Genomic DNA, 69,533 nt, shown 5'->3' with positions numbered 1-69,533 from the left:
TGGAGGGAAGCTGCCCAGGGAGGAAAGGATAGTGGTGGTGAGCCTCAAGGTGTGTGCTCATGTGACCCTGGGAAGGTGTGTCGGTGTGTGTGTGTTTACAGGCTGAGGAGAGGCCATGCCGCCCAGACTACTCTGGGCAGGTCGGCAGCAGGGGGCCAAAGCCCTGGGGGTCCCGGGTCTCCAGCTCCTATGGGGCCCAAGCACAGGAGAAGCTGTGGAGCTGGACAGCCGGGGGGCGGGGGATTGCAGCATCAGCCTGGCTGCCGTGGCATGAGATGAAAGGCCAGGAGTGGGGCTGTTGGCAGACTGGCAGACGGACAGGCGGGGCTGGGTGAGGCGTGGGGTGGGGGAGGGGAGATAACCATCTGCTAGAGCCGCCAGGTGTAGACATGGTGGAGTGTGGGGGATGCTGGCGGAGGGTTAGCCTTTGCCATCAGGAGAAAGAGCCTGAAGCTGGAAGGGCTCCCTGTGAGGTCACCTCATCCAGCCTGATGCCTTTGGGCCCTCGGCCCCAAATCAAGCAGGCCCTGCTTCTGGCACTCGATGCTCCTCCCTGGCCCCAGCCCCCAGCCTGTCTTCCGCATTGCACCCACCCCAGAGCAGTGCCCCAGAAGTCCAACCCAGAGTCCTCTCTGCACTTAAAGGCACAGCACTCCACAGAGAGGGTCTGCCAAACCCTGCCTCCTCTAAGTCACTAACTGCTGGGGTAGCCCAGGACTGGGTTGGTCCCTATCACCTTTTGTCCTTGATTGTGAACCTCTCTTACTGTAATTGTATGATTATTTGTTGGTGCCTTGCCCCTAGCCCCAACCTTGGAGAGAAGGTTCTAGAAAGCATGGAAAAAGCATGAGCAATGAAGCAAGCTGCTCCTAAACAGTGTGGGGTCCAGGACAAGAGTCTTGCTTCCTAAATCTCTCTCTTAACCTCTTGTTGTATCTCTCTACTCACAATTAATTCTCTAGTCCAGGCTTCTAATTTTCTCATCCAGAAATTTCTTTGACATTTCCCCCTAATATGCCTCCAGCCTCCTCACTGCCCTCTGATCTGCTGCCTCAGTGGTCTCTCTAACACGAGAGTCTTACCATGTCACTTCTCTGCTCAACACCTTTCAAAGCAGTACTGCTTCCAGAGCCAGCAAGAGGAATCCCTGCCCCAGGCCCCTCATGACATGGATATGACACTGATGCTTCCTTTGTTGGAGAACCCATGACAGCCTAGGTCACGCAGGCTCCGGTACCAAGTGCTGCGTGGTGCAACCCACAGCTTCAAACTTCCGCTCTACACTTCTGTCATTACAGCAATCGGGCCCCAGTCGTCGGCTTTTTGCTCTAAGTGTGTTTGAAACAAAAAGCAACTGCGTCTGCCCTAGCCAGTGGCGGAGATGGACTTTGTACAAGTGCTGGGGTGAAATGAAAAATGAATGGGGAGCATAACTTCCGGTTCCCAGTCTGCTGTATAAGAAGCTTGGAAGTCACTGCTCCATCCTAATTACAAAAAATCAGAAGTAACTGAAAGAAAAAATAGATATACTTGTTAGAGTATTTCTTTCAAATAGCATACATGCAATAGATTATTAATTTTTATTTTTATTTATTTATTTTTTTTGAGACGGAGTCTCGCTCTGCCTCCCAGGCTGGAGTGCAATGGCCGGATCTCAGCTCACTGCAAGCCCCGCCTCCTGGGTTTACACCATTCTCCTGCCTTAGCCTCCCAAGTAGCTGGGACTACAGGCGTCCGCCACCTCGCCCGGCTAGTTTTTTGTATTTTTTAGTAGAAACGGGATTTCACCGTGTTAGCCAGGATGATCTCGATCTCCTGACCTCGTGACCCGCCCGTCTCGGCCTCCCAAAGTGCTGGGATTACAGGCTTGCGCCACCGCGCCCGGCCAGATTATTAATATTTTTAAAACATTCAAGAATAATTAAATGGATTCTTACATAAAATCTCCTTGTAGTGTTGAGCATCCTTGTCCTTATTTCTTCTTTGTGAGTACCAGAGGTACTCATAAATCAGTGTAGTATTCAAATGAATGCACGTTGCAGATGAGAAACACTTTGCTCTACTAAATAATTCATATAATTTTCTTTTTTTGATAACGGAGTCTTGCTCTGTTGCCCAGGCTGGAGTGCAATGGTGCGATCTTGGCTCACTGCAACCTCTGCCTCCCGGGTTCAAGCGATTCTCCTGCCTCAGCTTCCCGAGTAGCTGGGATTACAGGCATGTGCCACCAAGCCAGGTTAAGTTTTTGTGTCTTTAGTGGAGACGGGGTTTCTCCCTTTTGGCCAGGCTGGTCTCGAACTCCTGACTTTATGATCCACCTGCCTTGGCCTCCCAAAGTGCTGGGATTACAGGGGTGAGCCATCGTGCCCAGCCTTTATATAATTCTTAATTTGTATAAAGGTAGGTCTAGATGGAACATGCATGAAACTTGATAGTAACTCTTTACATTGGTAATTTGATGGATGGTGAACATTGAAATTACAAAGCATTATATTTTATCAAAATATACCATAATATTTAGATTTACACAATTTTAAATAAAAAATTTAGAATCAGGCTGGACGAGGTGGCTCATGCCTGTAATTCCGGCACTTTTTGAGGCAGAGGCGGGAGGACTGCTTGAAGCCAGGAGTTGGAAACCGGCCTGAACAACAAAGCAAGGTCCCTGTCTCTACAAAAACAAAACAAAACAAAACAAAAAAACCACGGGTGGTGGTGTGCAACTGAGCCCCAGCTACTCATGAGACCGAGGCAGAAGGATCGCTTGAGCCCAGGAGCTTGAGGATGCAGTGAGCTATCCTTGTGCCACTGCCTTCCAGCCTAGGCAACAGAGTGAGACAAAAAAAAAGTAAAGAAAGAAAGAAATTAGATTCAATTAAATAATCTTAATTTTCTACTTCAATATTAATTGGTTATAATTTATATTCTGACTTTTATTTTAATAAATTAGAATATTTTAGTCACATATACATTTAACTGTATAAAAACCATGGCTTTATGCAATTTTAAAAATTTTGTTGGCTGGGTGCGGTGGCTCACGCTTGTAATCCCAGCACTTTGAGAGGCCGAGGTGAGCAGATCACGAAGTCAGGAGTTCGAGACCAGCCTGACCAACATGGTGAAACCCCGTCTCTACTAAAAATACAAAAATTAGCCGGGCATGGTGGTGCGTGTCTGTAATCCCAGCTACTCAGGAGGCTGAGGCAGGAGAATCGCTTGAACCCGGGAGTCGGAGGTTGCAGTGAACAAAGATCATGGCACTGTACTCCAGCCTGGGTAACAGAATGAGACTCTATCTCAAAAAAAGACAAAGAAAAAATGTTGTCGTTGGCCAGGTGCAGTGGCTCATGCCTATAATCCCAGCACTTTGGGTGGCCGAGGCAGGTGGATCACTTGAAGTCGGGAGTTCGAGACTAGCCTGGACAACATGGAGAAACCCCGTCTCTACTAAAAATATAAGAATTAGCCAAGTGTGGTGGTGCGTGCCTGTAATCCCAGCTACTTGGGAAGCTGAAGCAGGAGAATCGCTTGAACCTGGGAGGCGGAGGTTGCAGTGAGCCGAGATTGCGCCACTGCACTCCAGCCTGGGCGACAGAGAAAAACTCTGTCTCAAAAAAAAAAAAAAAAAAAAAATTGTTGTTATGAAGGCTTATTGTCAAATAAAGTAGGAAGAATGTGTTTAGCAATGTTTAGCTGGATGGTGACCCTCCAGTTGTACTCTTGTCCTGGACCCCACACTGTTTAGGGGCGGCTTGCTTCATTGCTCATTTGCTGCTGGACCCCAGGGCATGACCCACAAAGGGTTCCTCTGCCTGAGGCTCCAGAGTTCCCTGCTGTCTTCACACAGCCCTGGACCGTGGGAAGGTGGGGAATCCCAGTGCTGTGCTTTTCCCAGACCTCAGACAACATCTCCTTCCCTCGTCACTGTATGATGGGCAAGTGACAGCTCATACGTCCAGTCTCAGCCCAGATCTGCCCTCCCCGGCTCCAGCAGACAGATGGCTGCCCCTTCAGATGCCCCATGGTATTTGCAAGTTACCTATTAAAGTGGTTCTTCCACGTGGATTCAGCGCGATGCCCAAATCCAAGTGCGACAAGAAAGTCTCCTTAACCAAAACTGCCATGAAAGGCTTGAAATTGAGACAAAACCTGATAGAAGAGCTTTGGAAATGTGTGGACACCTACGAGTACCTTTTCATCTTCTCTGTGGCCATCGTGAGGAACAGCAAGCTGAAGGACATCGGAACGCCTGGAAGCTCAGCTCGATGTTCTTTGGCAAAAACAAGGTGATGATGGTGGCCTTGGGTCAGAGATGAGAACAAAGACAACCTGCACCACGTCAGCAAAAGGTTGAGGGGTGAAGTGGGTCTCCTGTTCACCAACCGCACAGAGGAGGAGGTGAATGAATGGTTTACGAAATACACAGAAATGGACTACGCCCGAGCTGGTAACAAAGTAGCTTTTGCTGTGAGCCTGGACTCAGGGTCCCTGGAGCAGTTCCCCCACTCCATGGAGCCACGGCTCATGCAGCTGGCCCTGCCCACTGCCCTCAAGAGAGGTGTGGTGACCCTGCTGTCCGACTATGAGGTGTGCTGACTACGGAGCAGGCTCGCGTCCTGAAGCGTTTTGGGTATGAGATGGCTGAATTCAAGGTGACAATCAAATATATATGGGAATCCCAGTCGGGAAGGTTCCAGCAGATGGGAGATGACTTGCCAGGGGGTGCATCCGAGTCTGCAGAAGAGTCAGACTCAGAAGACCATGACTGAAAGGGACTCAGGACTGAAAGTCTCCTGGAACCTTCTGAGTCTCACTGGACCACGCAGGACTGCTGCCACCCCTCTAGAGACAGCAGCTTTTTATTTGGCTGTAGAGAGGGAACACGCTGGGCACTGACTTCCTGTAAAGAATAAAACTGCAGGATGCCTCCCTGGGGACAAAAAAAAAAAAAAGGTTCTTCTGCCACACAGGAGGTTTGTGGACTGCCTCTTTATGGATCAGGACCTTTCCTTGAGCAGGAACTTGGGAGCTCTGGGAGTAGGGAGCGGGCAGGGCCTCTGTGTGGGGCCCAGAGCTCACTGCTGGGATGATGAGGCTTTGATATCTCTGAAGTCTGCAGGGCTTGAGCACTGAAGAAACTCAAAATTCTAGGGAAAACTAGCTGAGGACTTGGGCTTTGCCCAGGGGTGAAACCACCTGAGAAGGCCCCAGAGAACCAAGGTCTGAGAGGCGGTTGGTGGGAACCCCCACTGGCACCCCTGCCAGCCGCCATCTCTGAGGGCCGGGGTGGTGACTGGCAGCCAGGGGCTCAGTGGGGAGGCCAGAAAGTGGACAGGGGCCTCTTGCAGGAAATCAAGGCTCAGCTGGTGGCTCTGAGGTGGGGGAAGAAGGGGAAAAGCCAGATGTTGGAGGCAGCCAAGGTTGGGGGTGGGATGGAAGTGGCCGAGCTGAAAAGAGGCAAGGGCCAGCCTAGGAGGCCAACCCATACCTCACTCACAGCCTCTGGCTCCCTGGAGAAGGATGTTCTTGTTGGCAGAAGCCGGGGCAGGTGGAGTGTGAAGGGAATCCTGCCCTTCCTATCCTCAGAGGACACTTCAAATGAGTGGCAGCCCCGATATTTGCCAAGTACCTGCTATGTGCCCGGCACTGTGCTGAGGGGCTTCACCTCACTTTCCCTAGAGAGCCATGGCCTACCTGTCCAGTGGCATCAGAGACCACCTAATCCAGTTCTCACATTTGCCGGAGGAGGGAGCTGAGGCTCAGACACGGGGAATGGCTTGCCCTGAGGTGAGCGAGAAGTGGATCCTGGGCTGGAGTTTGGGTCTCTTGACTCCTTGTCCCTGGTGCTTCCTTACTGTCCCTGGGCCACCCAGGACAAGGACATGCTCTGCCCAGAGCTGGTGGAACCACAGCAATGGACCAGCCCAAGCTCCCGCCATGATAGCTGGCCCTGCCCTGATGCCACCACCCTCTGTGCCCCTGCCATGGCCCATAATGCCTGGTGGCTAGGGGACTAGGAGGGGCTGATTCAGCTGCAGGCTATTCTTTCTCTGGAAAGAAAGAAAGGGCCCTGCCTCCCACAGGCCCAGCTATCTGCTCTCTCTGGATCCCTGACTCCCCATCCAGCCTTCAGCTCCCCCAAGGCCCATGGGATCCTGTCTCCTTTAACCCAAAGCCAGGAGGAGTCTGAGACAACCGTTGGGACTGGGAAGTGAGAGGCCAGGTCCCCTGTTTCATTCTATTTATTTTTTTCGTCATTATTATCATTGATAGCCTCACAATGATTGAGAACATCTGAGGGTCCACTCTGGGCTCTGCTCACAAGCAGGTACTATTATTTGCTCCATTTTTCGGCTGGAGGAAATGGGGTCAGAGAGAGTGATTGAAGCCCAAGGTACCCGATTCAAAAGAGTCAGAAAGGGGCTGACTCCCTGGTCTGCTGGAGGTGTGCAAAGGTGAGCAGTCCTGCTCTATCTCTATCCCCTCTGAGCCACCACCATCAGCTCCTCCTCCGTCTCCTGGGACACCTGGGAAACCAGTTATGACGCCTACCCTCCCTTCATGACCACCCCTCAAGGCCGCAGTTTGGTCAGCCAGAGGAACTGTCTGTCCAGGAGCTGGGTGTGTGTGCAGACCCCATCAGAGAGCGAGCCTAGGGATCCTCCTGTCTGCCTCTGTCCTCTCTCCCATCCTGCCCGTGGCTGTGCCCAAAGGCAGCTCTCGATGTGCTGGGGACAGATGGGAATGCTGCTCACAGGGCTGGGCATGCTGGCACGCACCTGTAATCCCAGCTACTCAGGAGGCTGAGATGGGAAAATCACTTGAGGCCAGGAGTTCGAGACTAGCCTGGGAAACAGTGAGATCCCCGTCGCAATTTTTTTTTTCTTTAAAGAAAAGAAAGAAACCCCTTTGACAGTCCCTGATCATTTAGCCCACAAACATGGACTTCAGCACCTATTGTGCCCCTACACAGTCCTGGGCACTGGGCAGGCAGGTCTGGGATGTAGACTCTGCCCTCCTAGAGCTCACTGTCCAGGGTAGGTGGAGAATAGACCCACCACCTCCATTCAACCTGCAGACAGTGAACCTTGTGTGCCAAGCACCACTGTAGGCACTAAGGATCCAGATATGAACAGAACAGCCCAAATCTCTGTCCTCAAGGAGCTCACATTTGAGAAGAGAGAGACAGAATGGAACTAAAATAAACAAGCAAGTGACATAGCCTGTAGAAAGGAATGTGTGCTAGGGAGGAAGATAATGCAGGGAGGGGTCAGAGCGTGGGAGTGTGGAGGTTGCAATCATATCACAAAACTCATTGGTGCTGTGACAGTTTGGGGGCTGCAGGAGAGCACAGAAGGGACCTCTGACCCCTCCCTCAGCTGTGCTTGCTCTCCTGACGGGAGTTAAGAATGGAAATGAGGAATTCGGATCACCTTTGTCCCAGGCCCGTGGTCCCTAAACATCATGGCAAAGAGCAGGCACAGTGGGGCTTTCTGAAATGATCTCCGACACTGTGTGCACCCAGAATGCAAGGGGACAGACTGCACACATCTGGACGTGAATGTGCATATAGATGTGTACCATCGACAGACACCCAGTTACTCAGCACCAGTGCTATTTCAGGCACCTTGTCCCTAGGAGGTCTCAGACGCGAAACAACGGCTTGCATGAAGGCAGGGAATGTTGAAGGCAGAACCATGGGGCAAGAGGTTACAGAAAACATCCCGGGAAGCAGCAGAAGTTGAACCAGGCTAGATGGCCTTCACTAGATTAAGCTGTAAGAGCTGCAGCCGCCTGTAATGAAATAAAATGGGCTAGCTCAGGAGGTAGCGAGTTCTTATCATCGGAACCTCAAAGGAAGACTTGACAACTTGTGAAGGGGATTCAAGGACTGGATTGGGGGATGGCACGAGTATCCTCAGTAAGGTTACTTGGGTCCTATAAAGTTGGGGGAGTCACTAAAGGACTGGAGGGAGGAATGGTGGCATTAAGCACTTGGACTTTATCTTAGAGGGCAATAGGGAGCCATGTTGGGTGTTGGAGCGGCAGAGAGACACATGGAAGGCTGAGTCTTGGAAAGATGAATCAGACAGCACTATGCTGGATCAGATTAGGGTTAAGGGGGACATGGAAGGGAGGAGACCAATTACTAGACTAGTCAAATGCATCAGTGGGGGTGTGTGGTTGTGAACACACGTACAACGTACAGGCAAGCAGAAACCTGCAAAGACTAGACAACTCTCAGTTGTGAGAGCATTGAATGGTCTCTAGTCTTGAAGCAGGAGTTGAACTCAGTGATATTTCAAGCCCATTTCCAAAGTTTTAGGCACATGCGGGAGTGTCCGGGTGTGTGTGCACACCTGGGTGTCTATGAGTATCGACTGAGTTCACTGCTCCTTCATCAGCGGGGTCTGGTGTGGTTAGCAGGAGTGCACACCAAGGGGTGTGCACTTGGTGATGGGGTGACTTTGTGGGCCTCTATTTGGGGGTGTAGCTGGGAAGCAAACATTCAAGATACTTATGACCCTGTGGGATTTTGCTGTCCCAGCTGTGACACACAGGTGTGTGTATGTGGGTATGTGTGTAGGAGATGGGATTGGGGACGTCCAAGGGCTGAGTGAGGCTTTGTGAGGGAATTTGTTGTTGCAGCTTCAGGTGCAGGACTGGCCTGGCGTGTGGCTCCCTGTGAGGTTCTCTCTTTTTTTTCTTTTGAGACAGGATCTCACTCTGTTGCCCAGGCTGGAGTGCAGTAGTGTGAACATGGCTCACTGCAGCCTTGATCTGCTGGGCTTAAGCAGTCCTCCCATCTCAGCCTCCTAAGTGGCTAGGACCACAGGCATGCTCCACCACGCTGGGCTCATTTTATATTATTTTTATTTTTTGTAGAGACAGGGTTTTGTCGTGTTGCCCAGGCTGGTCTTGAACTCCAGGGCTCAAGCGATCTTCCCGCCTTGGCCTCCCAAAGTGCTCAGATTACAGGCATGAGCCACAGTGCCCGGCCCCTGTGAGGTTCTGATTTCTGACCAGTCTGGGGACACCAGTTTTGGGGGTTGCTGTGAGCCAGGGCCTTTCCCATACACCAGCTCCCTGAGCCATCCTAGCCATCCGGCATGATCCTTCTTGTTTCCTTGCCCAGAGTCACAGTACAATGCAAAGCATAGCCAGACCCCAGGAGTCCAAGCACAGAACTCTTGCCTCAGTGGCTACCTCTATTACGTGGGGAGGTGAGCCACTGGAACCCGGTTGGAAGAACAGTGCTGCCTTTACCTCTGGGCAAGGCATCTCCTCCCTCACAGGCACCCATGCACCTTCAGAATCCCGGGCGAATCCCTGACCTCACCTTGACCCACCTCCCTCCACCTCCAGGCTCCTCAGCTCCCCTAGACCCCTGCTCCTGCAAACCCACATCCCACAGCAACCTCATCGGAAAGCCGGGAGCAGCTCGCAGTCAGCATCCATGTTTTTACCCCAGCTGGATGCTGCAGTCATTTTTCTGGCGCAGGAGGACGAGGGGGCGGCTCGTGGGCGTTGAGACGCCGGGCTGTCTGCTCTGCTCGGCCGCTGGTTATTACCTCTCCTCAGGCTCCCATTAGCCCGCCTGCCCCAGAGGCCTGCGCAGGCTCCCTGCACCTCGGCACCTTTGTTCCTTAATTATCACTGGGGAGCTCGCTCACCTGCCTGCCACTTTCTAAGAAGCTGTCTGGCTCCCTTTGCCATCCCGCACCCCCAGGACCTAAGCCTCTACGCCCTCTGGGGTGGGGGCTGGTGTCTAGCAGCAGCTTGCCCAAGGCTTCAGCCAGCTCCAGAGCCTCAGGTCTGCCCCATTCCAGCCCCTCATAGAAGCCCTTTCTCTTCCTCTCTTCTGCCTTCTCCAAGAACCCTGCCTGGATTAACTTTGTCTTGGATATCAGGACTGGAAGGGACTTTAAATTGCCATGTGGGCCACGCGCGCAGTGGCTCGTGCCTGTAATCCCAGCACTTTGGGAGGCTGAGGCGGGAGGATCACCTGAGGTCGAGAGTTCCAGGCCAGCCTGGCCAACGTGGTGAAACTCCGTCTCTACTAAAAATACAAAAAAGTAGCCAGGTGTGGTGGCGGGTGCCTGTAATCTCAGCTACTCAGGAGGCTGAGGCAGGAGAATCGCTTAAACTTGGGAGGTGGAGTGGTTGCAGTGAGTGGAGATTGCACCACTGCACTCCAGCCTAGGCAACAGAGCAAGACTCTGTCTCAATAAAAAAAAAAAAAAAAAAAAAAAAAATGGCCATGTAGTTCGATAGTGGCCCCCTCACTTGCTACTTGGATTGAGCCACCTACAGAAGGTACTCAGTGAATATTCAGTGACAGGATGATGAACCTCTGCAGCCTCTATTTGAATGTCTCAGTTGATAGCAGCTCACTTTTCCCAAGGCAGCCAGTGCCACCTTGGATGGCCGGGATGGTTATAAAACCACTCTCCCCTCATGTACTGCCCACATCTCTCCCCAGGACCTTCTGATCTTCATGGGCCTGAATCTAGACCCCACCTTTCTGTGCTCTGAGTCTGAGCCTCAGTCCTGTGTTTCCTACTAGGGGCTCCTTGATGTCCGCACCTCAGGCAGGAAACTTCCCAGCATGAGGCCGTGTCCAGGAGCACTCGCGTCTCCTTCCAGGCTTAAGGATTCAGCCTTACCCCAGCCCAACTCTAGTGCCTGGGTCTCCTTCTGTCTTAGGCCTCTGGCTGCTCTTCCTGGGGAGGAAGGCGAAGGGGAGGAGATACTGGGGTGAGAGGCCTCATGCCAAACAAGCTCTGACAGCCGGCAAGCACCAGGGAGGGAGCCTGCTGTACACACAGACCAAGGCTGCCCTGTCGAGGGGGAAGGCCTGGTGGAGAGTAGGAGGTGGCATCTCCCCTCCCCAGCTAGCCTGCTGCCCTGACCCTCACCCACCTCTCTGCCTCGGGGCACTGTGGGTTTCAGAGCCTCAGAGGCTGAGCTTCCAGATGAAGGAGCCAGGAGTGAGCTGACTCAGGTGGGCACCAGGGGCGCCCTCCTGTTAGGACAGTGCCTGCCCTCAGCGTCTAGGGCACAGCACTCCTCTCCCGAGGAGGACCTCCAGGGAATGAAAGTGGCTGCCAGAGTCTACGGCTGCCCCTGGACCCAGCCCCTTACCTATGGTTACACAGAGGACGGGGACATGCAAGACACAAAGAACCCTGTGACCACAAAGCGTCTCAGAGCCTGAGGGGGATCTCCTTGGGGGCCACTCCACTCAGCGTTGCCATCTCCTCCCGTGCCTCCGCCTTTAGCCATTCTCCTCTCCAGCCTTGATCCAAGTGGAGAGTTTCCTTTTGGTCTCCCCTTCACACTCTTTACATGTCTTGGTCTTCCCTCAGACTAGAAGCTCTGTGAGGCCAGGACCCTGCCTCTCCTCTCAGACTGCGGGGCGTTCTTGAGGCCCAGATCCTGCCTCTCACCTCAGGTTAGGGACTCTGTGAGGCCAGGATCCCGCCTCTCCCCTCAGACTGGGGGCTCTGTGAGGCCAGGATCCTGCCTCTCCCCTCAGACTGGGGGCTCTGTGAGAACAGGATCCTGCCTCTCCCCTCAGACTGGGGGCTCTGTGAGGCCAGGATCCCGCCTCTCCCCTCCGACTGGAGGCTCCCTGAGAGCAGGGTCATGTTTCCCCTCAGACGGGCACACAGGAAGGTTGGAGACTATAGCCCAGCCACACCCTGTCTCGGCTCTGAGTGTCTTTCATCCCAGGAGTGCTATGGGGAGGCCAGGAAGGCGCCTGGCACTTGCTGGAGGGCCTCTAGACAAACACCAGCTGGGGGTGGAGGACTCAGGTCAGCACCTCCAGCCACTAGACCGTGACCTCAGCCGGGCCGCCCCAGGCTGCCCTCCGGATCTGACTCAGAACCTTCCTGGGGCTGCTGCTGGGCGTCCATCCCCAGGGTCAGCCCTAGGAGGCCGCCAGATTCCACAGGCCCCACCCAGTTGGAGGCCACTACCCCCAAACCCCACTGGGGTCGCCGGGGCTCCATCAGGATTGAAGGGGAGAGCAGAGGGCAAAGGTCACCTGCCAGGCCCCATGCTCCACCATCCCCATCCCTGCCCACCCTCCTCACAGAGTCCCTGACACAGAGGCTGGGGACAACGGGATCCCCAAAAGGCAAACAAGGCAGTTCTTCCATGATAGGAGACCCCCTCAAGGTAGTGGCTAAGTCACCCCCAGAACCTTTCTCATTAGGAGAAAATAAACGAAGGCGACTCCTGTGGAATGTTTCCCAGAGCCTGCGTCTGGGTTTGCAGCGGAGTCTGAGGGCTGGGGCGATGGAGGTCCTGGAGGCACAGGGCGAGAGGTGCCCCTGCCTGATCTCAGGCTGAGCCCACATGCCCTCAGCTAAAGGGAGCTTTAGAAACATAAATCAGGGCGCGTCCTCTCCTGCTTCCAACCTGCCAACGGCCTCCTTTCTCGCTCAGCATAACAAGGCCCTACCCCGTCAGGACCCTGTCCGCCTCAGCCTCATCTCTGGTCTTTCCCCTCGTCCATTCCTCTCTAGGCTACTGATTCTCACACACTCCAGGCTCACCCAGCCTTGGGGCTTCCCCGCCCCGCCCCACCCCAAAGCTGTAGTTTTGCTCTGTCGCCCAGGCTGGAGTGCAGTGGCAAGATCTCAGCTCAGTGCAACCTCCGCCTCCCGGGTTCAAGCAATTCTCCTGCCTCAGCCTCCTGAGTAGCTGGGATTACAGGTGCCCACTACCATGCCCGGCTAATTTTTGTATTTTTAGTAGAGGTGGGGTTTCACCATGTTGGCCAGGCTGGTCTCAAACTCCTGACCTTGTGATCCTCCTGCCTCAGCCTCCCAAAGTGCTGGGATTACAGGAGTGAGCCAGCACGCCCGGCCGCCTCAGGGCTTTTGTACTGGCCGTTCCTTCCACCTAGAATACTTTTCTCTACACTTTTTCTTATTCTTATTCTTCAAAACTCGAGAGACTTCTTCTAGAGGCCTTCCTAGATGACCCCATCTGAAACAGTGTGCTGTGTCTCTCCGGATGCCCCTATCCCTTCCCTCTCTACAACCCTGGCCTCATTCTTCCTCCCAGCACTTGTCACTGATTGAAATGGGCTTGTTTGAATCACTTGGTTACTGTCGGTCTCCCCCACTGGGATGTAAGCTCCATGAGGCTGTGGCTGCATCCTCGTCCTCAGTGCCTGGCACAGGCTGGCGTAGTTGTTGCTCCAGAGACATCTGTTGAATGAACAAGTGCCCTTCAGAGGGACAGAAACACACACAGATACCCCAGGGACTGGTGGGGTGGGTATGAGCAAGGACGGGGAAGCAGTCCTTACAGGATGCAGGGGAGGGGGCTTTCAGGTCTCAAAGGTACCATGGGCTGAGGGAGGAGGGGGAGGAAGCGGGGGAGGAGGGTGGGAAGGGAGGCTGCCAGGCAGTACCGTCCTTGAATGTCTCCACCCCAGTCTGAAAACACAACTCTGGGTGTCAGTGGGGCCGAGGAAGGAGGTACTGCAGGCCCATTCTTGGGCGTCCCCAGTCTGGAAGGGACAGGAAGCAGTGCTTAGAAAGTCCTCGGGGTCAGACCTGTCTACTCAGCTTTAAGACTGGGTTTCTGAAGCCGGGGGCAGTTCTGCTTGGCCCACTGCGTCAGGCTAGGCGCGTTCCAAACCCAGTGCCTCATTCTTCCTGCAGCTTGCTCTGGCTTCTCTGGCTCCGTCAACAAACTCCTGCTCCTCCCAGGCAGGCAGGCCCCAAAGCCCAGAGTCACCTCTGCCTAACCCCCTCACTTACACACTGCCCCACAGACCCTTCCCTGTGCAGTGACCGGGGACCAGGCTTCCCGGTCATCCTGGGCCTCTCCTTTGTATAAAGCAGCTGGAAAGGGCAAAGGTCACCTGCCAGGTCTAAGACAGTTTTACCTCCATCAGTCCAAGACTCCTCCAGTCTCTGAAACAAATTCTACCAAGGGGTCAGTGGGGGCGGAGCGGGGAAGAAGGGTCTTGCCAAATTCTGACCCACATCCTCTGTAAGGGAATCTGGGTTGTGTTGGAAGTGGACTCTGGAGTTAGACAGGCTTCGGTTATCTCACTTTCTACTTACTCTGTGACCTTGGGGAAGTTACTCAACTTCTCTGTTTGTTTCTCTATCTCTAAAACGGAGATAAAAACAGATATATTTTACCAGGTTGTTTGGAAATTATGTGGGAAAACATATAATAAGCACCTAGAAAAATTCTGAAATACAACTGATATTAATAAATGAGAAGCTCATCCCTTCCCTTTCAACCTGTACTCCTCCCCCTGCCCAAGAACCTGCTGTGGCTCCCTGTTTCGTACCATGTCTGATCTAAATTCCTCTGCCTGGCTCTGAAGAATCTCCAGTGTGTGGCCTGGCCTTTTCCATCCAGTCGTCACCCCAAAAACTTCCCACACTCTCTCTTTATTCCTGTGTCCCCATGACCATGGTCATGCCTCTGCTATGCCTTCTGTCCACACTGCCCTTCTTGTCACCTCTGCCTATCCTACTTGCAAACCAAGGCCCCCTTCTCGAGGAAGGCTTTCCCAAGCCACACCTTCCTTGCCCATTCTCTGGCTCCTCTGGGAGCCTGCTACTCACTCAGCCCAGTGTGACAGCCGTGCTGTCCGAGCGGTTGGATATTCCATCGTTACAGATGTTGCCTGCCCATCTAGGCTGGTAGCTGTTTCCAGGTGGGCAAAGAACCTCACCTTGAATCTCCCTAGAACTTGCCACAGTGTTAAATATATAGTGAGTACTCAATAAATACCTGTCTTTTGGTTTGTTATGAAGCAATAAATAAGGCAAATCAGTAAGTGGCAGGCAGGTGTTGGAAGGGATTCTGGAAGCGGTGAAGGGGTGTTGAGCCTCTCCCTGTGACAGGAACTGGACTCAGCACTTCATGTGTTATCTCCTCATTCTTACCACTGTAGGAGGTAGTATTAACTCCATTTTACAGATGGGAAGACTGAGGTTCAAAGAGCTGCGGTGACTTGCCCAGGGTCACGTGGCTAGAAATTGGCAGGGGCAGGATTTGATCTGAGGCTGGGGGCGGGGTGTGGTCTGGGGAAGGGCATTTCAGAGGGGGAGCAACCTGTTCAAAGGCTCCAAGGGGAAAACCAGGGTGAGTGTGTGGAGGGAGAGAGTGGGCAGATGCACTGGAAGGGGTGAGGGGTATGTGCGGGAAGGCACTGGTTTGCCCACTTGAAGAAGAAGGGAGAGGGCTCTGGAACTGCCTCTCTGACAGGCTGAAGGAAAATGCAGCCAGATGCCCCTCCTGGTGAGCTGACGAGGACTTCCGAATTTGCCTATCAGAAAAAGCTGCAGCTAATTTCCTGAGTCCATACCATGAGCTCAACCTCCTCTCCCCAGGGCCTAGGGACAGCCCTCTGTCCCTAGAAAAGAAAAGATGGCATCTGCATCCCCTCCCTGCAGAGGCAAGGATGTCAGAGAGGCTGAGTGATGTCACCTGGTGGCCTCAGGTTTCTCACCACCCTTCTTCCAAAAAGCCACTTTTTCGGAACCACTTGTCCGAGTGACTTGCCCCAAGCCTTCATGTCATAGACCGTGCTGCTGTCGCCTCCAGATGCAACCCCTGCAGGGCCTTATCTACACCCAGCTCTCAGTGGGGTGCCAGCCTCAAATTCTTCTGTTTCCCACACTTGGCGCAGAGATCCTCACAGTTCCCCTAGACCCCCGCTGACCAAGCCCTCCACGCAGACAGCCAGGCCCAGCTGGAATAACACGGCTCCCCTCCCTCCTCCCTCCCACGAGTACTGGACTATTTACAACTCACCAGGGCCTTCACACCCATGAGCTCACTGGAGCCTCCCCCACCCACCCTAGAAACCCAGCAGGGCAAACACCATTAGCTCCATTTTGCAGATGGGGAAACTGAGGCTAGGTGCCCTGCCCAGTGAGTTCCCCAAAGCCCAGCCTCCTAACTTCTTAGTTTGAAGCTCTTCTCAATTCCTCCAGGAAGGTGACCCAAACACCCCAAATTCAAAGTCAGGGAGTTTCAGGCAGACGGAAGGGTAGGATCTGATGAGTAGGATCTGTCACAGAAGCTGGAAGGAGCCTCCCAGGCAGTGAGCCAGCACAGCGGGGGTGGAGGGAAGTTTTTATGGCTCCAGCCACTGGCTGGGTGAGAGCCTGGCAGGGGCTTCTTCAGGGTGGACATGGGGTAGGGGGCAGGAGGGCTGGCAGGCCAGGCAAGCTGGCTGGGAGCACAGTTGGGGTGTCTGGCTCCCCAGGGTACAGTAGAGGAAAGGGGGCGAAGCCCCAGCCTCACAGCTCCCTCCTGGGCAACCAGACATGGGAAACTGTAGGCCGGCTGCAGCTGGAGAGACACTAGGTAGATACCAAAGGGGACTTCCATCCACAGACTCTTTGCTTAGGCAGAGTTCCTGTGCACTGTGAACCAGGTCCAGTCCAAGCCCTCCCTTGCCATCTCACACAAGGATTATGCCACTGTGGCCTTCCCACCTCTCCTCACCTCCTATATATCTCCCAAGAAATTGTTCCATCCTGGGTCCTCCCAGTCACCCACCCTCCAGGATGTACTGTCCCTCCTAGCCTGCACCAAAGTACCCGAAGCCCTGCCAGAAGCCCTCTTTAATTCTTCCTCAGGTTCGGACGTGACTCTTTTCCAAGCCTAGGAAAATGTAGTTTGAATCCTCTTGATTCTTTGTGTCAGTCTGTGTATGGGGTAGGGGAGTTAAGGCTAAGAGTCTCTCATGAAGCTAAGGGTCCCTGGGGATGAGGACTGCATCTCCCCTGCGTCAAACTGTGCAAGCCTCCTTCCTCTAGCTGTACCTCCTTCTGCCGAGGCAGGCTCTGCCCATAGGGGGCGCGCAAACAGTGTTGTTAAGCCCGGGCATCCTTGCTACTTACTGAACCACCTGCAGGGATATGGATCTGGGACCTGTCAAATGTACCTCCAGAGCCCCAGCCTACATTTCAATTGGCCTTGGCTCAGCCTTACTTTTCAACTGGACTAATGGGAGGGGAGAGCTTTTAGATAAGGACAGAGGCCTGTCTTTTGGCGTAGGAGGCTGGAGGCTAGACAGTGACCTCTAAAGAAGTCTCCTTGACCTTCCAAGCTCAGGGTGCATGAGCGGCTTGAGGTGCTCACACAACCCACAGTGGACCCACATATCTTCCTCGGCTCTGTTCTGGACGTTCTGGGCTCCTGGGCAGAGGTCCCAACCAAGCAACCCCTATTTCCTTCCCCAAGTCTTTCGGAAAGACTGGTGAGTCAGCTGCGGCCATGAACTCATCCTAGGCAGTAAAAATAGGAAAACAAACAGGCTTCTCCTCCAGGCAGGGGGAGTGGGAAGAGGGAGGGGAATATGGGTTTTTTCCCCTGCTGGGGGAAAAGAGTTGCCATCTTTTGAAGTCCTCCAGAGTGAGGCAGGCGTCCTTATGGCCCCTAGAAACTCAACCACATCAAAGTCACCCAAGGAAGGTGGTTTGAGAGGGATGCTGGGTCACACACGCAGTCACAGTCACACACAGTGACACAACCGAGTCCCTCGGAGGAGCATACAGTGACACACACAGGAGGGTGCGACACCCAGCTACGTACACAACATGCAAAGCCAGTAACCCACCAGGCAGTTGCATAGATACAGTCACACAGAAGAGAGCCCAGCCAGATTCTCCCAGGCCCACCTGGAGACAGTATCAGAGTTCCATACAGTCACATCCATCCGTGACAGCTGTCTCCATGCAGAGCTCCACCCACATCATGCAGAGCAACACACAGCTACACAGACTGCTGCATCCACACTCCCAACTCCCAGCCACTCTCAGAACCAGTTTCTGAGAGTCGCACGCATCGCAGAGGCAACGCCCATTTCTACGCACACAGTCACACACACAACCACACAGTCACATGCAGCCACAAGCACATAGTTCCCATACAATGCACAGGGCCACACCCAAGCCACAAAGAGTCACACACATGCAGTCTCAGTTACAACCCACCACATACACAGTTACACACGTGTCACATGGTCATGGTCGCAAACACGACATCCACACGATTACTCAATCACCCAAACCCCTTCTGTTCATGGAACCTCTGGGGCTGAGACTCAATGGCAATTGACCCTGGGGTGGGGATAGGGGGATAATATGATTCCCAGCTCCCTGCCCAACTCCCTCTCTCCTCTTGGCTGCACCTCCCTGGCCATCCTGCATTCTGGGCATCCACTATTTGGTGTTCTCCAGGTTCTGCTGAGATCCCGCACCCTTTGCCTTGGAGATGGCTGAGTCCAACCCCCATTTTGCACCGTCCGTTTACTCAGTGCACCATCTGGCTCTGTGTGCCAGGTACTGTGCTAGGTGCTAGTGAATAAGAGATTATTCTAAATCAGACCAAAAAATTTCCACCAGTGTAATGGCTATTTCCAAACACATGCCTGGGTGACCCTCCACAGATCTAACCCCAAATGCCTACTTGTTTTCACACGCCAGCCTTCAGGTGGTCCCCCACAGGACCAGTACCCCAATCTCATTTTGTTCAGAGGCCAGTTCCAGGAGGCTGAATTGTTCTCATGTGATCGATACAACCTCTAATGGGGGCATGGGGCATGGGGCATGGGGCATGGGGCATGGGGCATAGACTCAGGAAAACATCCCTGTGAACTTGGCCTCCCCTTCTCTGGGTGGATGAGTCTTAAGAGGCCGCTGGGTTGAAAACACTCTGTGCTAGGGTCCGGAGAGTGGGGCTTTCGTCCTGTTCCAGTGTATCCTTATGGGCCAGTCTTACCCCTCTTCTTCATGTGTTAACACTAGGGGTGCTGGGCCAAATCAGCTTCTCACCATCAGTGCTCATTATGCAGGTTTCCAGGCCCACCTAGCGCTTCTTTCTTCCTTCCTTCCTTCCTTCCTTCCTTCCTTCCTTCCTTCCTTCCTTTCTTTCTTTCTTTCTTTCTTTCTTTTTCTTTCTTTTTCTTTTTTTCTTTTTTTCCTTCTTTTTTTTTTTTTTTTTGCGATGGAGCCTCTCTGTGTTGCCCAGGCTGGAGTGCAATGGCACGATCTTGGCTCACTGCAACCTCCACCTCCTGGTTATCCTTCCTCAGCCTCCTTAGTAGCTGGGACTACAGACATGCGCCACCACGCCCGGCTAATTTTTGTATTTTTAGTAGAGACGGGGTTTCACCATGTTGGTTAGACTGGTCTCAAACTCCTGACCTCGTGATCCGGCCATCTCAGGCTCCCAAAGTGCTGGTATTGCAGGTGTGAGCCACTGCTCCCTGCTGAGCTTCTTTATTTTAAAAACAAATTTAATAAATATTTTATATATTTGTAAAATAATTTTAATTTTTTTGGTAGAGATGAGGTGTCACTGTGTTGCCCACTCTGGTCTGGAACTCCTGGCTTCAAGCGATCCTCCTGTCTCAGTCTCCCAAAGTGCTGGGATTACAAGCATAAGCTACCACACCCGGCCCACCCAGACTTTCTTGATCCTAGAATTTGACACCCACTGGCTCTGGGCCTCTGAGGTGCTTTCCATCTCTAAGAAGGGCCATGACACTTTGAGGAGCAGCCCTGCTGGAGGCCCCTCCCAGCCTCGGGCACTTGGCACTCAGGAGCCACTGCCACCCTCCAGGAGGTGCCGTGTCATCTTTCTCGTTTAGAGGCTTGGGCTAGTTAAGGGCTTGTGGTTAGAGCAGGTGATGGCCAAATCTGAACTTTTGAGTCCTGTTCTTGGCTAAGGCTAGGCTTCCGGGGCAGGGCGGGGTACTTGGGACTCCTGGTACCTTTTCCAGGGCTAATGATGCCCAGGAACCAGGAGAGTCCCTGATCCCAAGCCCAGGCCTGGAGGGCTTATGTAAGTGAGGGCAGGGTCAAAAATAGGAGAAGTCCATGGGAGTGTCTCAAGTACCGAGGGACTTGAACGAGGGCTGTTTATTTTTCACTCAGTTTCCTATGTTGAGTCAATCGGCTTCCTGGTTTCTGCTTAGCTGCTTTCCTGGTGCTTATGGAATAGGCTCGTATGTCAGAACTGGAGGGTCATTAGTGGGTCCCTAGCCCATTTCTTTTTTTTTTTTTTTTTTTTGAGACGGAGTTTCACTCTTGTTGCCCAGGCTGGAGCCGAGATTTACTGCAATGGCGCAATCTCAGCTCACCACAACCTCCGCTTCCCAGGTGAAACGATTCTCCTGCCTCAGCCTCTCGAGTAGCTGGGATTATAGGCATGCACCACCATGCCCGGCTCATTTTGTATTTTTAGTAGAGATGGAGTTTCTCCATGTTGGTCAGGCTGGTCTCGAACTCCCGACTTCAGGTGATCTGCCCACCTCAGCCTCTCAAAGTGCTGGGATTACAGGCACCGTGTCTGGTCCCCTAGCCCATTTCTTTAGTCTATGACACAGCCCCTCAGCTACGTGTATCATCCTAAAAGCTGCTTTCTTGGCTGTCCTTGTGCTGGGCACCCTGCTAGTCACATAGTGCCTCATGGTCCTCACAGCAATTTTATGGAATGAATGGTATTAACTCCACATTACAGATGAGAAAAATGAGACTCAGAAGTTGTGAGCCACCTATGCCAGGTGCCCCAGCCAGTAAGCAACAGAACTAGATTGAAACCTACTGCTCCAGGGTCCAGGCTCTCAGCCCCAGCTCACAGCATTCCCTGAGATCCCACAGCAAGCCTCTGCTTGAACACCTTCAGTGACAGGGGCTCACAAACACTTACTGAGGACAGATGATATACACACACATATTGGAGGAAGCAAAGCTCAATGGGAGATGAACTTGCCCCCAGTATGTCTTATTCCAACAGAGGAAACAAGATGTGAAATCACCACTCCATTTAAGGTAGAAGGAATTGGTACCTAAGATAGAGGTGGAGAATGTGCTACTTTTGAAAACTCTAGTTATTAAAAATGTCTTCCTTATATTGAGCATAAATCAATATTGCAGCAGCTTCCATTTGGCCTCAAACATCACACAGAATTAGTCTGAAGCCCTTCACACTTTTGCAGACAAGTCTCACATCCCCACTGCTGGCTTCCCATAGGGTCAATTGCTTTACTGCTCTTTCAGTCTTGACTCTTGTCATTGTACTACCCTGCTGCAGACATTGGGGCTTCGCTCTGACCACTGCCAGCCCCAGCCCTGCACCTAGCACAGAGATCCCCTCATGTCCATGCAACGTCCAGTTTCTGTCCCCTCTCCTCCTTCACCCACCCATTCAGAGAGAGTTGGACTGCTCTGGAAAAACCCAGAGAATCCCAGAGTCAGGAGGCTGGGGTTCCAATCCCAGCTCTGTCACGTACTGGTTGTGCAATGTTGGGTAAGGCCCTGAGCTGCTCTGAGCATTGGTTTCTTCATCTGTGAAATGGGGACAGCAATACTTGTCCCACCTGACTGGGTGGTAAGGATTAGCTGAGATCCTGAGTGTGAAAGTATTCCGTATGCCACCGGGAGGACTGATTCTCACAAGCGTCCCTGTGCTTAGAAGCTGAGGGTGTCTTCAGGATTAGCTGGAGAGTAAAGTCTGCCCTGAGCACCTCAGCATGCAAGGCACAGTGCCAGGTGCTGTGAGGATGAGGAGCTAAGGAACTCTGCCCTGCAGGAGTTTTGTATCCTGGCAGTGACACCTCCCACTGTCACCAAATCCTTGGGGGCAAAAGCTTTTTAATCAAATTGGGTGTGGCACCTCACCCTACCCCCCCAAGTGGATTGAATGGTGGAGATACGCATATCCCTTGTGGGTGAGCCAAAGGAACCAACAAAAGGAAAGGAAGTTAATGTGTGGGAAACGTCTGCTATGCATGGTCACTTAGAGTTATTTACTAAATCTTCACAACCCTGTGAGGCTGGGCTTATTATGATGGCCATTTCACAGATGGGGAAACTGAGACACAGGGAAGTCTTATTTGCCCAAGTCAGTAGGTGATGTAGGTGGAATTAGAATTCAGATCTGGGCCAGATGTATTGGCTCATGTCTGTAGTCCCAGCACTTTTGGAGGCCAAGGCAGGAGGATCACTTGAGCTTAGGAGTGTGAGACCAGACTGGGCAACATTCTGAGACCCCATCTTTACAAAAAAGTTTTAAAAAATTGCTGGGCCAGGCACGGTAGTTCACACCTGTAATCCCAGCACTTTGGGAGGCCGAGGCAAGTGGATCACGAGGTCAGGAGTTCAAGACCAGCCTGGCCAAGATGGTGAAACTCTGTCTCTACTAAAAATATAAAAATTAGCCGGGAGTGGTGGCAGGAGCCTGTAATCCCAGCTACTCGGGAGGCTGAGGCAGAGACTTGCTTGAACCTGGGAGGCAGAGGTTGCAGTGAGCCAAGATTGCACCACTGCACTCTAGCCTGGTGACAAGAGCAAGATTCCATCTCAAAAACAAAATTGCTGCGCATGGTGGCATGCGCTTATAGTCCCAGCTACTTGGGAGGCTGAAGTGGGAGGATTGCTTGAGCTTGGGAGGTTGAGGTAGCAGTGAAGCAGTGAGCTATGACCACACCACTGCATTCCAGTCTGGACGCAGAGCAATACACTCGTATCTATCATATCTATTCTTTTTTTTTTTTTGAGACGGAGTCTAACTCTCTCACCCAGGCTGGACAGTAGTGGTGCGATCTCAGCTCACTGCAACCTCTGCCTCCCAGATTCAAGTGATTCTCCTGCCTCAGCCTCCTAAGTAGCCAAGATTACAGGCATGCACCAGCATGCCCAGCTAATTTTTGTGTTTTAGTAGAGATGAGATTTCCCCATATTGGCCAGGCTGATCTCAAACTCCTGACCTTTGGTGGTCCACTGGCCTTGGCCTCCCAAAGTGCTGGGACTACAGGTGTGAGCCACCGTGCCTGGCCTGTTTTTTTTTTTTTTTTTTTTTTTTTCATAATTTTAATATATACAAATTGCTAAATTTGCTATTGAGTGGGACCAGTCTCCCATGGCACCCTACACAGACTCTGTATCTAGTTGATGTTTTAAAAAGAGAACACTGAAGAAGCCGGAAGTGGGGTGCATGGTCTATCACCCCACTTGAGAGGTATGGCCTTAGGTCTAGAGACAAGAGTTCACTTATTTGCTGAAGTCCTTAAGGACTGAGAAGACTAGAGGTTTCTTTCTTGTAACTGGATACCTGAGGGTCAACAGTTTCTCCAAACTGAGCCCCAGACTCCAGAGTTAGCTGCCCATTCCCTCAGCCCGGCACCAAACCATAAAGTAGTGCAAAAGGCACTGAGTCAGAGGCCTGAATTGAAAATCCTGCTCTGTATACATGAGTGAGGTTTTCCCTAGCAAGGCACTTTAAGACATGGGCCTCAGTGTCTTCATCTGTAAAATGGGGCAAATAACCACCTACTTCACAAAGTTATCATGAGGCCCCACTGTAGTTATAGATGTCCACATGCTTTGGGGAAGGCCATATATGTTGTAGAGAAAATGTCATATTCCCTAGGCATTTGCCCTACCTCCTCCTGTCCCCTGCCCCTTGCTGATTTGCCAGGAGGACTCAAAATACATCATTACTTTGATTGAGAAAGTCCTCAACCCCAGCCCCAAGTCTTTCCTGCTTGCCATCTTCTGGGCTTGAGCTTCATGGTGATTCCAGGAGCGAGTTCCCCAAGTTGGAGGAAGGCAGCTGGGGAGGTGGCATTCCAGGCGGCATGTCAGCAAGTGAGTCAGGGCTGGGGCGGTCCTCCTCCTCCTCCCTGGAGGTGGGAGAGGGCCTGCCTCACTGGCTTCTGGCTCAGGGCCCAGATGAGGTTGCTCTTATTTGCATGCATCTGCATATATGTAAATTTCACCTGTGCACACAGGCAGGACTGGGAAAGACATCTGTGCAGGGGCAAACTAGTCAGTGTGGCTGGCTGCTTGCTGGAACATCTAACCCAGGATCTTGGTCCATGGTTCATCCCCACCATCAAATGCCTGAATCTGTGAACCAGGCACCCAGCTCCTCTGGTTGCCCAGGCCAGGAACCTCACAGTCATTTTTGCTTCTACCCTCTCTGGTACAGTTACTTGGCCCAGTAGGGTTTGTCTGTGAGCCACTCTTCTCATGCTTCCCTTCCTTTCCATTGCTTTTGCCACCACCCCCTTGAACCTTCCCTTCTCACTTCATGCTTGACCTACTGCAACAGCCTCCTAACTGGGCTCTCTCGACCACCTGACTCTTCCCTCCGCAACCCACCCTGGTACCCAAATGCTCCTGGGAAGCCTCTCCACTCCCATCCTGGTCTTCTCCACTGCCCATGGGCCCCATTTGAAGCTCTTGGTTGGCGTTTGAGACCCTTCACAGTGTGGATCCTCCTGACTCAGTCTCAGTTCTTTCCTCATTTTCTTGCCTTTCAGTCAAGTGGATACAGGCCTTGCACACACCTTTTCTGTGCCTCAGTCTCCTCATTTGTAAAGTGGGGATAAGAATAGGATTCTCGTGGCCGGGCATGGTGGCTCATGCCTGTGATCCTAGCACTTTGGGAGGACGAGGCAGGTGGATCACTTGAGATCAGGAGTTTGAGATCAGCCTGGCCAACATGGTGAAGCCCCGTCTCTACTAAAAATACAAAAATTAGCCGGAAATCACTTGAACCTGGGACAGAGGTTGCAGTGAGCCGAGATCATGCCACTGCACTCCAGCCTGGGAGACAGAGTGACACTCTACTTCAACAAACAAACAAAACCACCACCACCAACAACAAAAACAAGAGTAGGATTCTTGATTGAGCATAGGAGTTAGAGACCAGTCTGGGCAACACAGTGAGACTTTGTCTCTACGAAAATTTAAAAATTAGCCAGGCATGGCGGCACATGCCTATAGTCCCAGCTACTTGGGAGGATGAGGTAGGAGGATGGAGGATCACTTGAGCCCATGAGGTTGAAGCTACAGTGAGTCATGTTCTTGCCACTGCACTCCAGCCTCGGCAACAGAGTGAGACCCTATCAAAAAAAAAAAAAAAAAAAAAAAAAGAAAGAAAGAAAAAGAAAAAAAAAAGACTCTCTTTGCAGGATTGTGTGAAGATTTCTAAGAAAATGCATGTGACCCGGCACAATGGTTCACACCTGTAATCCCAGCACTTTGGGAGGCCAAGGTGGATGAATCACAAGGTCAAGAGATTGAGACCACCCTGGCCGACATGGTGAAACTCCATCTCTACTAAAAATACAAAAATTAGCCGGGTGTGATGGCAGGTGCCTGTAGTCCCAGCTACTTGGGAGGCTGAGGCAGGAGAATCACTTGAACCTGGGAGGCAGAGGTTGTAGTGAGCTGAGATCACTGTGGCACATGCCACCATGCCCGGCTAATTTTTGTATTTTTTTTTTTACTAGAGACGGGGTTTCACTATGTTGGCCAGGCTGGTCTTGAACTCCTGATCTTGTGATCCACCCGCCTCGGCCTCCCAAAGTGCTGGGATTACAGGCGTGAGCCACTGTGCCTGGCCAGAGTATGTCTTATATTCTTATAGAGAGAGAATGTACCACATAAAATTCTTGTGATGATTCAATAAAATGTAAGGGCTTAGCAAAATGCCTGGAGCACAGACAACACTTAAGTGTTTGCTAGTATTATCAATATTATGGTGTTACCCAAGGCACAAGGCCTCAGGTCGCCACTGCTCCCCTTCTCCCCTAAAGGCCCTGGGACAGGCTCTGCAAGGTTCCTCAGAGGGGTCTCCAAGAATAGAGCCTTCATCTTGTTCCTCTTGTCTGCACACCGAGGTCTACTACCCTGCCCTCCCTCTCTTTCCTGTGGAAAGCACCAGAGGCAGCAGTGCCCCACTGGGTTGACTGGTGGTTGGGAGTGTGGGACTGACAGGCTCCCCTTCTTCACTAGTTTTGGGGCTCATGCCAGAATTTGGGCTGCAAAGAGCTGTTTCTCCCCAAGGTCCAACCTGGACAGGTGAGAGTCAGCTCAGAGTCTGGGAGGGGTGTGCAGAGGAGGGAGAGGCAAACTGACTTGAGAAGATGGAAAGTCTTTGGGGCTCGGTTCCCCAACCAGCTTGCACCGCCCTCACCCCACAAAGCTAGTGCAAACCCTCCCCACTTCTCTGCCCATTTTCCTTCCCCCTCACCACATCCCCCAGCCTTTTCCAGGCAGCAGTTGGTGAACTTCCAGTGTGGGATCGTTTTCCAAAGAGAATTAATGAGGGTGATTGACAGCCGAGGATGGAAGCCAGGCTGGAGGAGGTGCACCATGCACCACCCCTTCCGTAAACCGCTGAGAGTGGGTCCAGGACCCTCCTCTCCACCAGCCACTCCTGCCCCGCCCCCATAGCTAAGCAAGGTGAGGGGGAGGTTTGGGGAGAGAGGTGGGGTGGGAGGAGTCGGGGTGGGACTGAGTTACCTTTCACCTTACCTCTGTCTACCCTCCCCCTACACCAGGCCTGGGGACCCAAGAGCCCAACACAGGGGTACACAGAGGGAAAGGCTGAGTTTGAGGTTTTTTGTAGTTGTGATTATTTTTCTCACATTGAAGGGAAGGGGTATGGGTATGTCTGTGCCCCCACGCGGCCACTCCGCTCTCTTCCTCAATGCAGTATTTCCCTAGTTCTCCCAGGCCCAAACCAGCAGAGGTAAGGCTGTCTCTTCCCAGGCTGAGCTGCCCTGATCAGGATTCAGAGACCAGACCTTTTGTTATGAAAGAAAAGCAGTGTGGACTTCCAAAGGCTTTGGTTCTGTTGGGGTCACTGGCCAAAAAGTTAAACCAATAACCCCACCCTTGTAGACCCTCCGTCAACTCCAAGGGTCCAGAGGGCAGGTGTGACTGTGTGTGTGTGTGTGGGGGGGGGGGTTGTGTGTGTATGTGTGGTGGCCATGTGCTGTGTTTGTTGTGTATGTGTGATGTGGCTGTGTGATTGCCTAAGGAGTATATGCTGAGGCTACTGGGTTGCGGAAGTACCTGTCTGTGCATCTGTGCATCTATGCGTTTGTGATGTGTGTGTGTGTGCGCGCGTGCGCTCTGTGTTATATTGTGTGCGCCCGTGCACGCATTGTCTTCGATGTTGCCGCTAAAGGAAGCTTCCAACTCCCACTACTCCCACCTCAGGCTTTCACTCGGCACCAGGCGATGAAGACGTCGGTGAAACGCCAACTTTCCATGCCTAAGTCTGGGAAGGTCTGAAAATCCCGGCGGAGCTGCCTTCGTTGGGGGCCCGGCAAATTCGCTGCAGCGGGGTTGGCCTCAGGGCCTCTCGCCGGATCACTATGTTTCCCCAGGGCGCCCTGGCAGGCCAGCCGGCGGTCTGTCAGTCCAGCTCCTGGTGTGGTCACCTCCTTTCGGTCCACCGGGTCCGGGGCTGGGACACCCGAGGGAAAACTTCAGAGCTCCGGGTCACCAAGCCTGGAACTTACGCGTCCCCCAGCCCACGCGTCCCCAACCCGGGGCGTTTCCTGCTCCCGCACTCAGCGAAGTTCAGCGTCGCGTGGCTCCCCAGCGGCGCAACCTGCTTCCAAGACACCCTCAAAACCGCCCCATTTTTTGTTAACCGTTCTCTCTCTCTCTCTCTCTCTCTCTCTCTCTCTTCCCGTCCCCCACCCCGTGTGTGTGTGGGGCGGGGGAATGTCCCGATCCAATAATTGTTCCTAGTTTTGTTTTTAACATGTTTAGTGTGTGCATAAAACATCTCAGCTTATCTCAAATATAAGACTTTTCCTGAGCAGAGGTTGAAATTTGCAAGTAATGCAAAGAAGACTCCAATGGCGGAGCGGGTGACGGGCGTGGGGAGCTCCACTGCAGTGCTGGGGTCGAAGTGGTGCTGACCCCAAGGCCTCTCCCCTTCTCCTCCCCCGGGAGCTTCTCCAGGGTTATTTGGAAAATGAGGCGGGAACTCCAATTCCTGAGAAAACGCTCAGGGGAGCACGGAGGTGAGCGCAAATGGAAGCACACGGCCGGGCTGGCGGTGGGCTCAGTAACCAGTCGGCTGCCCGGCTTGCGCTAGCACTAAATGCTCGATCAGAAAGAGAAAAAGAGGCGCAATCATTCCAAATTTCAGGAAAAGTCAAATCGGAGAGGGAGATGCAGGTCTCTTTAGACTGCCCCTTCTCCGGGCCTCGCTAAATGCGGGGACTCTATCCACAGCGCGCGGGCCGAGCTCAGGGAGGCTGGGGTGAAGATCTGATTCCTTTCCTCCTGCCGCCAAACCGAATTATTCAGTTTCTCCAACCTGAGTTACTAAGAAAGAAAGGTCCTTCCAAATAAAACTTAAAATCCACTGCGAACGACAACACTACACTAAAAGTTCGTTTTGGGGCCGGTGGGTGGGATGGAGGAGAAAGAGCACGGATAATCCTGGAAGGGCCGCGGAGTGCGGAGGACTTGGTCACGGTCGAATCTCTGTTTCCCTGGGCAGAGCCGCGCAGGTGCGGCTCTGAGTGCTGGCTCGGGATTACAGACCTCGGCGTCCGGCTGCAGGGGCAGACATAGACCTCTGCTCCTAGGGCGTGCGGTAGGCACCGTATCGAGCCCAGCGACTGTGCCGAGAGCTCTGCGCGCTCACGAAGTGTTAGGGGTGCCCGTGATAGACCGCCAGGGAAGGGGCTGGTTCTGAGGGAATTCTCGCTACCGGGAAAGTCGGAACTCGGGGTGATCAAACAAGGAGTGCATCCCACCGCCGTGGGTGCTTACGCTGCGCAAGGAATTATTACCGGAGCGGTTGCGATGGCCTTTGCCCGGCGACCCGAGAAGAGTAAGCAAACTACCGTCCACCTAGCGAATCAGGTCCAATCCCCGCTCCTCGGCCCAATCCCTAGACCCCCGCGGCGCCGTATGCACTCACCCCAACTCTAGACGCCGAGGTCTGCCCCCCACGGCATCGCCAGGGTGCTGGAGTTTTCCGAGCGGGCCGCTTGCGCTAAGCGAGAAGGTCTGTGAGAGAGACTTGGGAGAGCCACTTCTGGCTTTTGTGACGACCCAGGGGCCTGAGGTATTGGTAGTGACAGGAGAGAGTTCTCTTTTTTTCTTCCTTCTTTCCATCCCTCCTCCGCCCCCCTTCTTCTTCTTGCTCTTCTTATGGTTTTGGATTTTAGTTTTTGCAATTTGTCATAAAGCAAATGACAAAGGCTTGGAGTTCTTAGTCCAGCTCAGTTCTTATATCCCTTCTGGGCAAACCAGTCTCAGAGAAGGCGAATGACTGATGCAAAATATCCCAACCAGCAACTTCATGGCTGAACTGGACCAGAACCCAAGCCTCAAGCGTCTCAAGCCAGCCCTCCCTCTTTAAAAATTTTTGGTAAAATATGGAATTGCTTTATAAATTTGCGTGTCATCATGGTGTAAAGGCCATGCTAATCATCTTTGTACTGGTCCAACTTTTTTCCTAAGCAAGCATCCTCTCTCCCGTCTGATCCAATACGAGATTACTGCGCTTCCCAGCCCACATCCACACCATGTCCACCTTTCCTGAGGTTGGTGAGATGAGAGTCCTATTGGAGAGGATCCCTCCCTGGGAAGCCTGCTTCTGAGGAGACTCCAGGTTATCTCAAGCAGGTGCCCCAGCCCCACACCCTCTGGAATATGGGAGAAGGGAGGCTTGGAGAAACAGGTGATGATGGAAGGAGATGTTTCCTCATTTGTAAAATGGGGATAATAGTACCTGGGGTTTGAGCGTGTGTGTGTGTGTGTGTGTGTGTGTGTGTGTGTGTGTGTGTAGATGCACAGGACTTGGATGTTATGAGTGCTTGATAAATTCTAAAGGGCTGCAGAGTATGTCCTGCGGCTGCATAGGGTGAAGATCCTCTGAGTTCAGAGATGCCCTGAGAGCTTAGAACTTAAGACAGGTATGCACTGGGGACCTCCTGGTTTTGGAGGATGCCCAAAGCCAACTGTGGCAGAGCCCTGCCAGAAAACCCATGCCTGCCCTTCTTTCCTAGGTCTTACAAGAAAGAATTCTGTGCATATGGTTCTAAGAGGAAATGTCTTTCCTCTCATCCTGTCAATTCCAGCTCAAAAGCACTTCCTTTGGGAAACCCTCCCTCACAGCCAACCCCCACCCAAAAAACCTTCTCTTCCTTTGATGCACACCTTTGATGCCATCCCTGAAACCTCTCCTTAGCACTGCTGTAAGGCTGCCTCCATCCCTGTATGGGGAAATGGTGATGGTAGAATGGAAGGTTTAGAAGTATATGTATCCTCACAGGTTCACAGCTCCAGCTCTAAGGAGATGGTGGCATGGCTAGAATTGAGGAAGAAAGGAAGAAAGATAGTCCCACATAGAATAAGCATTTCTCTACTGAGCAAACGCTCCACACCCTATTGGATGAGAGGGGAGGGGGTTCTCCAGCTGCCCAGAGGAGGAAGCTTCCCTTCAAGAGCCCCTTCTTCCCTGCTCCAAGGCTTCAAGATGAAGAGCTCCAAGCCAGGTGCTAGAGGAGTCTCTCCTTGGAAAAACTCACCTCTGTCTATTCCACTGGGGAGTCTAGTTTGAAATAGACTTGCTCTTCCTCCTTGCAGGATACCTGACAGTGAGCTCCAACCACCCCTGCACACCCATTTGATTGATTTTGCCTCTTTAAGGAGGCCTGGGCTCAGCCATTCCCCAACCAGTGTTTTCTCCTATTCTTCCAGGCTGCCACCTCCTCCCCCTCCTCCTTCTCCTTCTTTTTCGACATAGAGTCTCACTTATCAGTCAGGCTGGAGTGAAGTGGCACGATCTCGACTCATGTTGAGTTGACCTCCAGGGCTCAAGTGATCCTCCTGCCTCAGTCTCCTGAGTAGCTGGGACTACAGGCATACACCACCATGACCAGCTTATTTTTGTACTTTTTGTAGAGATAAGTCTCACTGTGTTGCCCAGGCTGCTCTTGAACTTCTGAGTTCAACCGATCTGCCTGCCTCGGCCTCCCCAAATGCTGGGATTACCAGCCTGAGCCACCTTGCCTGATCTCCTCTTTTTCTTAGCACCATCCTCTTCTGTCTCCCAATTCTACGACTGCTACCTTCACTCTGAACCCTAACAACGAGAGCATGTGTGTGTGTACAAACATGAATATGCCTGCCAAGTTGCATAAAGTGGGAACAGGTGTTTGGGTATGCTGGGGAATTTGTGAAGACTGGCGGTTTAGGGATAGAACGGTCTCTCCCCTAACAACATAAGGCATCTTAGATGTGTGTGGACAGGTATCTCTCATAAGGTAGGAACACAAGTATAAATGTTATGTGCTTGGATCTTCTGTATTTTCGAGTATGCACACCAGTGATTTGACTTGTATACTCGTGAATCTATGTAAGAGACGAATACTAGATAATGTTTTTATTCAGAGATAGTGCTCATTCATCTTTAGGTATGTAGATGTATGCACATCATAGCCTAAACTGTTTGCAGATCTATAAATGAACCTCTCTTTTTATAGACAAATGCTGGTGTGAACATCAGTGTAGGCACCTCTATGTTGGTATATGTGAGTATATATGTTGTATTTGAATGGAGTGCCTGTGTAACTGTGTATACAGTCAATAATGTCAATAAATGATTGTATACGTGGACACGTGTCCATCAAGGCCATGGATACTAATGTTTAGAAGCAAGTCCTGAACACAGGCTGGAAAATGCACCAGGGAGACTGGCCTGCAGTATTTCCTGTGCCCGCCCAGGAGCCATCCAACTGGACTCATCTCCCACTCCCAGATTTTGTCCGGGTTCAAGCAACACTTCAGCCTCCTGCGGCGCCAGCAAAGGCGGGGCACCACACAGGCTAAAGCCCAGAGGGCGGATCCCTTCTTCAGCTTCGGGGGCCTGCGAGGAGCTGCGGTGTCGCAACCAAACCCGGGCCCCTGCCGGAAGCGGAAGCCAGCACGGGGGGCGGTGGGGTGCAGCAGCGGCGGTCTCGGCGTGCCAGGCCCAGGGCGCCCCGCGGGGGCGTGCGCGCCACACGCGTACGGGGCAGGCTGGGCGCCGGGCGGCACCCTCCCAGCCCCGGCGTCTATTTACCAACAAACTGCCGGCGCTCAGCAGCGGCGCATTCCGACGCGCTGACTAAGCGGCTGGCGCTGGCGGTCTGCACTTGACTCCCCTGCAGGTCCACTGCGGCTGGACCAGAATTGACGTGCAGACCCCGAAATCGGGAGACTGCGAATGCAGATTCCCTGAGTCTCCGCAGCCCCAGGGCCTCTGCCCACCGCCCAGCTCCCTGTCCCTTGGGCATCCAGGCTTGCCACCTCTCTGGCATTTCTACTATTATAACCGAGGTTCCTGGACTGCACCAATCGCCCTGCAACCCCAGCACCTCTTGGAGAAGACCTCTAGCTAGACCGGCCTGGAGAGTGCGCACCGCCCCCCTCCCATTTCACACTTCTCTACCACGGGCTGTCCCGGGAGGCGGGGCCCGGCTCCAAGTCTCCGTGAGGTCACCGCGGGCGGTAGCCAATCCGGGACATCTAAGAGGGCGGGGCCCCCGTCGGGTCCCGGGAACCGAACCCGAAGGAGAGGAGGGGGCCCCCATGGGTTTAGGGGGGAGGGGAAAGCCATGGGGGGGCACCCCCCCGGAACCCCTTTCCCAGGCGCGCGTTCTCCGCTGAAAGAGGCTCAGAGAGACACTTTCTCTGGGATCTTAGGTGTGGGGGCTGCCGGCTGGGGGGCCCGTCCGGCCCAACGCCGGAGGCTTGGAAAAGAGAGTTGGCAGAGGGAGCGGACTACGTGCCGGGCCATGGCCCTTCTGCCAGGGCCCTGGCCACAATGACCTCTTTGCCCTGCCCCCTCCCCGGCCGGGACGCCTCCAAAGCTGTCTTCCCAGATCTCGCCCCCGTCCCGTCGGTAGCGGCTGCCTACCCGCTTGGCCTGTCCCCTACAACCGCAGCCTCCCCCAGTTTGTCCTACTCCAGGCCGTATGGCCACCTCCTGTCCTACCCCTACACCGAGCCAGCGAACCCCGGAGACTCCTACCTGCCCTGCCAACAACCCGCGGCGCTCTCTCAGCCCCTCTGCGGCCCCGCAGAGCAACCTCAGGAACGCGAGGCAGGTAAGTTCGGCCGTGGCGGCTCTTCCCACCTCTGGGGTTCGGCTCCTGTGTGCCCCTAAACTTCTCCCTCGCCTGGTTGGACGCAGCTAGCGGGATTCAAACCTTCCTTGGATTCCCTGGGAAGTGGGGGTGGGGGGGAGGGCGAAAGGATGGGGCGGGAGACACAGGGGGAGGGGCAGGGGAGAGTTGATCTAGGTCTCCTTTCAAAACCGACCTGGTTTCGATTTGCAGTTGTGTAAAGATGGGCGAAAGGGCTCCCTCCCACCCCCAACCTGGAGCAGCGGGGCTGTGCATACCTACTACTAACGGAAAACTGAAGCACTCCAGATGTGGGGATGGGGACCTAGGCCTTTGGTCAGAAATCCCCCGCGCCCCCCTGCTGCAACCCGTCCTGCACTCCCTTCCTGCCCCATGTCGCCCCTCTCTGGGTTAGTCTCAGAAAGCAGTGATCAAGCCAAACCCTGAAAAACAAATCAAGTCCTGGTGAGAGGACTGTAGACATCGCGGCTTATTCTGGGCTCTGTCCTCTCCCTTCCCTGGCCTTACCCACTCTCCTCAGACCAGGCCTGACCTTGACTGGAAGCTGGCCTGGCAGAATCTGGAACTAGGACCCCTCCATCCATTGTTCTGAGAAGGTAGCCAAAAGCTGGTCAGAAAGTCCCTCATCTCTCCCTGACTACCTCAGCCTTCCAGCCAAAGGAGCAGGCCATCGCTGTCATCTCCACTCTTTGGCTTTGGGGTAGGTTAGGCCACAGTTCCCGTTGCGTGGAGCAACTCTGAGCTCCTGAGAAAGTGCTCACTGGAAGGCCTCAATGAAGTGGAGAACCATCTTTGGGATCCTGGGTCTTGCAGCTGAGCTGACATACAATGTGGGTATGGCATTGCCCACAATCCCATCTGCACTGGCTCCAGCTTAGCCTCCAGGTCCCTGGACTCTCTGCCTCCATCTAATTGCCCACCCCCTCCCCTTGCAATTGTCTTTGGCAGTCTCTTCCAAGGAGGCACATCCACTAGGTGACTTCACTGGAGTCAGCTCAGGACCAAGACATCTTCCTCCCTTCTCCTGTGGCTCTGACATGCTCACAAACCATCAGAGCCAGAAGTGACCCTAGGATTTGGAAGCTCAACTCTTTTGATGTATAGATGGTCAAAGCATGCAGCCAGGAGCATCGATTTTAGGGATCTTCCTCCAACCCTCCAAAAGTTAACTGCCTTCAGTGACAGAACTGTGGCTGTCTCTCCTGGGCTGCGGGGTGTGGTTGGAGTAGGGGCAGTTGCAGGGAGGAGTAGTTCTAGTTTTTACAAATGAATCCCTTTGACTGTCCTTTGGTGTATGCTAATAAGATGTGTTTGTGTTATGCATTTGGGGACTAGGGTGGGAATACCATGACCTTGTCCTCAGGAGAATTGCTGGCAGTAGGGTTGGTATTGTCAGTCTTGTCTGACAGGTCCCTTGCCTTCCCTTTGTTTGATCTAAGGACAATAGAGTGGAGAGTTCATTTTCTTTAAGGACTTTCCCCCGTCCAACGAAAAACCACACACACCCAGATTTTCTTAGAGTACATTTCTAGCATTTCTCTACTGGAACTGGTGGGTTTGGGCGCTCTGGAGTGGAGGGCATGTGATCGAGAGCTTGGGGTCCTCCTTTTACTTCCACTCCATGTCCACTCCTGCCTTGGGAAGAGGTTTGGCTCCAAATGAGCGGCGCCACCACCCCGTTGAGTCGTCGGGAGCAGCGGGCCTGGAGAGAGGCCTTGGGGCTCCATGATCGCGACCCGGGCAGATCCAGTCGTGACTTGCTGGAACTGGGGTAGGGAAAGACAGCTGTCAGGGAAGGAACTTGGAGGGGGTCTGCTGGGAGAGTTGGGGCGCGGAGGGCTGTGCGAATTCAGCAACCGGATTGGCCTCAGAGACTCTCTGCGTCGCCGCTCGAATTGCACAGTCCACGCAGCCAGAGAGGCGCGGGTGGGCTCTGGGCTGCCAGCCCAGAGCTGCCAGCAGTGGGGTCGAGGCAGGGGAGGCAGGACAGGCGCGGGCGGGAGCGGAAACCCAACGGTTTTTCTGGGAATTGGTTGAGGCAGGGTCGAGGAGGGAGGATCTCAGAAGCCCGCAGCGCCCGAGGCCACGGGTGAGGGATGCGGGGGAGGTGACGGCAGCTGGTGACCGCGGCTGGCCGAGGGCGGGTACACTGACGTGTGGAGGGTGAGCCGGACTAGGGGAAGAAGGTTGGGGGGACGCGGGCGGACACAAGCCGCTCTCTCTCGGCTCAGGTCGGCTGGACAGACCTGCAGGGAATGCGGCGAACGCTGCCCTAAGCCCCCGGGCATTGCGGCTGCTTCATCCGCCCTACTCCTCCCATCGCCTGGGACCTCTCCAGCGTCCCCGTAGAGCCGCGCAGGTTAGGGTGGCCGGCTCGAAGAACGGAAACCCCTCGGCCCAGCCCTCCCTTGCCCCTCAGCATTCTAGGGCCGGGCTGTCCTAAGGCCGAGATTCCTGGAGAGCTAGGCGAGCCAGAGCTGACCAGATACCCCGCGGCGGCACCGCAGCGCGATCCAGGAGTTGCCCTGCCGGGCTGCGCTGCGCGCTCTCGGAACCTGGGTCACCTTCCCTGCCGCCGGAACCGCTCTGTATGCGCCGCCCAGCGAAGGAAGGGGCTCCCCCACGCAGACCCGGCTTCTGGGGGTCCCTGGAAACCCAGCCGGCCACGGTGTGGCGGGGCAGTGATGGCCACTTTTCCTGCGGGGTGCGCCTGAGCAGAGGGGCAGCCCGTTACAGTAGGCGAAGCCAGGGGAAACCTGGGGTCCCTATCCGCGCTGCGAGGCTGGGATTCAAGGTCCTCTCAGCCGGGCCTCTCACCCACCCCGCTGGCCGCAGCCGGAGGCTGCCACGCGGACACCATCTCAAGCCTCTGAGCATTGCTCTTGAGTTCCCTCCGCCTGCTGTGTCCTTCCTCTGTCATCTCTAGGCCTCGGCTCAGCCCAGGACCTAGCCTTTCTGCCCCGCCCTACACCAAGCTGGCGCCACCGCCCGGGGCTGAACTCCGACCTCCCACCGCAGGCGCCGCGGTACCCTGGCTGTGGCCCTCGGCGCTTTCTTCCTAGGGTCACAGAACCTATACGAGTGGGAACTCCCTGGGAGCAGAACTGCCCCTTGTATCACCCGGCGCGGTGAACGTGGGGGTTGAATCGCTCCACGCGGAAGGTAGAGGGCAGGGGCCAAGGGGGCGATCCTGGTGGCTGCGCTTTTTGATAATTGCCGCCGACGGCATGCAGACGAGATGCAAATAAGCCTATGAAACTGCCCATCCTATCCCCTCGCTCCTTCCTCGCCCCCTACACCGTGTTGTGCTGCCCACCAGACTCGGAGAAGCCGCGGCGGTCCCCGGAACCCTCCAAGCCGCGCCCTCAGGCTCCAGCCAAAAAGCTCCGCAAACCGAGGACCATCTACTCCAGCCTGCAGCTGCAGCACCTAAACCAGCGTTTCCAGCACACACAGTACCTGGCGCTGCCCGAGAGGGCCCAGCTGGCAGCGCAGCTCGGCCTCACCCAGACCCAGGTGGGGCCAGTGTCATCCTTCCCCAGCTTTCACCTTCCCCACACGTGTTCTCTGGGAACTCATCCCCCAGCCCCAGCTGTGAATGACTGATGGCTTGGTGCTGTGGCCCTGTTGTCACAGTTCTCCAGGGAATGTTCATAGCTGGCTGTTAGTAAGCCTTGGGGGGAATATGTTGAAAGGTGTGCATGTAGGTGCGGGTGGGGTGGAGGGGGTCAGGAAGAGCAGGGTACGGCAGACAGGGAGACATGGATACTAGCTCAGAGGCAGGAACTCAGGAGACTTCTGGGGCTGTGGGGGACTGGAGCAAATGTTCCCAGCCTCTGCTGGTCTCCCAGGACTGCACCTACACCTGGATCCCTTTCCCTTTCTCGAAACTTTTCACACATACCTTCCTCCTGATCTTTCATTCTTTCCCCTTTTCTCCCCAAAGGTAAAGATCTGGTTTCAGAACAAACGCTCCAAGTATAAGAAGCTCCTGAAGCAGAACTCTGGGGGACAGGAAGGGGACTTCCCTGGGAGGACCTTCTCTGTGTCTCCCTGCTCCCCACCCCTCCCCTCCCTCTGGGATCTACCCAAGGCAGGGACTGTGCCCACCGGTGGCTATGGCAACAGCTTTGGAGCCTGGTATCAGCATCACTCCTCAGATGTCCTGGCTTCGCCTCAGATGATGTGAATCTGGGGAAGGGTGGGTCAGGCCCCCAGCCCTCCTGCAAAGTCCAGGACCCAGGCAGTCCACCTGCACCCCTTCTGGGCTGGGAGGAAACCAGCTCCAGACGGGTTTTCTCTGGAGGACAAGCAGTTAGAGGAGAAAAAGGAATGGGGCAGAGGCTGTACCCCTAACCCAAACATCTATATCAAGGACCTCAGCCATAATCATTGTCCCCACCACTACCATGGACTGGACACCTTCCCTCCAGCTGGACAAAGGCTCTGGAGAGAAAGAGCCATTGGCTGGAGTTGAGACTGTCCCCAGGACCCTTGGTCTTACCACTCCCCCACTTCTTCTTCCCTCTCCCTCTTTCCCCTCCCCCTGCCTTCTTGAAAAGGACTGAATCCCCACTACAGCCTGGGTGCAAAACCAGCAAGAAACATTGAGTATTTTTTTTTTTCCTTTGTGTGCCTTGGGCCTTGCCTAACCCATTTGTGAGCAAAAGCGGAAGTGGACCACCATTAGCTCCCACCCACCCAGCGATTTTTCCCTGGAGGTCAGCCTGTTACCCCCATAACTGATTTACCTAGTTACCATCCGGGAAGGTAGAAGAGATGCAGAGAAATGTGGAATTTGTGGACCTATGGGTAATTTGTGCTCTCCTCCAAAAAAAAAAAAAAAAGGGAACCCCTTTTTCCCCCCCCCCCCACCCCCATCTCCCCTTTTTGAATAGATAATGGATCCAATTATACATATAATTCCATAGGTATTTATTGAGCAGCTTCCTCCTATTCCCCATCCCTAGTCCCTAATGAACCCACGGGCACACACTTTTGGAAACCTGGTAACACTTGGGGGGAAATGGGGACAAACTGGCTCTCTGGATTAGTGCGGGTATAGACACCCCCAAATAGGTGGGTAGGCCCATTGATTCAGCTCCTTGCAGCTGTCTCTGTTCAAAGGAACTGTGCAGATTTAGAACGAATCGGAGCTTGAGCTTCACACCATCAGCTTCCAGAGATTAAAGTTTGTACAAAACTTTGCATTCTGGCTGTGAGATGTGTTTGTTTCCTGACTTATGGGTAGGGCCTGGTCACGCATCTCTTCTGGTCTATCTGACTCTTCTACCATGGAATTAACAGACATCAGAGGCACTGGATTCTAGATTTGTCTTGGCCACTAACTAGCTTTGTGATTCTGGCTTTGGAATGTTCTAACTACGTCCACAATTTCATATGCTCCCGTGTGAACCCAAGAGATGCTCATGCAGGGTCTGAGTGCTCCTCCCCAGCAGATGCTCTCCTGGCCCAGTTCTAGAGGGAGCCAGGCACCTTACAGTCCCTAGGCCCCACCTTTAGCCCAGGGAGAGGCCCTGTTCACCTTGAGAGAGGGCACACCCACGGATCCGGTCCAGTCCTACCTGGAGAAGCGTGCTGCTTGGGGGCAGGATGGCCTCAGCACACCTTGGGGAAGGAGGAGGGGCGGGTCTGAGAAGGAAAACACCAAAAGGAACTGGAATTCTCTTCCATCCAACAAACATTTGGAGACCCTGTGCTCTGCTAGATCCTAGGGATACCATGGTGACTGAGGCAAACGAATGACCAGATGCTGGTGTGGTGAGTTCCAGGCAAAGGAAAACACAGATGGAGGCATGGGTATTGTCAAGGGCCTCCAATTCAGGCTGGGCCAGGGGGCTCAGTGCTGGGTGAGAAGGGCGGGCGGCCTGGGGAGCAGCAGGACCTGACAGACTCCTGGCCACCACACCCCACTGGACTACGTAGTACCACCCCCACTCCCACCAGGATCAACAGGATAAGGAGCGCCTTGGGAGAGGAGCTGAGGACAAGGGTGGCAGAATAATTCAGGGAATCCAGCCCAGCATGGCCTGAGGGGCTGGGGGAGGGGCCTCCAAATCCAGGCAAAAATCTTCCAAGTTGAGCTTCCCTCTTACTGCCTAGACCTGTTCCCAGACACTGCAAACTCGGTGCCTGCCCCAGTCTGAAAAGCCCACTCAGACACTTCCAGCCAACCTCTGCAGGCCAGAGAGAAGCCCAAATTGGAGTCATATGTTGGGCAGAGGGGTATGAAACCCCCCAGCTCCTGATGCCTACAGTCAGTTCCTCCTCAGCCCCTATTCCTCACCCTGTTCTGGGTCAGTGCCACCCCTATTCCACAAAACACACCCAGAGGATTCTCTTGGGGATGGCACATGGCACGGGTAGACCAAAGCCAAGATCCAGGAGTGGTGAGGAATGGGAGTGCCAGGAGGACAAATATCTTCCACTTCCTCCAATGCCTTCCCTTGCTCCAAGCCCCGGGCTCCACCGGCTCTCTCACCCCAGCCCCAGTTCTCTCCTCTTGGTCTCCTCTGAGGCCACAGGCCCTCCGGGCAGCTGTTCCCGCCCACTGCAGGTTGCACACTCCTCTTTCCACAGACCCAAGATAAGATCTACCGCCCCATCTAGGAAAGCCTCCAAAGGCGAGATTAATTGGACAGCCCAACACAAGTCACATTGTTAAAACAACAGCCCAGGTTGTAAAGTTAAGTAGCAGAAGGAGTGTAATTACTCTCTCAGCTAGAGGCCAGCTGAGCTGACAGTGTCCCCCTCCCACCCTGCCCCCCCCCCACGCCCCCTTCCTTCTATCCATCCTTTCAGGGGAAATGGAAATCTCTTTTCCATTTGGGAGCTGGTCCAGTTTCCCTGAGCTCCTGGGTGGTGATGGGCCTGGAGCCCCCGGTGGAGGAGGTGCCCGTTCCCTTCCCTCAGGCCATCAGGGTTGTAGAAGGAGAACCCCATGATTCCTTTCCCTGGGGGAGCCCCACTGTGAAACTGGGTCAGTAAGGGAGGGGGACCAAGACTGGATGGTTAAGAACAGGGGCTTTAAGCTACAGAGAGTCCCAGCTCTGTCACCTTCTAGCAGTGTGACTTTTGGTGAGTTACCTAACCTCTCTCTGAGCCCTGCTTGTTCCCATCTCCCACCCCCACCTAAGATGTGAATACTAATAGGACTTGCTTTGCAGAGTGATTGTGATGACAAAATGAGATAGTGCTTGTAACATGCTTGACATGGTGCCTGGAACATAGTAAGCACTTAATAAATGGCATTTACAACTGCTGTTATTATCGGGGGACGAGAGGGGAGGGGTTACAGCGAGGGGGAATTCCTACTGCCATCCATTCGCCTCTGCCCCTGGGAGAACTGCCTCCTAGGAGGGCGGAGGAGGAATGAGGCTGGAGAACTCAAAACATCGCTGGTCACCACCATCTGAGAGCTGGATGCGGGCAAGGTCCCAAATGCAGAAGACGCAGCACAGTGCGTCTGAAGTCAGCTGAAACTGGAAGACGGGAAAGTGTGTCCAGAGAAAGTCCAGGGTACTACAAGGGTCTCAGCTACGGGAAAGCTGACTCGGGCTTCCCCTCCTTTCTGGGCCACTCAACTTCTCTCTCCCCATATACTGTTTTAAGTCATGCCTCCATGTTTTCCCCCAGCAAAATGAGATTTAATTAATTCAATTATAGCAATTTTGGGAGCGGCTCCTGAAGGCTTTCAATGTGAGATAATTACAAGTAATTTGCTGCTGTGAAGAGGAAAAGGGCACATGGGGTCTGAGGGGAAGGGAGGTAGCCCCCTCCTCACCAAATACACACAGATCTTGAGGGATTCCACACTGCAATCTTAACTGCCCTCCCATTGGCCAAATTACTTGCAGGTGGGAAGAGGGAGAATGTGGTGGTGGTTGAGGGGGAAGACACCCAGTGACAGGCTGCCCCTCCTCCACCCCAAAATCTGAGGTGGGGGTGGGGAGCTGGTTGTTCCCCGACAAAATGTCTGCAAAGCCATAGCAGCTGATTACTCAGCTCCAAACCTCATTTGAGTTTGGATGCCTGGACTTGCTTCTGGGATTGTATCCAGAGAGTCAATGGAATGTTATCCCGGTAGCTGAGGCCTGTGTAGACGGGGGCCTTGGAGATCAAGGACCTCCCCAGAATTTATAAGGGATGTGGGTAGAGAGAGGAAAAGTCTAAGAAGGTGGACAGTGATTTCCTGCTTCCGCCAAGGAGCTGACGGGACACTCATTTCTCTCCTCCCCTGCTCGAAGTCTGTCTAGTTTCTGCCTGGTGTCTGATCTCAACTCCTCCCATTATAGTGATGGCAAAGCTCCTCTCAATTGCATGTACAAGGCTTCTTCCTTCCAAAACGCATCCTACAGGTGTTTCCCATCCCCACTGCCCCTGGGATAACCCTTTCCTTCCCAGGCCTCACTTGGCCAGGAGGAGGTAGGAGGGGGACATGACGGAGCTGAGAGGGAACTAGAGGTAGAAGCTGGGAAGCAGGGGGTTAAAACGAGGTGTGGGGGTGGGCTTCAGGCCTCTGCAAAGAGGCTTTCAAGCCCACCCATGAAGGAGCTGGCTTTCAAGAGACTAGGGTTCCCCTTGACCTGGGAGCCCCATTCCAGGAGGTAAGTAATATTTTAATAATGATGGTTGACAAGAAAAAGTCACCGACCCCAAAGTGTTTCTCTTTCATATCTTCCCCTCTCATTTCAAGGTGGGGTAAAGAGGAAGAGTTCCTTCAGCTCTTGTTTCTCCTCACCTCACCCCACCCCACCTCGTGCCCCTGCCCCTTCTCTGAGCAGCATGGCTGTTGGACCTGGGGAGCCGGGAGTTCTATCAGTGAGTCCTTGGGTGACTGCTGTCTCTCCTTCCAAGATGACAACACTTTGAGAGCGACAAGTGGCCGCTTCACCATACTTTCGCTTCCCCATTTCCTGGCCTGTGCAGATTGCTTAAAAAGGGGGAATAGGGCCAGGTGGGTGCAGTGGCTCACGCCTGTAATCCCAGCACTTCGGGAGGCCGAGGTGGGCAGATCATGAAGTCAAGAGTTGGAGACCATCCTGGCCAACATGATGAAACCCTGTCTCTATTAAAAATACAAAAATTAGCCAGGCATGGTGGCGGGCAACCTGTAGTCCCAGCTACTCGGGAGGCTAAGGCAGGAGAATCGCTTGAACCCGGGAGGCAGAGGTTACAGTGAGCCAAGATTGCACCACTGCACTGTAGCCTGGCAACAGAGCCAGACTCGGTCTCAAAAAAAAAAAAAAAAAAAAAAATTGGTAGCGGGGGTGGAAATAAAAGACCCTTTTACTCCTAACCTCAGAATACAAAGGCCCCAGAGAAATGCTTGGAGACAAGCAGGTCCAGGGAGCCAGGCACACAGACAGCGCATGTGCACACGTGAACCCACAGAAGATATATGCACACAGGCAGGTGGACACACAAAATGGGGTGCAGGGAGTGGGCAGAGCCACACGTAGACACATGTGTACGTGAAGCATTCCCATGGTTGTACATGAACGTACACAGAGAGATGCCCTCGCAGCTTATATACTCACAGAGAAAAGCACAGCACAGCAAAGCACCAAAAGGGAAATGCCCAGCGACTTGACCATAGGCAGAAACAGACATGCATGCCCGGAAATATACCGACTAGCTTCCTTGTGTGCAAGCACATGTGTGTAGGCGGGGGGCAGTCTCTTTTTCTCTATCTCTTTCTTCTCCTGCCCCTTCCCTTTCTCTCTCCCTTTCCTAGCTCTGCATCTATTTTCTGGGAACATTTCCCTGGTGAGTGGTTGAGGAGAGAGGCTGAACAGCCACAGAAATCTGATAATTTTATTCTGACTTGATTGTTTGTGTTCCCTGAAGCTTTGCCTACTTCTTTTCCTAAGCTCTAGCAAGAAGAGCTTCTGTCCCCAGCCCTTCCTGGTACAACTCATGGCTCCCAGACACATCTTGGAGTCCAGCTCTGCCACAGGAACCCAGAGGCTATTTAAGGGGCCTTAAGTGGCCTTTCCCTCAGAAGTCTCCACTGATCCTTCTGCCCCCCTTCCCTGACATTGACTCCCATCCAGGGAAGCAGGAAGGGGCTTGGGATCACAGAGTGGTGAGGAAGGCACAGCTCTGCGAACTAAAGATCTGTACCTTATACTAATTGCTGTGTGACCTTGGGCAAGTTACATACCCTCTCTGCAACTCAGATAATTTCTCTTGCTAAGTTCTGGGTGCAGGGACCAGAGTGGGCTAATGTGTGTCTACCACCACTTTCCACTCTAGTCTGGGGCTTTGTAAGGCAGACCCTGTCTCTACCATTAGGCTAAGCTCCCCTGTGCTGCAGATGGGATGCATCCTATAGCTGGCTCTTCTCAGCCCCCCAGTTTGATGATGCTGAGGTACTCAGCCCCACTGGCACCATAGGGGGCATGTCTGGCCAGCTCAGGAAGGGGAAAGGAGTCGGCCCCAAGCTTCCTCCAAACATCAAGCTTTCTGATTCAGTGTCTCACAGTGCCAGGCCTTTGGCCTCTCTGGCCCAAAAACGGAGAGATGACTTCATTTCCAGGGGAGGGTGCCACTCTCTGTGGAAGAGATTCCTCTCAGCTCTGTATGAACCATTCCTTTCAGAGTTTAGTTGCTCGGGGTTAAGCCTAAGGAAGATCGTTTTGCTGCCACATGAGATTTAACTCAAGCCTGTAGCCCCCACTCTCTCTCCCTCTCCACCTCTAGCTGATGTAACATAGAGGCCACATCATGAGGTTGGAGCACACATCTGGATTATCCCACTTCCATCAAGAGGTTCCCTGGGCATCTCCTCCACCTACAAGCCCATGCCACGATTGTCTTCTCTGTCCTGGTTTGCACCTTAGCCTGACCCATTCAGACTTGTACTCCTTCTTCAGGCTGGAGGTTGCCAGAGAGAGCTGCATGGGCCTCCCCTCTCGGACTGGGGACTCCAGGGCGCCCTGGCTTCTTTCTCTGCCTACTCACCCCTTCCTCAACCCTGATGCTCCCACTCTCTTTGGGGTGGAGAGGCTCAGCACATGGGGTTGGGTAGAGGCCGAAGAGGGGATGGGGCCACATGGCACTTGCCAGGCCATGCCTTTCCCACTGCCTGCCTTGCCTGCCGGAGAGCCACGAGACCACTCCTCTCGGGCTGAACCCAGGAGCTGCTTTCTCTGTCTCTGCAAGCTGGGGCCTGCTGCAAACTCCTCCTCCCAGCCCTGGAGCCACCGGGAATTCTTTGCTCCAACAGATCCTGGGGGAAGCCAGACTGCAGGAGGCTCCTGACATGCCTCTGCCCAGCTCCTGTCACATTCCCCAAGCCCAGGGGGATCAGCTGGATCCACCAATGCAGGCTTCTTCCACCCCTTGTGACCCAGGTCTTTGCCTTAGCTCCTCAGACCCTCCTACCCGCCTTTCTAAATAAACCTTGAATTCTGTCTTGGGACTCATCTCTGACTTTGGATCCCTCCCATTCCCAGCCCCTTGGCAGCCCTATCCAAGCGATAATTGTTATTCCCCCAACCCCCTTGAAATAAGATTTACCTCCTCCTCCATAGAGCCCTTATAAAGTCTTCAAGGATTTGCACTCTGAGATGCAGGCACTCAATCGAGAGGGCTTTGGGCAAGTCATTCACATCTCTGGGTCTTTATTTCCTCACCTGTGCAGTAGGGCCAATGATCAAATGATGCCTCCAAAGGTCATGGAGACAAGGAGAGTGCACCCCTAGTAATTTGTGAAAAATACCAGGTATGCTAGGAGAGATGGTGGCTTATTCCTTCACCCTGGCTAGACCAATTTGGTGCTGGAAGTGTCTCTCTTTCCATCCCCCTGACTTCTCTGACCCACCAGTTCACCATATAATGGAGAATAGTATAGTTCTAACCCCAGGAACACAAAACAATGAAGAGCCAGATTCCTGATTCAAGTTCCATTCGATGACCTTGGGCAAGTTTCTTAACCTCTCTATACTGCACCTTTCTTACCTGGAAAATGAAGATGAGAGCATGTGCTTCTTAGAGTTTTTGTGGGGACTATAGGAATTGAAACACAAAAGTCAGCTAGGCACGGTGGCTCATGTCTGTAATCCCAGCACTTTGGGAGGCTGAGGCAGGCAGATCACTCGAGGTCAGGAATTCAAGACCAGCCTGGCCAACATGATGAAACCTCATCTCTACTAAAAATGCAAAAATTAGCCAGGTGTGGTGGCTCATGCCTGTCATCCCAGCTACTTGGGAGGCTGAGGCAGGAGAATCACTTGAACCTGGGAGGCAGAGGTTATGGCAAGCCGAGACTGTGCCACTGCACTCCAGCCTGGGCAACAGAGTGAGACTCTGTCTCAAAAAAAGAAAAAACAAACAAAAATCTCTTTTTACTGATATTTGATTGTATACTTAGAAAACTCAAGAAACTCTAGGGGAAAAAATTTTCCAGAATTAAGAGAATTTGGGCATAGTGGCTAGATATGAGATAAATATAAGACATCAGTAGCTGTTCTTTAGTATAGCAATAAATAAGGAAAAATATTCCTTTTAAAATGGAAACACAAAACAAAATCTTAAGCATATAGACGTGGAGGCCAGATCTTTAACTGATCAGTAACTGAGATACATAAACCCCTGTCATCATCCCTTCTGCTGGTTCTAGGCACATGGTGGTTTCCTGGGTGATCATCCTTCTATTATCTGAACCATGAGAGCAAGAAGCACTTTTCCAGTAGAGGGAGGAATTTTGTAGGTGACCTCCCCTGACAGAGAAGAAAGGGTCACCTTTGGACTCATGGAGGGTACATAGAACTCTCTGGGCCAACTGAGGAGGGACACTGAGGAGTGTCCTACCTGCTCATGTCTGATTTAATCTAAAACTGACAGTACGGGCCGGGCACAGTGGCTCATGCCTGTAATCCCAGCACTTTGGGAGGCCAAGGCAGGCAGATCACTTGAGGTCAGGAGTTCAAGACCAGTCTGGCCAACAATATGAAACCCCATCTGTACTAAAAATACAAAAATTAGCCAGGCATGGTGGCAGGCACCTGTAATCCCAGCTAATCAGGAAGCTGAGGCATGAGAATCCCTTGAATCCCAGAGGCGGAGGTTGCAGTGAGCCAAGATGGCACCCCTGCACTCTAGCCTGGGTGACAAGAGTGAAACTCCATCTCCAAAAAACAAAACAAGACAAAAACCTGACAGTACAGTTTGTTGAGCTCCCATCATTGTGTTAAGCCTTTTATATGTGTTATCTCGTTTAATTTCCTCAGCAGCCCTGCAAGAGAGATATGGTTAGCTCCATTACATTGATGAGGGAAAGTCAGGCTCAGAGAGGGCAAGTGATTGACCTGAGGTCACACAGTCTCATTGATCTCACCAACAAAGTGGGATAATAATGCCACTGACCTTGGCAGGTAGCTGTGAGGAAGAAATGAGACACTGCCTGTGGAAGCTCCTGGCATAGGGCTTGGCACACAGTAGGTCTTCCGTTAGCACCATCCCTGCCCAGATCTTGGGAGGATCTCTCTGCTCTTGGGAGCAACTGTCTTCTGCTTGCCTTCCTTTCCAGCCCCCCTCCTGGTCCCTCTGGCCTTCTGACTTCTTCAGTTGCCCACCCTCCCCTCGCTGAAGGCACATCATCCTCCCCCACTCACCATCAGTGGTTCCTGAGCTCAGGGCAGGCCTGACTGACCTGGGGGGTGGGTGTGGGACAGTGCCACACACATTGCATGACGTGGCCAGGCACCCTCAGTGTGCAGAGAAGGACGCACTGCTGCCAGGTGCGAGGTGAACTGCCTGGGGTGGGGGACACCCCTCCCCGGCTCCAGCTAATCCTCCAGGGTGTGGAGTCTCTGTTCCCTGCTGACTCAGCAGACACTTCCAATCCTGCTCTGATTTGCCCCAGGAGACAACCCAGGAATTTAGGCCTGGAGGCCCCACCCTCTGTCCCCATCCCCAGGTTTGTCTCCTTCCAGAGTGCCTATCCTGGCTGCCCGACCCCTAAGCCCCTCCTTCTCTGGCTCCTCATCTTAGGCAGAGGTAGCCAGGAGACTCCTGGCCCTTCCTTAATGCTTCCTGGGCCTCTGAGCTTCCCAGGACACTCCTGGAGCTTAATAGGCCTGGTCCATACTCTGTCCCACCCCCAAAATGCCTGCTAGATTCCCCAACCAAATGGGCCAATTGAAGAAAAGCATTCAGGGACATCAGATCACTGGGACCACCTGCTTGTGATCCAGAGGCCTCTTTTGGTTCTGCAAGGGTTTGAGAGCCCACTCAGCAGTGCCTGTCCAGATGTAGCCTGGCGTAGAGAGAGGGGCCCGAGCACTAAGAACACTCACCTGCTGTGTGATCTTGGGCAAGTCACACGGCCTCTCTGGGCCTGCTTCCTGATGATTAGATGAGAATGCCTAGTGAGAGTGCGATCACTGTCAACTCCTGCAGTTGCTCAGGAGTAGCAATTAGGTGCTGGGCTTTCCTCTTGTCATCTCATTTAACCCCCATCAGCCTGGGGGGGGGCAGTTATCATGTCCCCCCTCATCCTCACAGCCCCTCCCCTGATGCTGAGAGAGGGACTAGGAGAGGGGTCCCAAGATCGATCATTTCATGTCATCATTCATACATTCTGTGTTCACTGAGCATCCTGCTATTCCAGCCTTTGCTAGGCATGAGGTGGGGGTGGGGGGTGTCCAGGAGAACATGCCCCAGTCCCTGACTTCATTCCTGATGCCCCCAGTTCAGATTCTTCCCCAGTTCTGCCCCTAGGGACCTTGGTATAAAAAGGCATTTCCAGGTCTCTTGCCTTCCAGCCCAGCAACCCTCCCCAGGGGGAACAAAAATACTCCACATGGTTCATGCCCATGCTATGAGCTAGGGACAAAGCAATAAGGAAGGCGCCATGCAGGCTCTGCCTCCACAGAGCTAGGATGGAGCCTGCAGAGAGTCACTGAGTTAGTGGTGACAAGCACAGCCCAGTGACAAAAGAGAAAGGCAGGGGCTGGGGACCCATGTTGGAGATGGGGGAAGTCTTCCCTGAGGAAGCGGCCTCAAGGGCTTCTTGTGGAGAGGTTGCTGGGCCCCTTGGAAGAGCTTGAGGCTGCCCTTCCCTGACTTCCTGGCCCCAGCCTTCTCCCACAATCCCCCAACCTGCTCCCTCTGCCCCCAGCCCCACTGGGACCCCATCAACATCATCCTCCTCCCGCCTGGGGCCTCGGAAACTCATGTCCAAGCACTTTTTGCCTTCGACGTCTCCAAGTCTCAGGCTGTTGGGTAGTTGGTAAACAGCTTATTAAGGTGATTAACACTGCAATTAAAGCTGGAAAAACAGAGGCCAGGGTGCTGGCTGCTTCCCCTTCTCCTTCCCCCTCCATTCTCCCCTTCCCCTCCAATCCCCTCCAGGCTTAGGTGATGGAACTCAACCAACGTAGCCACCTAGAGCCCTCATCTAGGGTCTTGGAAGTCAGGGGCTGGGAGGCTGAGTGTCAGGGGCCTTTGCCAGCTGTCTAGAATCTTCACCACTTTGCTCACATTACCACAGTGGCTCTGCTGGACTAGGTAATAAGCAGTAGGGGTGGTGTGGTGCTGAAGGGTGTGCAATATGGAGGCTGAATTGGGTGGGGTCTCTCAGGTCCCCTAGTATCTGGGACCTCCTCAAGGGAAGGGTCCTCAGGGAAAGAGAGACCATCCTTCTCATCCACTTCCCTAAGTGAGAAAAGCAGAAGCTACCTCCTCACAAAAGAGGCACAGGAGCTTCCTTACCCCAAGCTCAAGGTGCTGGGGCATCTTCCAGCAAACCTGAGGGTCTGGGAATGGCAAGACCCTTACCCTTCTCTTAATTTGACACCCAGGATGGATCTGGGGACTCTGGGTCTGCAGTTTCCCTCCCTGCACTGGCCCCAGCATGATTCATAAGGCAGCTGCGATCAGGCTTCACAAGCCTCACTCCTCTTGACCCCATGGAGTCCTGGAGGGGGAATATGTTCCCAGAACCACTCCCCCCATCTTTGCCTATCATGCTTCCATCTTCTTTCAAGGCTTCCTTCAAATGCCTCCTCCTCTATGCAGTCTTTCCAGGCTTCCCTCCCACTCACCACCAACTGCCTTGCCCTTTCCTCTGACAGTCCGTCCTGTCCTCCCTGGACTATGTCAGGTGTGCCCAGCTTCAGGCCCCTCCCGAGTGGGTCTGCTTCTGGCCCTGGAGCTCTAGCACAGGGTCTGTGCCTTCCTTTTCCAGGCGTTGGTCATCAGTCAGACCACCTCCTGGAACAGTGCCTGAGATATAGCAGGTGCTGAATCAATAATTGGTTGATTTATTCCTTTTTTGAGTGCACCTACAGATGGGTGGGTCGGCCAATGTAGCAAGTGCAGCCAGTGGGCTGGGTCTGAATTGGGGGTGTGGAGTGATGGATGGGGCAGGAGGCAGGTTGGGGAGCAAGCCCCATCTCCCCAGTCACCATTAGCAGCAGCCGCTTCCATTAACTGAGTAGTACTCACCATCTGCTGGGGACCTTGTAAAGTATTTTACTCACATTCTCTCATTTAATCCTCTCAACAACGCTGCTGGGTAGGTAGCATTATCCCTGCATTACAGATGAGGAAACTGAGGCTTAGAAAGGTTAAGTGACTTGCCCAAGGTCACACAACCAATAAAGTACTGGAGGCAGGATTCAAATCCAGGTCAGCTGACTCCAGCATGCACATTCCTGACTGCAACATTAAGCTTTCCCAGGACCAGCCCTCCCCTCTCCGTTTCTCCTCCCAGGGAAGAAGTCAGGGAGGAGGGCTGGCCAGCTGGGATGGGTGGGGCTGCGGTGGCTCCAGCTTTCAGACACTCTGCACTACGATGCCCAGAGATTCGGAAAAGCCCACCATTGAGAGCACCCATTCTCCAGACCTAGGGTTCAAATTCTAGCATTGGCAAGTAAGAGGTGATGTGACCTCAGCAGAGACGCCATTTCTCTTGCCTCTGTTTTCCCACCTGATAAATGGGTACTATGCCACCTACCTCCCAAGCTGTGAAAGGTCACATGCAAACTGCTTGGCACAGAGTAGGAGTTTAGCGAATGCCAGCTGTGTCTAAGTTTTGGAGAACAGTGACCCTCAGGGCAGGCTGGGGTTCCCTAGCCCGCCCTGCTTCTTCCCCGCCTCACAAAGGTTGTCACAAGGCCATGGGTGTAGTCAAGAAGCACCTGGTAGAAGATGGGCTCAGCAGCCTTACCCTGGTACCCTGCCAGGGCCTCCATCCCCAGCCCCTGTGCCTGTGGGGGCCCCCATCAGGGCTGATGAAGAGGGTGACCTGCCTGGCCTAGAGATGAGGAGAGAAGGAAGGGGAGGTCGGGGTGGGGCTGACCCCCGCAGGAGGTCACCTGGGCAGTTAATCCAGCCTGACAGAGCCGGGATGAGCAGGGAGGAATTAGGGAGCTTACAACATCCTTTCATCCCAGAGCCGCCCGCCTGCCCGCCCTGCCTCCCTCCTTCCTTCCTCTCTCTCTGCCCTTTCCTTCTCTCTCCCTCCCTTTGCTGGCAGCCCAGCCCTAATAAAATGCAGTGTCTCCAGCAAGTCTGCCCGGCTGCCGCCTCGTTGCTCCCGCCTGCACGCAGCCCTCAAACCAAACTGCTCAGCTCAGCCCTGCCTGGCAGCTGCCACCTTAACCCTTGCCAGCCCGGCTGGCGTCCGTGGGCTGGAGGTCCTCCTCCCTTCCGCCTCCTGCGGGCATGGGGGAGGGGAGAGCCTACCTTCTGAGAGTGACGGGACTGGATGAGGGTGGGTCTCCCCAGCTCTGGAGCCCTGCTGGAGGACCCCTCACCTGTGTGGCTGCGAGCATCCAACAAATCCCTTCTGTGAACTTGAGACCCGCTCCTTCTGCCTCATCCTTAGTCTGCTGTGTGCCTCAAAACAGCCCCAGAGGCCAACAGGGTGGGGATCTGGTTATCGCCATTTGACAGATGGGGTAACTGAGGGCCTTGACACAGAGGTTCCTATTTGAGCTGGGTCACCTCGGTAATGTTTTCTTTTCTTCTTCTTTCTCTTTCTCTCTTTCTTTCCTTCTTCTTCTTCTTTTTTTTTTTTTTTTTTTTTCAGGGTCTTGCTCTGTCGCCCAGGTTGGAGTGCAGTGGTGTGATCACTTCTCACTGCAGCCTCGACCTCCCATGCTTAAGCAGTCCTCCCACCTCTGCCTCCTGAGTAGCTGGAACTACAGGTGCATGCCACCATACCCGGCTAATTTTTGCGTTTTTTGTAGAGACGGGGTTTCGCCTTGTTGCCCAGACTAGTCTCAAGCTCCTAGGCCGAAATGATCTGCCCACCTTGGCCTCTCAAGGTGCTAGGATTATAGGTGTGAGATACCATGCCTGGCCATGCTGCTGATTTTCTATCTGACTTTTTCCATTACAGGAAGCTGCTCTGCTTCTATGCGTGCGTGTGTATGTGTGTGTATGTGTGTCTGATGCTAGGGTGACTTGAGTGATGTGTGTCTGTGCACCTGTGTGTTGGCAGCCCGCATCTCTTGGAGTGTTATGGCTTTGGCTTTGTACCTCGTGTGATGCCAACATGTCTCAGGTGTGTGTTTGCGTCTGTGGATGTGTCTGCAGATGACAGGTTTGTCTCAAGTGGGAGCCTATGTATGTGTGACGATGGGGAGATGTCATTGTGTGTCTTGATGCATGCATGTGAGAGAGAGGTAGCTTCACAAGCATGTGCATGCATTCATGCTGTCTCCCGTCTGTGCCAAGATGTGTCACTCTCAACACCTCTGTTCATTCTGCCACCTCCAGCTCTCCGTCTCCAAAGCCTTGGAGTTGGGCACCTAGAAGAGGAGGGTGGCGGCAGTGAGAAGGCTCTGAGTCAGGGCCTGAGCCCTCCTTGAGAAGGTAAACACAAACCCCTCCCCCATCACCAAGCCTAGATCACAGTGCTAGGTCACTCCCAGCTGAGGGAGCAGTGGTGTCCCCCTGACTGAGGCCCCACCCTCACCTCAAGCTGAAAGGGACAGACAGGAGGGTGAGGGGCCAGGAGTGCCTGGGCGTGGAGGCAGGGGGTTACACACATGTGCAAGCATGTCTGCATGTGATCTCCAGATCAAAGAGCAGCCCTGAGGTGACCCGGCGGCGGTGCAGAGGGAGCTGTCTGATTCTGAGCACCCAGCTGCCAAGCAGTGGAGTCAGGGAAGCTGCTGCTGGAGCCTCCCCAAAAACCTGCCCAGAGTGGGGACAGCCATGGCTTTAGGAGCACCTGCCACCAGGGGCCAGGCCCAGCCCAGCACCTTAGCAGTGGTTTCCTGGGGGCCCCATCTCCCTCAGAGCTCAGAAGTGCCTCCCCACTGGACACCTTCCCCAACTCTCAGACCCTCCCCACAAGAGCTGCCAACAGCCTCCAGTTCAAAGAGCTCAGTGGTTATTTTCGTCTTTTTTATTAACATTATATATAAAGATGAGTCCAGTAAGAAAGCAGAAATGAGAAGGCTGGGAGGGGGTGGGAGCTGGCTTTGCTTCTCCCTCCCCCCGCCCGGTGGGACTCTTGGAGACCTACCATGTCTCTCTTGGCCCCTGCACCTCCCACAAAACCCAAATCCAGCCGGAGCCCACATCTCTCAGCTTGAAACACACAGGGAGATCCGTCCAGGAGGAACATGGCCACATAAATAGGAAACCGCAGCAGGGAGGAGGCTGCTTCTCTCTGTTGCTCTTAAAAAAAATACTTACTATATATTTATATATATAGCTACAGTCTTCCACCTCTCCTTTTTTTTTTCGATGTTTTACTGCATCAGGGGTGGAGGAAAGTCAGCTTTGATGGGATGTCTGGATCAGGGAGGGGCAGTGCCACCAGCCCTCCAGGCAGTTACCCCTTACTCCTAAAGGCACAAGTTCTAACTCCCCTCCTCTCCCATGCACCTCACCCGACATTCTCCAGCTCGGAGCAATCTGTTTCCAAGGCCACCGGAAAGGAGGTGTTTGGGGGTTTGTCTTGCCTGGTATGTCTCTTTGGAGATTTGGGGTTTGGCACCAAAACTGCCAACTTACTGGAGGAGTAGAGGAGGTGAGGTGGGGGCAGGGACAGAACAGAGGCACCTTTGCAAGGGGAGACTTGGCCCTATCTGTGAACAATGCCCTTTGTTTTCCTATTTTTCAACAGCTTTTAAAACCAAAGTTGTGCAAAGTCCTGGACGTGGAAGAAATAAGTCCTTAGGAAAAACGTCTGAGACCCACCCCTCCTCTCAGAACGGAGGAGGGGGAGAGAGATGGCTCCTTTAGTTCTTTCCTCTAAAGCCACAAATATTAAAAGATTCCCTCACTTAGGGGGTTTTCTTTGGTTTCACCCTCAAATCTTAAATGAGGGCTAGAAGTGCAGGGCGGGGACCAGTTCAGGTCCCCACCCGGAGTCCTTGTCGTGATGTCCACTGTCTTTTCGGCAGAGGGGCCGCTCAAGCAGGGGGAGACCACCAGTGGCTCAGGAGGAACTAGGCCTGGCAAGTTATAAGATCCACAGTGCCAGGTGCCCCAGCACAGGCGGGACCCGCCTCCACACTCTCCCCCATCCCAAGGTCTCCAGTCTGGGAACAGGCACTAAGTTTAAGAAGCTGGAAAATGATGAGCCATTTAAAGCCAATCCAGGCTCCTGGAGCAGGTAGGGGAACGGCTGCCCCCACTGGGGTGGAATGCCCCCACATCTGGAGGGGCACCCCAGTGTCTGGGCAGAGGGAGGGAGGTTCAGGGGGCATCCTTGGTCCATGCAAATGTCATCTGGAAGCGCTTGGATCCCTGGAGGAAGGGGCAAGGGAGGGGGAAAGGGAGTTCCTTTTCCCTGTCTCCTCGATGATTCCTGAGTGGCTAGGACGGAGGCGCCTTCTGCCTGGTCCTGGGGTCCTTTGTCAGGGGTGCAGGTCAGGTGGGTGCTCAGTACACAGCCCCAGGGTTGGGCGGGGGCCCAGGGGAGGCATGGTGCAGGGTGGCGGGCTGAGGCGGCTGCTGCTGTAAGTGGGGTCCACTCAGGTTCTGTGCGTGGTACCAGGAGTTGGTGGGGTCGTCCAGGTAGCTGGGGGAGGCACTGTATGGGAGCGGCGGGGGCAGTTGACTGCGGGCAGGGGCCGGAGTCGAGTGGGAGGAGGTGTCCCAGAGGGCAGGTGACGGTGGTGAGTTGCAGGCCATGGAATCGCTGTTATTGGGACTGTGCTCCAGCGGCACCTCCCCGTTCTTGTAGAGTTTCTTGAACTTGGAACGGCGGTTCTGGAACCAGATTTTCACCTGGGCCAGAGAAGAAAGGGGTAGCTAGTTAGCCTCTCAGAATGCTAAAACAAAACACCCTAGGAAGAACCCAGCCAAGAAAAAGCAAGGCCAGAACCCAATTTCACGTAAGAATCAGGCAAAAAACAGGCCTCCTGACTGCCAGGACACCAATCGTTTCTTCCATCTGGGGTAGAATTGTGACTAGGAACATTCAGCTGCCTGGGTCCAAATTCTGCTCTGTCACTTATTAAGCGTGACCTTGGGCAAGTTATTTAACCTCTCTGGTTCTTGACTTCCTCTTGTCTGCAAAATGGGGATGAGAACAGCACTATTACCTGCCTCATAGGGTCACTCTGAGGCTCAAATAAGGTACGATGTATAAAAAACTTAGAGCAGCCTGGTATATAGTAAGCACTCAATAAAAAGCGGTTGAGGTGGGAGATGGGCGGTTTGTAGCATTTCATTCACATTAGACACCCATAAGCAGAGGTGCACAGATACACAGAGACAAACACACCCACATACACATCTCCATACCCAGCCACGCTCCCACTCACAGCCTCACACACAGACGCCAGATGATAAAAATACACGCAGACACAGATACACCCAGATAAGCACCCCACAACATGAGCACCCACATTCACACACTCAGGCGTGGAGAAGTCCTCCTGGGCTCAGGTTAGATAATGGGGGTGACCTGGGGACTCAGGAGCAGGTGAGCCATGATTCCCCAAATTTCCCCTAGGGTATCTCCCCCTCCCCCTGCCACTCCCCACTCCATGACTGGTACAAACAATGAATCAGCTCCTCACCAGGTGACCCAGATTCCCGGCGGATGGGGCCCCACGCAGCCACAGCCACAGCCACAACCTAGGCCCGCCTGTCAACACCTGGAGGGAGCCAGGCATCCACTGCTCCTCCCCTGAGCAGTGACAGGCCTCTGGGGGCTTGAGGGACTGGACAAGGTGGGGGTAGGACACTCACTTTTGAGTCCCCGTCTCCTTCAGATAGGGAATTTGGCCTCTCTGAGTATTCAGGTGCTGAGCAGGAATGTGGTATTTTCATGCAAGCACACATTTCTGAACATGCATTCAGAACGCACATGCATTCAGGGCGCACAGTCACACACACGTGCCCCCATCGTTATGCACAATGACCCTGGCAGGATCACACTCCCTATGTGAGCATCCTCCGGTGCATGCGGACCCACACAGCACGTGTGCAAACACACACTCGCCTATACACGCACACAGTCAGTTTACACACATGCCTAGCCTGGAGGGAAAACACGATGCGGACTCCTACTAAGTGAGCAGCGCTGCTGGGGGACTTGGGAGTTGGGGGTTCTGGAGTAGGGGAAGGAGAGCACCTCTTTCTGGGACAGACATACACAGTTGCACGGGTTCACAACTATTCTCACTTGTACACGTGCTAACGCAGAACATTCCGACCGAAATTGAACCTCGCAGGCCCCCATCCCCCAGGCAAGAGTTCCAGGACCCCGCAGGACCCTTAAATGGACAGCCAGGCTCGGCAGCGCCCGGGAAACTACGGGATCCCGGGCGCCCCCACGGCCCTGGGCAGCCAAACACCAACCTGTGTCTGCGTGAGGCCCAGCTGCGCGGCCAGCTCGGCGCGCTCGGGCAGCGCCAGGTACTGGGCCTTCTGGAAGCGGCGCTGCAGGGCGGCCAGCTGGTAGCTGGAGTAGATCGTACGCGGCTTTCGGACCTTCTTGGGCTTCCCATTCACCATGCGCACCTCTGCTTCCGGCTCCTCCTTCACCGACACTGCGGGGAACGCACCGGGCGGGAGAGGGGGCGGCTCAGCCTCGGCCTGCGACTCCAGCGACCCTCCAGGGCCCGGCGGGACGCCCCTCCCTTCCGCCCCCCTACTCGCCGCGGGATTCCCGGCCGCCCGCTCTGCCGCCCGCGGCCCTGGAAGGCAGCCGCGGCCACAGAGCCGGACCCGGGCACGGCCCACGACGCGGCGCTCCCAGTTCCGCGCCCGGCCTCCGGAGCACTGTCCCCGGCGCCAGCCGCCGCCTGCACGAGGACCGCCGCGGCTTCGCTCACGACGCCTTCCCGGCTCGCCTCCCAGCCTCGGGGCTCCTCGCCGCCCGGCTGCTGGCTGCCCCCTTCCCAGCCCTATCTCGTCGTCGCTTGTTTCTCTCGCTCCTTCCCGCCCATCCCCCGCCCTTTAAAAAACTTTTCATTTTTGAATCGCTTTAGGTTTTCAGAAAAGTCTCAAGATAGTGCAGACTTTCTTTCCCTGTCCCCCTTCCTCTCCCCTTCCTTCTCTCCTTCCTTTCCTGTTTCTTCTGTCCTTTCTCTCACTGTCTTTCCACACTTCTCTCTTGCTGCCTCACTTTGTCCTTTTTCAGCTTCTCTGCCTCTCAGTTGCTGCTTCCCTCCGCTTTCCCACAACTTCCGTGGGTCCCTCTCATTGCCCCCTCACGTCTCCTAGTCTCGCCATCCCTTATCCAAAGGAGAGCCCCTAGAGTTTCCAGCCCCCGCCGCCTACCCCCAAGCCCTCTGCGACCTGATCGAGAATCGCCTGCTGAAATGCCCACGAAATCACCTCGATTCGGAGATTTCCTGACAACCCACAGCCCTCCCCTTCCTCTCTCAGCTCACCCCGCTCCTCATCCGGGACCGCGGCGCACCGCGCACATCGCGCCCCAAATGCTCGCAGACCCGGGGCTGGAAGGTCGCCTGGTCCCTCTGAGGGTCATCTACGCCAACTTCTCTAACTCCAGGCGGTACTTTTCTTAGAAGTTTTCCTAGATTTTGGCTTCCAGTCCATGCCTTTTCCTCCCTCGGGAACCTTCCAGTGTCTCCCACTGTCCTCGCGACCCCATGGCCCTCACCTGGGTCCTGGGCTGGCAGCGGCTGCTCCCTGTACGCCCCGTATTGCCGGTAGGAGGCTCCGTAGGTATATTCCGACTTGGGCGAGTAAGCACCCGTGCCTGCAAGCCCATTGAGATTGAATTGGTGGTGGTAGGTGTAGGGGTTCACCGTCTGGCCATAGGGCTGGCCCGAGTAGTAATCGTGCTGGGGAGCGCTGTAGTAGCCCAGGTCAGTGACAGAAGACTCGGGCAGGGTAGGCGAGTCCTTGGAGCCCGCATGGCAGCTAAGGGAGCTGGAGATGTCGGTGAGGATGCTGCTGAGCTTGCGATCGAAGGAGCCACTCATCCTGGCGGGCACTGCACCTCCCCAAGGCTGGCCTCCGCGGAGGACAGGAGCGGACCGGAGCGCAGGAGAGGCGGAGGAGACGAGGCAGGGGTGTGTGTCCAGAGGGCGAGGGGAGGACCCAGCCGAGTCTGGGGGAGGGGGAGGCCGAAAGGCGCTTACACCATTGCCTGCCGTCAGGCGGTCGCTGCGCGCCTCTCCTCGCGTCCCAAGCCACAGTCAAATGCTGCCAGCTCCGCCCGGCCAGCCGGTTATAGACTCAATAGTGGAGTCGCCGAGGGAGGCTCCTACTCGCTGATTGGCTGCAAGTCTTGCCTTCCAGGCAAAACACGCTCTTGCGCTCTCGCTCCTGTGCTCGCTCTCTCTCTCTCTCTCTGCCTCTCCCCCTTTTCCTTCTCTCCTCCCTCCTCTCTCTTCTCTTTCCCCCAGTCTTTGTTTTTACTCAAAACACACACACACACACACACACACACACACACACACACACACCCTCCTTGCTACTCTTGTAGCTCTAGCCCAGATAAGTTCTCTGAAGGAGGGGCCTGGAGGTGGAGGGGAAGGGTTGCTCTGCAGAGCCCCCAGGATCTGTCAGCCTGTTTCTCTGGCTGGGGGATGAGAGATGGGCTTAGTTGAGGTGGGGAAGGAGGGGAGTTTGCCTATTGGGTGTTTGTAGAAGGAGATGGTCTAAGGTGGGGTATGGTTGTGTGTGTGCACGCGTGTGCACGCACTGTGCAAATGACAGGCACACAAATGTACCCAAAGTGTTGAGGACTCAGGGCCCCTGAAAATGGTTTCTCTTCAAATCAGAAGAAAAGGAAAACACCTTTTAGGTAGAAGAGAATGTTTGAATATACGATATTAATATATTATCTTAATAGCAGTGCAGTCATTGCTATTATATTATTGTATTACATAATTACAAAAATGTAATTTGAAAAATTTTCTTTTTATGGAGGAAGGTGCCCACCAGGCAAAAGTGCCTTGAGCCTATGAAAGACATAATTTAGCCCTAAGAGGATCCTATTGGAGAAGGGGAAGCAGGCCTGTGTGGATTTAGGGGTTGATGGGAAGGTGCAGCCTGTCTGGTGATACCAGAACTATCTCCAAAGCTATGTGTGTGCAGTTTCACAGATGGCCCAGTCTTGCTGAAAGGAGCAAGGGACCTGGGGTCCCCACGACGTTGGGTGGACACAGGCTGTCTCCGTGACTGTGTGCTTCAATAAGTCTGAGGGCAGATTCTGTGTATCATGGGACAGCACTGGGGACTGGGGACACTTTTGGGGATCGGGTGCATGGGACGAGTGTACCTGGGGTTGTGTGATGTGAGGATTTCATGTGTTCCACAGTATCCACAGATGTACATGCGTGCAGGAGTGTGTGTGTGTGTGTGGTGCAGGCAGCGTGAATGGAGGGCCATCCGAGTGTGAATGTATGGTTTAGGCAGATGTGTCTAGACCTCTCAGTACCGTCCTCATCCCCAGTAGCTGGGAGCTGTACTGCTCCACCGAACTCCTCCCCCACCAGAAAAGCCCTGAAGAATGGCCCCCCTCCATGGGGACCCCCAGTTTTTAGTCCTGTCTAGCCCACAAGACTGGGCCCCCTAGGTCATGCTAGCTGTTCCCAACGTCTAGCTCATTCCTCCCTCCCACACCCCATTTTGCTCCTCGCCTTTCTCTGGGGGAGATAATCCAAATCTCAGTTTCCAGCCTGCTCCGCTCGCTACCCCCTACCCCGTGTCCACGCGCCCTGCCTTGCCGGGCGAACGCAGTGCTAGCGCGCCACCTCGTGGTTCCTGCGAGCTCTGCAGCTCCCCAGCCCAGCGCCTGGACGAGCCCCAGGGAGGGGTCTCCTCCGAAGACCCTGCCGGGCAGAGCAGTGTACAGGGGGCTGTATGCCCCTTTCCAAAGTCAGACTCGCGCAGCAGGCTTCCGGCGGTCCAAAGGGCGTTGAGAGTTGCAGTTGGCAGAAACAGAGGGCACGGTCCGCGGGCTGAGGGGCAGGAGTGGGTGCCCGCCTGGTCCGGGCCACTCCCGGAGGCCGCCGCGTGGGAAAGGTGGGGGCGGGGGCAGGCCAGGGGAGCGCTATCTGTCTGTCTATCTCCGCGTCCCCCCAGCGCGCAGCGCCCGCCGCTCTGAGCCCGTGGCGGGGCGAGTTGCCACCCGCTCCGGGTGCCCTCTGTTCTGCTGCCAAGAGGGCGCCAAGAAAGCCTGCGGCGTTGGGGGCAGGAAGGGCACTGGGCGGGCCGGCTCCCTCCCAGGATGGGAGCGGGGGTGGCATTGAGGGCCTGCTTTGGAGCTCCCCCCGCCCCGCCCCACAGACTGTGCCCTCTGTTTTCGCTAACTGCAGCTCCCCTAGAGAACAGACAGCATGGGGCAAGCCCCTCTCAGGGGTTCATCCGTTCATTCATTCATCAGCCGAGATCGAGAAGTGGCCGGCGACTTAGAGCTGGGAGTCTACCTCCCTCCCTCCCCAGGCCCTCACAGAAGCCCTGGCTCCTGAGTAACGAGAATGAGCCCTAGGCTGAATTCTGGAATCCTGGAATCTTGAAAGGGCAGTGGTGGTGGATTATACTAGGATAATTTCTAAGCTCCACTCTGCTCTGAAAGTAGAAGAGCTCTCAAAATGATTCATAGTTCACAGGAACTGCAACAGTAGGAACTTAAATAAGCAATTAAACAACTGTTTGCTAATGTGACGTTAGCACATCTTCCCCCTACCCCCATTGCATGACATACTCCAAGATGCCAGAGTGGGCCCATCCACTTCACCACTACCTTCCAGATACCCAGGACCCATTGTTAAACGAATAAATGAGGCTTCCTAATGCTGAAGAGGGGCTGAATCATCTTAGCACTGCTCCGGTGGACCCCTGGCTGAGGCTCAGGCATGCTGGGCAGAGTCAGGACAGTGGGAGGCATGGGGCAGGCACTGGGCTGCAGGGTAGGGGCAGGCCCCAAGGGTCTCGTCAGGTTGGCAGGACTGGAGCCACCAACTGCTGGGCGGGCACCTGTTAGCTTAGGATGGCGAGGTAGCCGGAGGATGCAGTGGGACCAGAGCACCCACCCCACCTTGCCCAGGCCAACAAGACGAGCAGGTGTCAGCCTGGCCGAATCCTGCCTCTGGTGGAGGGGTGACGTGGGGCAGCCTGTGTCAGGGGCCTCTGGGAGTATGATAGGAGGGAGAAAGGACAGTGCTGGCCAATGCCAAGGTCACAGTCCATTGCCTACCTGTCTGTAGCACTGAGAAAAGGTACCCTGTTGAAGCAAGCTATTCCCTGGAACCCAGGCATCATGCCACCTGGGCACTGGCACAGCAGTGGGGGTCAGAGAGAGTCAGGCCTCAGGGAGGAACTTAGGGAGGGACGAGCCCTGGTGGGCTGACCCCCGCTTTCTCCATTGCCTTGGGGAGTGGCGCCATCTAGTGGTAATTGTAAGAAAGAGCCTGCCTAGCTCTACCGGGAAGACCCGGAAGTGGGTCACCTGCAAGGGCAGGCCCATCGTGCCCAGAAGGAATTTACTTACTTGAGGAGCCCTGTTGGCACTAAATATTCACTTTTCATCACCACCTTGTGTTACTGTTTGGCTGCCACCTCTCCCTCTTCCCACCCACCTTTGAACAGCCAGTGGCTCTTTCCCTTGGTTTTCTCATTTGTAAGTAAAAAACTGGATTCTTAGATGGCTCTGAGGTCCGTCCAAGCTCTGATGCTCCGTGATTGTAAATTCTAGGACTCTTGTCTCTCAAGGGTGAACTCCTCTACCTTTTCACTAACTCCCTTGGAGATACACCCCAAGCTTCCAGCATTTTGCAGCCTGGACTTCCTTCCAGAGTCCTTCATTGATTCAACAGATCTTTGCTGAGTCTGTGTTATGTATCTGATCCCATGCTAGGTGCTGGGGATGTAGTGATGAACAAGACAGACCAGGACCCTCTCGGTGGAGCCCACGTTCCGGCAGGGGGTGCAGACACTTAGCGACAGCTTCGCCATCATGTGATGTGTGCTGTGATGGGACACCACTTGCCGCCATGCCAGCCTCAGGGCCCTGAACCCTTCAGGGGGCAGGAGGATATCTGAAGTGAGAAGTGAAGGATGTGTGGGACTTGGCTTGGAAAAACAGGGATGAGGGAAAGGAGACGGTTCCCGGCCCCTGGAAACTGCCACTTGCCCCTCCTTCCATCCACCTTTGTCCAGCCAGTGGCGCTTTCTTTTGGGTTTCTTATATGTAAATCAGAAAGTGGATTCTTAAATAGCCTCTGCAGTCCATCCAAACTCTGATGCTCCATGATTGTAAATTCTAGGACTCTTTTCTCTCAAGGGTGAAGCATAGCATTTGTAGGGGTGGTTGGGGGTACCTAAAGGTGAAGCAGGGACGCAGAAATCAGAGCACTTGGAAGCCTGAAGCAGGAGAATGGGCTTTACTTAGAGGCTGCAGGGAACCGCTGGAATTTTAACCAGGGAAGGGTCATGATTGGGTTTTCGTTCTAGAAGGATCCCTCTGGCTGCTGTGTGGAGATGAATCAGAAATTATTAGATTGGGGGCGAGGGGCCCAGATATGAGGCTACTGCAGAAGCTCAAGCAAAGGGAATCGAGTCTGGGTTAAGGAAGAGGCAGTGCTGGCTAATGCCAGAGAGAAGAGAAGTGGGTGGAAGTGGAGAGCAGTGGGTAGATTTGAGAGCCACTGAGGAGATCAGAGGGACAGGGCTGGGGAATGGACTGGATATGAATGGCAGAGAGAAGGGAAGTGGGGGAATGACCCCTGCGCTTCTGACTGGGGCAACTGGGTGGAAAGTTGGGGCCATTCTCTGAAATAAAGAGAACACCAGAAAGAGGAGATGCTTGATGGGGAAAAGAATGTGTCAGTTTTTTTTCCACTGGAGTCTAACATATCTGCAGAAAAGTGCACAAGTCCTAATTAAAGGATTTGTATGAATCAAACATAGCTGTGCAACCAGCACCCAGGCTGAGCAGCAGGTTAGGAAAAAATATCCAAACCTCAGAAGCCCCCTCACCCTCCCTTCCAGGTCCTACTCCCTGAGAGTAAACACTGTCTCCACTCCCAGCACCACAGATCAGGTTTGCATGTTTTTTACTTTTGTATAAATGGAAGTGTATAGTATATACAGTCAGCCTCTTCCGTATCCATGGGTTCTGCATCCATGGATTCACCCTACCTTGGATCGAAATTATTCAGCAAAATAATTGCATCTGTGCTTGGACACATATAGACTATTTTTTCCTTGTCATTATTCCCTAAATAATATAGCATAATAATTACTTATATAATAATAGTTACATGTTATTTGGTATTATAAATAATCTAGAGGTAATTTAAAGTATATGAGAAGATGTACGTAGGTTATCTGCAAATACTACTCCATTTTATATCAGGGACTTGAGCATCCACAGATTTTGGTATCCGAGGAAGATCTTAGAACCAATCTCGCATGGACAAGGGAGGGCTGTATTCTTTTCTGTTTGGCTTCTTTTGCTCAGCATTATATTGTGAGATTTATACATATCGTTGGCTATATTTATAGATTGTTCATTTTCATTGCTGTAATGTGGATATTTTCTCATGTGAATATATCATTATTTATTTTTCTGTTCTACTGTTGATGGACATTTGGGCAGTTTCCAGTTTGGGATTATCATGAGCAGTGCTGCTATGAGCATTCCTGTACATGTCTTTCAGTGCCTGCATCTGCGCTGTTGTTGGGTACCTGCGGGTGGAATTGTGTGCCGCCAGGTGGGTACATGTTTGGCTTTAGAAGAGGCTGCCAAGCAGTTCTCCAAAGTGGTTGTGCCACCAGGTTAATTGTGATCATGCTGAGTTTGAGTGTCTTTGAGACATCTAGGAAGAGCAGTCCTAGCCGTAGTCAGCAACATGGATCGGAAAAATCAGTAAAGAAGCAGGGATTGGAGATGTAAATTGTGAGTATTCAGCTTCTTGCGGTAAGTGGAGCCATTGGCATGGGTGAGATGGTCCAGGAAAGGAGGGAGAGAACATGGGGCAAAGGTCCAGGCAGCAACTGTGGGAGAGGGGTCAGAGGGAGGTGGGAAGCAGAGCAGAGAGAGTGTACCTGAGTTGGGTGTGGGGAGAACTGGGGGAGGGTTCAAGGAGGAGAGAGCAGTCAGCAAGGTCAAATCTTGCTGTGGATTTGTAGTCAGGGCAGGGTGAGGACTGAGACGCACCCGCTGTGCAATGTCTCAAGGAGGAGGTTGATGATATCAGAAGAGCGGGTAAGGGGAGTGGGGAGCTGGAAGGGGTTCACAGCTGGCTGAGGGGCAAGTGGGATGGGCGGAAATGAAGAGAACACACACCAGCCACTCTGTCCTGATGCCTGATGGCTGTGAAAGGAGGAGGGAGGCAGAGGGCGGTAGCTGGAGGGTATTTGGCGTATTGGGAGGGTGTGTGTGAGTGTTTGAAATGGGAGCAGCCTGTTTAGATGCCAATTGTCGCCTCCAGTAGGGAAGGGTTAATCACAAGTGCTATCCCTGAGTAGATGGGAGGCGAAGGATCTGGAACTCCTCCAAAGGGGTTGGCCTTATAGCAGATTATTATCTATTCCGTTGAGTCAAGAGAGAAGATGAATTGATAAGAGCTGGCTTTCATTGAGTACTCACTGTGTGCCAGGCACTGCTCGAAGCCATCTATATATATGAGTTCATTCACTGCTCCCGACCCTATGAGGTGGGCACTCTCATGTCCGTCTTTTGACAGAGGAGGGAACTGAGGCACAGGAAGCTAAGTAAGTGGATTTAGGATTTGAGCCCAGGCAGTCTGACTCTTAACCTCTATGGGGCAGGTATTCAGCCTGCAGGTTTAGCAGTCGGAAGGTAATTTGACAGAGCTGGGCACTGGCCATGTGGGTGGTTTTTATACTACCCTCTGTACTTTTCTATATATTTGAAACATCTCAGAGTAAAAAGAATTGTTCTTGGGAGGCCAAGAACATGGCAGAACTGCATCTTTACAAAAATAAAAATATAAAAATTAGCTGGCTGTGGTGGCTCATACCTGTAATCCCAGCACTTTGGGAGGCTGAAGTGGGGGGATTGCTTGAGCCCAGGAGTTAGAGACCAGCCTGAGCAACACAGTGAGACCTCATCTCTACAAAAGAGGAAATCAAAAAGATTAGACAGGGGCAGTCCCCAGCTACTCAGGAGGCTGAGGTGGAAGGATGGCTTGAGCCTCGGAGTTTGAGGCTTGCATCCAGGAATTTGAGACTACAGTGAGCCATGATTACTCCACTGCACTCCAGCCTGGGTGACAGAGTGAGATCCTGTCTCAAAAGAAAAAAAATGTGTGCACACGCACACGCACACGCACACGCACACGCACACACACACACAGGGAGAGAGAGAGAGAGACAGGGAGGGAAGAAATAGACTGCCTTTGTTCACAGATAACATGATATCTATTTAGCAAATTCTGGCAAGGTGCAGTGTCTCATGCTTGTAATCTCAGCACTTTGGGAGGCAGAGGCAAGAGAATTGCTTGAGCCCAGAAGTTCGAGACCAGCCTGGTCAACATAGTGAGACCCCATCTCTGTGAAAAGTAAAAAAATAGCTAGGTGTGGTGGCATACACCTGTAGTTTTAGCTACTCAGGAGGCTAAGGTAGGAGGATTAACAAAATATGTACAAGATCAATATGAGTACATAAAACTCTGATGAGATAAATAAAAATCTAAATAAATGGAGAGAGACTCATGGATTCATGGAGAGGAAGATTGTTAAAATGTTGGTCCTTTCCAAGTTGATCGATCCGTTCAATGCAATCCCAATCAAAATCTCAGAAAGTTCTTTTGTGGATACTGACAGATGGATTCTACAATGTATAGGTAAAGGCAAAAGACCCAAAATAGCCAACACAATACTGAAGAAGAAGAAAAACAAAGTCTGAGGACTGACACTGCCTGACACAATGTTGGGCCAGGCGCAGTGGCTCACGCTTGGAATCCTAGCACTTTGGGAGGCCAGAATGGGAGCTCAGGAGTTCGAGACCAGTCTGGGCAACAGGGTGAAACCCCATCTCTAACAAATTAAAATAATAATAAAAAAAAAGGCAATGTGGTATTGGTGAAAGAACAGTGAAATAGATCAATGGAATAGAATCGAGAGTCCAGAAGTAGACCTACGCAAATACAGTGAATTGATCTTTGACAAAGAAAAAGAAAGCCTTTTTTTTTTTTTTTCTGAGATGGAGTCTCACTCTGTTGCCCACACTAGAGTGCAGTAGTGGGATCTCGGCTCACTGCAACCTCCACCTCCCCAGCTCAAGCGATTCTCCTGCCTCAGCCTCCCAAGTAGCTGGGTTTGCAGTCATGCACCACCATGCCTGGCTAATTTTTGTATTTTTAGTAGAGATGGGGTTTCACCATATTGGCCAGGCTGGTCTCAAACTCCTGACCTCAAGAGATCCACCTGCCTTAGCCTCCCAAAGTGCTGGAACTACTAGCCTGAGCCACCATGTTGAGCCTTAATTAATAATTATGTATCAATATTGAGTCATCAGTTGTAACAAATGTATCACACTGATGTAGGATGTTAATAATAAGAGATACTGTGTCGCGTGAGGCAAGAGGGTAGATGGAAACTGTACTATCTGTTCAATTTATCTGTGAACCTAAAACTATTCTAAAAAATAGTCTCTTAACTTTTAAAAAACCGAGGCAAAGAGACCTCAGAAAGATGGAACCTACCCGTTCAGTAGTGGTGTCTTGATGGGACTTTCCATGAGCCACGACATCATGCACCTCAGGCTGCCCTGCCTCCTGCTTATTCCCAAGCCTGTTTCACTAGCCACACACTGAATGCATGCATCATGGAAATCCTTTCAGTAAATTTATTTTAGCTGTTTATTTATGGGACAGGGTCTCACTGTGTCACCCAGGCTGGAGTACAGTGGTGTAATCATAGCTCACTGCTGCTCGAACCTTCAAGGCTCAAGTAATCCTCCCACCTCAGCCTCCTGAGTAGCTGGGACTACAGGCACGCACCACCATACCCGGCTAATTTGTGTGTGTGTGTGTGTGTGTGTGTATAGAGACAGGGTCCTGCTATGTTGCCCAGGCTGGTCTTCTGCTCCTGTCCTCAAGCAATCTTTCTGCCTTGGCCTCCCAAAGTGCCAGTATTATAGAGGTGAACCACTGTGCCTAGCCCCCTTTGGCTTTTTAAAAGGCACTTGGTAAAGTTAAATATCTGTACATTGAGACTTGATTAACTAATTTTTGAGACTAGCAAAGTAGGAATGGAGGGAATTTGGTGAAATGGTAGAAGCACTTACCAAACACCCACAGAAACACTAAGCTTAATGGGGCAATTTTACATGTGGGCTCTTTAAGATTGAGGAAGAGAAAAGTATCACTATCTCTGCTGCCATTTAACAGTATTAGAACTCATAGATAGGCAAAACTACAAGATAAATAAAAACATAAGTGTATAATTTGAAAGGGAAGAGATAAAACCTTCATTATTTGTAGATAAATATAATAATCTTCCAAGAAAACCCAATATAATCAACAACAGATTAGAATTCATAAGAGAGTTCAACAACATTTCCATATACTTTAAAAAAAATTTTTTTTTTTTTAGTGATAAGGTGTCTTTTAGGCTGGTCTCAAACTCCTGGCCTCAAGGGATCCTCCCGCCTTGACCTCCAAAAGCACTGGGATTACAGGCATGCACCACTGTGCCTGCCCTCAATATGCAAATTTCTGGCCAGGCCCAGTGGCTCAGGCCTCTAATCCCGGCACTTTAGGAGGCCGAGGAGGGCAGATCATCGGGGGTCAGGAGTTCAAGATCAGCCTGGCCAACATGGTGAAACCCCGTCTCTAGTATAAATACAAAAATTAGACAGGTGTGGTGGCATGCACCTGTAATCCAACCTACTCGGAAGGCTGAGGCTTGAACCTGGGAGGCAGAGGTTGCAGTGAGCCGAGATCACACCACTGCACTCCAGCCTGGGTGACAAGAGTGAACATCCATCTCAAAATAATAATAATAATAATAATGATAATAATAATAAAGTGCTGAAAGTAAAAATAAAAACAATTCTCAAAAGTGAAGGAGAAATAAAGATGATGTAATTAATAACCATCAGACCTGCACTACAAGAAATGCTGAAAGTTTTTCAGGCAGAAGGAAAATGATACCAAAAAAGAAACTGGCATCTACACAAAGATGAGTACCAGAAATAATAAATGTGCGGGCAAATAAAAGACATATTTTCTTATTTTAGATTCTCTTTAAAATATAATTGGAGCGCTAGTGGGCTGGGCTGGCCAGGGTTGGGGGAGAGGGCTGAGGCTAAGGCTTCACGCTGAACAGACTTGGTAGCCCTTCTGGCCCCTATCTTGGGGTGGAGAGACCCCAACCCCAGGGAACTCCCGCAGTGCCTGCGGTTCACTCAGCTGATGTTTATTGAATGTCTATGAGGCCAGGCCCTGGGGATGTATAAAGAACACAAGAAGAGGCCGGGTGCAGTGGCTCACGCCTGTAATCCAAGCACTTTGGGAGGCCGAGGCAGGCGGATCACAAGGTCAGGAGTTCGAAACCAGCCTGACCAACATAGTGAAACCCCGTCTCAACTAAAAAAATACAAAAAAATTAGCCAGGCATGGTGGCGCATGCCTGTAATCCCAGCTACTCAGGAGGCTGAGGCAGGAGAATCACTTGAACCTGGAAGGCAGAGGTTGCAGTGAGCCGAGATCATGCCATTACACTCCAGCCTGGGCATTAAGAGTGAAACTACATCTAAAAACAAACAAACAAACAAACAAGAAGAAATAGAAAACCTAAGTAACTCTATGTCTGTCACATTAAATTTGTAATTTAAAACTTTCCCATAAAGGAAAATCTAGGCATAAATGGCTCCATTGGTGAATTCTATCAAACATTCAAAGAAGAAGTGGTTCCAAATTTATCTGCTGTTTTGGAAAATAGAAGAGGCTGAAACCTTTCCAGCTAATTTAATGCAAGCATGACCTTGATACCAAAACCAGACAAATACATTACAAGAAATGAAAGCTCCAAACCAACGTCTTCATGAACACAGATGCAAAGTCCTTAGCAATAGCCAGGTATGGTGGCATGCCTATAGTCCCAGCTACCCAGGAGCCTGCGGTGGGAAGATCCCTTGAGCCTGGGAGTTCAAATCCAGCTTAGGCAACATAGCAAGACCCCATCTCTAAAAATTAAAAACAATAAAAATAATAAATAAATAAATTCTTAACAAAACATTAGCAAATTGAATCCAGAAATATACAAAAAGTAATGCAGCAATATAGAAAAAAGATGGCACACCATTACCATTACATTCCCAGGAATGTAAGATTGATTTAGGCCGGGCGTGGTGGCTCATACCTATAATCCCAACACTTTGGGAGGCCAAGGCAGGTGGATCACCTGTGGTCAGAAGTTCGGTACCAGCCTGACCAGCATGGTAAACCCCATCTCTACTAAAAATACAAAAAAATTAGCCAGGCATGGTGGTGGGCGCCTATAATCACAGCTACTCGGGTGGCTGAGGCAACAGGATTTCTTGAACCTGGGAGGAGGAGGCTGCAGTGAGCCAAGATCGTGCCATTGCACTGGGTAACAAGAGCAAGAGTCCATCTCAAAAAAAAGATTGATTTTACATTTGAACATCAATCAATGTAATTCATCATATTAACAGAATAAAGGAGAAAGTTATGTGATAATCTCAATAGATGCAGAAAAAGGGTATGATGAAACTCAACACCCATTCATAACAAAAACTCTAGCAACTGGGAGCAAAAGGAAACTTTCTTAATCTGATAAGGGATATGTTTTTAAAAAGTATAGCTAACAATGTTACATAATCTGTTACGATAATATATAGAATATTATGTAATACATAATAATGTTATATAATAATATAAAACTATAGCTAGCATAATAATGGTAATTGAAAACTTTACCCTTAACATCAGGTCTGAGGCAAGAATGTTCACACTGACCATTTCTATTATGCTATGGTTCTAGCGAGTACAATAAGGCAAGAAAAAGAAAGGAAGAAGGAAAATTGTCTTTATTTACAAACGTCATGATTGGCTGTGTAATCTACAAAAAATCTACTAGAACTAATAAGCGAGTTTATCAGGGTCACAGGACACTTGGTCAAATATTATATATTTCAATAGAC

General features: G+C 52.9%; 2 protein-coding genes, 1 non-coding gene and 1 pseudogene across 3 annotated transcripts; 2 read left to right on the top strand and 2 right to left on the bottom strand.

Moving 5' to 3' along the window:
- The first annotated feature begins 4,074 nt into the window (after positions 1-4,074).
- LOC111537323 lies at positions 4,075-4,769 on the top strand (annotated as a pseudogene).
- A 24,437-nt stretch (positions 4,770-29,206) lies between these two features.
- LOC111537729 lies at positions 29,207-29,311 on the bottom strand. The gene has a single exon (XR_002730093.1). It is a non-coding gene; the product is annotated as a U6 spliceosomal RNA (small nuclear RNA).
- A 3,056-nt stretch (positions 29,312-32,367) lies between these two features.
- On the top strand, positions 32,368-37,799 carry DLX4 (distal-less homeobox 4). Its single transcript, XM_023203958.3, has 3 exons — positions 32,368-32,929; positions 36,288-36,484; positions 36,915-37,799. Exons 1-3 carry the CDS (start codon positions 32,647-32,649, stop codon positions 37,155-37,157), a joined length of 723 nt encoding a protein of 240 aa, XP_023059726.2. The 5' UTR covers positions 32,368-32,646; the 3' UTR covers positions 37,158-37,799.
- A 14,544-nt stretch (positions 37,800-52,343) lies between these two features.
- DLX3 (distal-less homeobox 3) lies at positions 52,344-57,594 on the bottom strand. Its single transcript, XM_023203959.2, has 3 exons — positions 57,045-57,594; positions 55,775-55,965; positions 52,344-54,193 (listed from the first exon to the last, which is right to left on the bottom strand). Exons 1-3 carry the CDS (start codon positions 57,367-57,369, stop codon positions 53,846-53,848), a joined length of 864 nt encoding a protein of 287 aa, XP_023059727.1. The 5' UTR covers positions 57,370-57,594; the 3' UTR covers positions 52,344-53,845.
- Positions 57,595-69,533: the final 11,939 nt, after the last annotated feature.

This window comes from Piliocolobus tephrosceles, chromosome 16 (genome assembly GCF_002776525.5).
Source record: "Piliocolobus tephrosceles isolate RC106 chromosome 16, ASM277652v3, whole genome shotgun sequence".
In the NCBI taxonomy this organism is placed as follows: Eukaryota; Metazoa; Chordata; class Mammalia; order Primates; family Cercopithecidae; genus Piliocolobus; species Piliocolobus tephrosceles.
Note: the sequence above shows the minus strand (reverse complement) of the source record. Positions and strands in the feature narration are given on the sequence as shown.

What these genes read in the sequence shown, in the direction of transcription:
- DLX4 (XM_023203958.3), top strand. Translation starts at nt 32,647, where the DNA reads ATGACCTCTTTGCCCTGCCCCCTCCCCGGCCGGGACGCCTCCAAAGCT. An exon ending in ACCTCAGGAACGCGAGGCAG is followed by an intron (nt 32,930 to 36,287) that starts GTAAGTTCGGCC and finishes GCTGCCCACCAG; the next exon opens with ACTCGGAGAAGCCGCGGCGG. An exon ending in TCGGCCTCACCCAGACCCAG is followed by an intron (nt 36,485 to 36,914) that starts GTGGGGCCAGTG and finishes TTCTCCCCAAAG; the next exon opens with GTAAAGATCTGGTTTCAGAA.
- DLX3 (XM_023203959.2), bottom strand. Translation starts at nt 57,369, where the DNA reads ATGAGTGGCTCCTTCGATCGCAAGCTCAGCAGCATCCTCACCGACATC. An exon ending in GCTGCCAGCCCAGGACCCAG is followed by an intron (nt 55,966 to 57,044) that starts GTGAGGGCCATG and finishes CGTTCCCCGCAG; the next exon opens with TGTCGGTGAAGGAGGAGCCG. An exon ending in TGGGCCTCACGCAGACACAG is followed by an intron (nt 54,194 to 55,774) that starts GTTGGTGTTTGG and finishes TCTCTGGCCCAG; the next exon opens with GTGAAAATCTGGTTCCAGAA.